We start from the raw sequence: 72,089 nt of genomic DNA on the forward strand, positions 1-72,089 counted from the left end.
TATTTTATCAAAGGAAAAGGTTTAAATATAGTTTAGATCACTTTTAAACATTTCTAAACTATCAAAAATGATTAAATTTCTTCAAAATAAAATAAGGTTATATTTTATCAAATAAATTTTATTTCAAATAAATTAATATTAAATTAAAATAGATTAAAATATTACTCTTAAAATATAATAAAGGTCTTCAAATTTACGGGGTGTTACACATAACCTAGACTCTGTCTCAACCCATTCCATGTACTTATTCACATAAGGCATTAACCTTTCCTTATATGCATTGCCACCCTCCCTCTTTTGACATATTCTTTCCTTTACATACCTCCTCATCCACTTCATATGTGTGAGGATTGGCTTGTCTCTGGCTTCTTTAAGTACAGCATTAAAGACCTCACAAAGATTGTTTAGTAGAAGGTTAGACTTACATTCTGTGTCAAAAGCATGCCTTGACCAATGTCTAGGGGGGATAGCATTCAGATACTCCTATGCTTCTGTTGATAGAGATTTTAAACCATTCATCTCATTGTCAAACTCAGCCTGTAAGCATTTAAAAAAATGTTAGTAAAATGTAAACTAATAAAAAACCAATCAACATTCAACCTAAAGTAAATTATGAACTATTTACACACCTTTGTTGTGGCTCTTGCAGCTGCCCAAAATGATTCCTTAAACACTTGTCCACTGAAATTCAACTTGAAGTTAGCCCAAATATGTCTTGCACAAAACCTCACATTTGCCTTTGGTACAACCATATTCAGTGCATCTAGCAAACCCTTCTGCCTGTCAGACATGAAGGTTAGCCCTTCTCCCTCCACCTTACCCAAGTCAGATGCGAACAACTCCAAAAACCATGTCCAAGAGTCTCTATTTTCCACTTCAACCACTGCCCAAGCAACATGATATATGTTGTTATTTCCATCCAAGCCTATAGAAACAAGACAAATCCCAGGGTACACTCCCTTCAAATGACACCCATCTACACCTAGAATGGGTCTACAACCCTTAGTGAACCCTTCCTTGCAGGCTGCAAGACATATATACATCCTTTTAAAGATGGGTGGGGGCCTTTCAATTGAATCACATACCACAAAAGCTGAACTTCCTCTATTATATTTTAAAATAGCAGCAGCATAGTCCCACACATGTGCATATTGATCACTCCCATTCCCATAAATGATTAACTTGGCCCTTGCCCTTGCATACCAACATTTCATATAGCTAACATGAACCCCCAACTCTCTCAAGACAGAGCTTTAAAATTCTTTCAACTTCCAGTCAATGTTATCTCTAAAGAACTCTAAGTATTTCTCTGCTAAGAACTCAGAGTTTACTTTCCTATTGTAGCATGCCTTGACACAGTTATAAATTCAAGCCCTTAATATGAAATGTATCCTCATTGTCCATTTGTGTAGCATGAACTCTGAACTTACACTTTCTCACCTCCTCATCACATGTACATTCACCAAATTTAGATTTCTTGCTATTCCAAGGACACTTGCACCTATGCCTACAATAGGCAGTCACTCTATCTTTTCCATTGTGAGAATAGTAGAAATCATACCCATTACTCACACTGTGATGCACTAATGCCTTCCTAAACACTTCAACACTAGAGAACTTCAACCCTAAACTCAAACCAACACTTTTTGAGAAGTCAGTCACAGGATTAAAACAAGAGTTAGAATCAACATCATCATCAGACCCGTGCAAACTTCTAAGCTTATCTGATTCTATACCCTCCTCTTCAATGAACTTGACCTCAAGGTCATCAACTCCTATCAACTTTCTTTTACCTCTTTCTTCTAAATCTGCTGCACTCTTACCTCTTTCTTCCACAGTCTCCTGAACAGTTTCAAGTATCACACCACCATCTGGTTTTGCAAATAGATCTTCCTCAACTTCAACCTTAACATCATATTCATCTTGCTCAAACTCTGGATCACTTGTTTGACTTAGATTCTAATTAGTAAACTCATCTCCAAGGTCACCAACCTCTATCTTTTCCTTTTCCTTTTCCTTTCTAAGCACAACTTTCCCTTTCCCCTTAAATTTTCTAGCAACTGTCTTCTTTCTGCCTTTAACAATTTGTTTTCCTTTACCTTTCTCTGTCACCTTATCTGGTATTATGACTTTGTCATCAACAGCTTCAACACTAAGCAATTTCTTCTTCTCAACCTTGTTCTTATCAACACCAGCCTCAAACCCTACAACTTTACTCTTCTACACTTCAACATCAGTAATATATTCTGTCCCAGATTTATCTATCTGTTTACCACTACACCCAGCTCCTAAGTTGGCCACAAAGTGTAAAGGTCTCTTTACAGGCAACTTAGCTCTACTTAAGATGACATTACATCCAATTAAAGGTATTAGATCTGAGTTGTTTGGCTCTGTAGTCAAATTTTTTTTTACTATAGTGGAAATGTTTGTTTTGTTTTGCCTAGGACTTCTTCTCAAAGGTTGTAAAGATTCAGTTTTGTGAGTTTTTTTCTCACCCCTGGGACTTGATCTCATAGGTAGTGAAAGCTCATTTATGATGTTTGCTTGCTTTTTCCTGGGGGCTTTGAATGTGCTTGGACCACCTTTAATTGTGGATGGACCAATTTTGATTTGTGCATTTTTGTTGGGCTGGGCATTTACTTTGAGGGTGTGCTTTGAATATGGGCTTTTTGTCCATTAAACTACTCTCCATATCACTTTTCACTTGCATCTCCCCCTCACTGTCTCTCTTTCCTCTACTTCTGGTGATTCTAGGAGTGACCCCTGTTTTAGGTTGAGTGATGTACAGTGTTATGGTCCCCAACTTACACATTGTCCTCAACAACTGGATCACATCAACCTCTTTCAATAGCAAAGTCTTCCCATTAGTAAGGTCCACTCCATACCTTCTATACCACATATCAAAGTCTGTTAACTTACATAAATATTGCCCCAAATCCTTTAAAAAATCCACAATCAACCTATCATTCACTACACCATTCAGATTGTGTATACAACCCCCCCCCCCCCTTATAAGTAGTCAGGCCTTCCTTTGTTTCAAACTTCCCCTTATAAAATACCCTCAAATTAACACTAAATGGCTTAACTAATGAATCCATAACCTACAATATATGTAAAAACAACCAACATCATTATATGGTTTAAATTAGGGTTACACTAATTTAGGGTTAAATGAAAACAAAACATTCACAATTAGATGTAAATGGAACAACTAAAATAAACGCATCAAAATAACCTACTGCAATTCAATTTAAAAAAAATCGAAATCGAAATAAGATAACCATAAATATCAAAAACTCACCTTAATTTGGATGAAAACGCTTAGATTACAGATTAGGGTTTGTCGCCTACTTCCAGAGCATTTGATTATAATCGTCGCAAAACAAATTGATTGAATTGGGGGAGAAATTTAGGGGTTTAGGGTTTTGATTTAGGAAATTGGGGGTTCAGGTTTTGTGTGTTTGTATGAATGAGAAAACAAATTGAATGACTCAGATTATGAAAACATTTTACTTTGGGCATATGTTAAATGAAGGGTAATATTGTCCATTACTTTGTTTTTTTCACCTGAGTTGTGATTTGGGAGCAAGTTCTTGCCTGACTTGAAGTTAAGGGAGTAATTTTAGCATTTTGTTTTAAAAGGGAGTAATTTTAGCAAAACGTGATTCATAAGGGAGTAATATCTAATTTACTCTTTGCTTTATACACATAAATCAATGCCTGTTTTTTTTTTGTTCTTATCTTTAGTTTCATATTAAAAAAGTTTATAAAAATTTGATAGTCACAATGTATTCGGTAAGACAATTTAAACAATATCTTACATAACTATCTTTTATGCTATATATTAGAAGTTGTATGGAATATTCTTCCTACCTATGAATAGTGCCAAAAATCAAACAAATAAAATTGAATGAAATTGAGAAAGTATCATCTAAGATACCATTTGGTTCATAAGGCTATATTAGAATGCATTGGAGTTTGATACTTGTGAGACATGGATTTAGATACAAGATACCCACACCATTTTATAGTTTGGTTTGATAATCTTTATCATTTAAAGGAGAATGGAGTTGAAAAGTTGAGTATAGTGGAAGATAGAGAATGAGATTTCACCCAACCAAACACTAGAATGGATAAATTCATTTCATTCCAAAATACTTTGCCTTCACTTTTATTTATTATCTTATATAATGTAATTCCCTAGATTTATGTGGCTTATAAACAGGGTCATTTCAGAAAAAAGTGGGGGCTTCATCCGTGTTAGGATATAACCTGAGATTCGTTAATGATAAAACAAAGTAAATATTATTCAATTAAATATACTACTCCCTCCTATCAAATTTGTTTCACATTTACTTTTATGCGGTCTCCAAAATTTGCTTTTACCATATTTTAACATGTACATTATTTGCTTTGTTGAAAAATATACTCCGTATTTAGCATGTGAAAAGATTACTTTTGTATGGCAAATTTAAATATTTTTTTTTTATTTATTTTCTTATTTTTTTTAACTTATTCATCATGGTCAAAGTACAACTAGGAAGAATAGATGTGATGGAAGGGTGTATATACTACCTAACTTTTACATTTTTTTGGAACCTTACTAATTGAATATTTTTTGACATTATCCCTGAATAATTTTAATAATCAGCCCCGATAATAGAATAAAGAAATACTCATTACTAGTCAGATGCAAGATCTTATTTCGTTTGGAGACAAAGCAACTACGAGATAAGATAGACACAAGGTAACCAGCTAGCTTGTTGGAGAACATAGATTAAGACCATGATCAGGTACACATTACTGTGGTAGCTTGTTAATCTTGTTAAACCGGAACTGAGCGTATGTTTTAGCAGAGTACTTAGCAGGATTGTCATCATTAACAAGCTCAGGAAGAGGTCCGATAACCTTGTCGCTTGGGGGAACGCAAAACACAGCCCATGACATCCTAGTTTTCTCCTTGTTTACAAAACATCTGTGTAGTATGCTCTTCTATTTCCCATTGCTAAGTATCTGCAAACATCAAGAAGACGACAGTTTGAATAAAACCAAATGACTTTTCCTTATTAAGTAGATATTGTGGCCTAGTGTTTTTATAAACCCTTCTACCTCACATGTAACCAGCCAATGTCACACGTTAAGATTGGAAACTGTTAATGGTCCTTCCACAGTCTCACACGGAACTCGAAATAACAAACAAAACAAGTGAAACGTAACATGAATACCTCAAGTTGATCACCAATATGAATGTAAAGTGTATCAGGAAGATAATCAACAGCAACCCAATTGGCATCTTTCCATATCTGAAGGCCAGGGACCTCATTTGGCAGAAGAATGGTGAGGGCGCTCATGTCGGTGTGAGCCTCGACACCAAGGGCTAGTTCAGGCCGTGGACATGGTGCATACATGTTTATTTTCATCTCCATCTCTAACTCATCATCACCTAGTTTGCTTTTCAGACTATTTTGTTCTAAACCAAGGCCTTCAGAAAGTAGACCAAATATTACATCAGTTATCCTCAGTATTTCTTTGTTATACTCTTCTGTCACTTCCCTGTGTCACATTAACGCAAATTTCATCATCTACACACATATAATTCATATGATTGAGGATATGTAGTGGGCTAAATACATGTTTAAACTTAAAGGTTAAAAGTTTAGAACAGATTGAATTAGACTTTTAAGTTATTGCTCACTTTATTCCTTACAATTAACTACTTCCTCCTCCTGGTCAGTTGTTTGCCTTTGGTTTTGGCATAAAGACCAAGAAAAGAGGAAGGAGTCAATTGTAAGATAACAAGTGGATTAAATTGAGTGTGGAGGTGTTGGGGTAATCTCCCCAAACTCCTAAAATAAATGTGGAAATAAAGCTTGGATGTTTCAAATGCAAATTACGTAAATTGTCTACGTTTTTGGGAGTGATAACATTCATGCCTAAGAAGTTATGTAATTGTTTTAATTAAAACAATTAATGGTTTATTAGAAGTTTTTTAGAAACTTCTTAGTATAAATAGGTGATGTTGCTAATTGTTTTAGGACACACAAAAATAGAGAGGCAAATTAATATATATTTGGTGAGAATACTTCTTGTTCTAAAGGAGAGAAAAGAGAGTGTTCAACATGTATTAGAGATAATAAGAGCGAGATAAAGTTTGAGAGGGAGTGACAATACTAGTGTGTGATTGTACTCTATAAACTTTGTAATTTCTTATTAGTGAATTAATTTGTCAAGAGAGCCGTGGTTTTTCCCTTAGTTGAGAAGGGTTTCCACGTGAGAAATTGTGGTGTCACTTTATTTGCTCTTACTTACGTTCGTTGTGTGTGTTCCTTCGTAGTATCGTTGTTGGGTGAGATTCTTCCCACCTACACCGGGTTTACGGGACGCTTCCCCCAACAAAGTGGTATCGAGCCGAAGGTTACTCGTATCTCGGGAGGTGTGGGAGATTCCGATTTAGGGAGGAACTTATTTATCGTAAGTAAGATGGCGGAGAAATTTCATATTCCATTGTTTGATGGGAAGATGAATTTTATGGTGTGGAAAAGCACAGTTGAAGACTTGCTAGTCCAGTCGAGTCTTGATGAGGCTTTGGAATTGACTAAGCCATTAGAGATGAGTGAGTCTAATTGGGAGTCAAAGAAAAAGAAAGTCGTGAGTATGATAAGGTTGGCGGTAGCACCGGAGATTAAGTATAATCTTTTGGGCGAAAAGGAGCCGAGGGCCTTGTTAGAAAAGTTACAAGGCATGTATGCGTCAAAGTCGCTCACCAACCGACTATGTTTGCGATGGGAGTTGTATCAACTCAAAATGGAGGAGGGTGATGCAAATTTGCAAGACCACATAAATAAATTCAACCAGTTAGTGTGTCAACTCTTGAATGCCGATGAGAAGATAACGGATCAAGAGCAAGCTCTCTTGTTATTAGCTTCATTGCCGAAAAGTTTTAGACCCATTGTGATGACGATGCTTGTGGGTAGAGACAAAATCTCTTTGGATGAAGCAATAACGGTGGTGCGAGAAAATGAGAGGATGATGGCGAAAATAGATGGAGATGCATCATCAAGTGATGGGGCACTAGTGGCAGATGGTTGTGAAAGAGGGAGAGGATCACACAGACATGGAAATGGCCAAAGAAGTAGGTCGAAGTCGCGCGTGAAGGACATGGACAGTGTGGAGTGCTACTATTGTCATGAAAAAGGTCATATTCAACGAAATTGTCCAATAATGAAGGAAGACTTGAAAAGTGTGAAGTCTTTAAGAGAAAAGCTGGGCAAGGCTAAGGTTGATGATTTAGGTGATTCTTCCAATATGGTGTGTGGTAATAGTAGTGATGATGAAGGCATATTCTTGACTACTCAAGATGAGGTGGAATGTCAAGAAAAATGGGTGATGGATTCGGGTGCCTCTGTGCATGTGTGTAAAGACCAAGGATCATTTGATACTTTGCAAAATAATGGAGACTTTGGGCATGTCAAAGTGAGTGATGGCATCAAATTAAAAGTTGAGGGTGTAGGGAGTGTAAGAATGAAACTCCATGATGGCACCATAAGAACTTTAAAAAATGTGAGGTATGTCCCCAAAGCTTGTTCCAACATTATTTCTTTGGGTGTGTTGACGACTCAGGGGAACAGATATGTTGGTAATGGTAAGTGGTGCAAAGTGTATCGTGGAAGAAACTTGGTAAGGCAAGGGGTGAAAACGAAAAACAATATTTGTTATGTGGATGGACATAGCGTTAAGAGAAAGGCCGATGTAAAGAAAAAAGTTCGCTTTTCTGAGATAGTTGAGGTGTTTGGAGCTTTGGGTCGAGGGAGGAAATTGTTGAGGTAATCTCCCCAAACTCTTAAAATAAATGTGGAAATAAAGCTTGGATGTTTCAAATGCAAATTACGTAAATTGTCTACGTTTTTGGGAGTGATAACATTCATGCCTAAGAAGTTATGTAATTGTTTTAATTAAAACAATTAATGGTTTATTAGAAATTTTTTAGGAACTTCTTAGTATAAATAGGTGATGGTGCTAATTGTTTTAGGACACACAAAAATAGAGAGGCAAATTAATATATTTGGTGAGAATACTTCTTGTTCTAAAGGAGAGAAAAGAGAGTGTTCAACATGCATTAGAGATAATAAGAGCGAGATAAAGTTTGAGAGGGAGTGATAATACTAGTGTGTGATTGTACTCTATAAACTTTGTAATTTCTTATTAGTGAATTAATTTGTCAAGAGAGCCGTGGTTTTTCCCTTAATTGAGAAGGGTTTCCACGTGAGAAATTGTGGTGTCACTTTATTTGCTCTTACTTACGTTCGTTGTGTGTGTTCCTTCGTAGTATCGTTGTTGGGTGAGATTCTTCCCGCACCGGGTTTACAGGACATTTTTAAAATAGGCAAACAAATGACGGAACGGAGGGAGTACATTTTTAAAATGGGTTTTAAGGAGAAAGTAAAAGTTATTGCCATCACGTAGGAGCAATCTATATCTATATGACTATCCTTCTCTTTTCTCATGGGTTACCCTTGTGTACTTGGTTTGGTATAAGACGATTGTATGGTATAACTAGGTAGTATCCCGCGGTTTGCGCGGCCTGTTTTAAAATTTTATTCTTTTAATTGAAGAAAAATAATATAATTCATATATGAACTTTAATATTTTTACTTAGAAATAAAAATAAATTAATTTTTCTCAAATTTGATTTTTTTGAGGTTTAACTTCAATGTTTTAAAATAAAATACATACAATTTTAATTATTAAAACTAATAAGTGATAATTAATTATGAATGATAAACGTTTTATAAATAAATTTGTTACTTATCTAATATCATACTCCCTCCTAGTCGCTTATTTCTTCCCTCTTTCATTTTCGAAGCTAGTCGGATTTTCTTGCCCCTTTCCATTTTTAGTAAGTTTTTTAGTTGTGAAATTACCATATTGTCCTTGTCTATTTTTTTCATTTTACAAAAATTGCCATTTATTAGTGAACCTAATTAGACTTGAATAACGCAACGATGAACATTGAGTTCTCACATTATATTATTTAACGGTACATTATGTCTCGAACCAGTTAATATTTGTTCAAAATAATGTGAATATAATGTTATGTAATTTTTTTTATGTATAACGTGAGATATTTATGTATCAAACATATAGCGTCCAAACCCAACTTATGCAATTCTTTTGATTGTGTGCTGCAAGTGCTATGTGTCAAACACATCTATAAGAAATTTACATCTTTCGTTTTACAAACAACTATCAATTATATTAATTTTATACAATGATGTTTAATAAATTACCTGTAAATAAAATAGGTTGAACTTTCTCAAATATTTTTTTTTTGAGGTTTAACTTCAAAGTATTTAAAAGATAACATATAAAATATTTAATTAAAAGTAATATTTAGGTAGTCATAATCAATATTTTATACTTGACGCATACATATTTAATTGAAGATATTAAAGAAAAATGTAACGTGTTTTCTACTTTTTCATGGCGTTTATAATATTATTGATGGGGCATATTCTGCACCGCTGACCAAGTCAACATATTGAACAAGGTCAAAGATATCCACAGCAAGTCAACAACTTAGACAGCCTAGCCGATACAGTCCATCGGCCTGTCAGCCTGGGTCTCGGCATGGCAACTTGCCAGCCAAGGCACATACCCGCGTACTCACATCCAAGACCCCTCGGCGGTGAGTCAACAGGGCCCGCCGGCCTGCCATAGAAACCCCGGCCGAGGGGTAGATCAGTCTTTCCACCTGCTAGCCACTTGGCCACTTGGCCACTACGTGACAAAAGGTGAAAGCCTATAAATACTCCTCAACCTTCATTGAGGAAAGGATCCAACATATACACAACTAAACCTAGATACACTATTCATCTGGTAATATCTTCCTTATCTCTCTACAATATACCTTCAGCCAAGTAACAACTTATCCTTTAAGTTTACTGACTTGAGCGTCGGAGTGAGTACGCTTGGCACAAAGCCAAGCCCTCAGTTCGTTCATTGTTGCAGGAGAGGCCGAGAGGAACGATTAAGACCAAAGGGGAATCCAACTCAAGACATCATTCAAACAAGCCACGGGTGGTAACTATACTTGCTCTGGAATTACACCCGGAACAATTGGCGCCGTCTGTGGGGATAGACACTAGAAGCTAGTCACATTCATTCCCAAACAAAAAAAAAACAACAAAAACCCACCCAAAAAGCTAAGATGTCAAAACAACAAGACGCAGTCGTGACCGATGAAACCGCATTCTACCACGACGATACTTTCAACAATTCTGGAGTCGTGCAGCCCTCCACCGGCGGAGTAATCCAACCGGAGTTCGGGATGCCGATAATGCCGGACACGTCGCTGCCAGTCAACCAGGTCACCATCATGGGACACGTGGTTGACATAGCAAAACTGAAAATGGTCCTGGACCTAATTAGTAATACGCCTGCTCACACTGTCACGCCGACAAGAGCGGCGGAAAACGCCCAGGAGACCAGGGCCCAAAACGTAACTCCGAGAAATTTGAACGGAGCACTGGGAGAAGCCGACCCAGCCAAGTCGCCGGGGGAGCCCAAAGTGGGCGTAGTAGACCTAAGTCCTTCCCGCACTCATGGGAGGACAGCGTCCCCGCAACACGAACGAGGCTTACCCCAAAGGAACCGAGAGAGTCCGACTCTCGGCGAGTTGGAGAAGAAGTCCGAGTCGAAGAAGAAGTCCTTCCCGCTACGAGGAGAGGAGCCGGATGAGGAATGCAAGGAGCCGATCGCCGCGTGTCGTTCGACACGTGGTCAGACAGCCCCTCAACGCCTACGTCCTAGAAGTCCAGGTGCCAACTAAGCTCAAGTTGCCACCCCTATCATACAAAGGAGATAGTGATCCAGCCGACCACGCTGAGAGTTTCGAGTCTTACATGTCGGTATGGGAGCAGCCCGATGAGGTCTGGTGCCGAGTTTTCCCAACAACTTTGCATGGGATGGCTCAAAGTTGGTACAAAGGGCTTCCCGACGGCTCGGTGTACTATTACGCCGACCTAAGGGACGCCTTTCTAGCCCAGTACTCTTGCAACAAGAGAAGGGCCGTGGAGACATCGGACCTCCTAACTATCAAACAGGAGGGGGGCGAGTCTCTATGAAGCTATGTGAAGAGGTTCGACGGAAAGGTCCAGTAGATTCGAGAAATTAATCCCGAATTGGCGGCCTTCGCGCTGATGAAAGGCCTCCCAAGGGGAGACTTGAAAAATGAGCTCATCAAATGCGGAGGCCTGAACTTGGACGCCGCTAGGAAGATGGCCGACCAGGCCATCAAGGTAGAGGACTATCACAAGACCTGGGTAGGCCCCAGCGAGGCCGAGCCCTCCGAAAAGAAGAGTCACCGGGAGGACAACCCGGATGAGAGGCGCCGTGACAACAACGGGTCACGGTCCGACGAAAGACGCCGTGAGAACAATAGGTCACGGTCGGACAAACCTGCCAGGAGACAGGACTCGACGGGCGCCGGGTGGAGCTCGGGAACGTATCACCAGAGGCGGTACAGTGATAAAACCCCTCTCGTCGTATCAGCCGCCGAGGTCTTTGCCCTGAGCAAAAGCGAGGGCCAGAAGTGGGAGAGACCCCCAAGCCAAAAAGCGACGGTGACACGAGCCATCTTTGATCGTGAGTACCACGGCCACACCGCCATTTAACCAACGATCACGGCATCCAAGAATGCCATTGAAGAACTGATCCGGAAGGGGAGCCTCGGCAAATACGTTGCCAAAAGCCAAAAGACCGACGCCGACAAGTAAGAAATCCGTCTTCGAACGGATAGGAGTGATCCATGTTGTCATCTGGGGCAACGAGAACGGAGGGTCCGCTCATGGGCACAAACGGCACCTGAACGAGCTATATCAGGCCATCAACTTTGTGCCCAACACAGCGATCCCCGCTTCCAACATCCCCGATATAACCATCGGAAGGAAGGACTACGAAGAAGTCATCGCTCCTCACAAATGACCCACTTGTAGTCAATTTGGACATATCCAACCACCTGGTCAAGAGGTGCCGATTGACACAGGCGCGTACACGAACATCATGTTCGGGGAGTGCTTCCTCGGCCTCGGCACGAAAGTCAAGGACTTGAGCCCCTGCACCAACCCACTATACAGCTTCTCTGGGGCCGGCCTGGTACCACTGGGATCAATCAGACTCCCGGTGACGTTCGGCGAAAAGAATGCGGCTAAAAATGTCCTAGCTGAGTTCGTGGTCATCGACGGCTCGTCCGCCTACAACGTTCTCATAGGCCGAGTCACCCCGAGCGAGGCCGACGCAGTGATGTCCATCCGGGCCTAACACCGATGTATGCCTCGGACCGGGGGGAAGCGCATAAGCTCGTCTCCAAAGACGAGAATGACGAGGTGGTCAACGTCCGGATAGCCGCCGGAGGATGCAACATGCAATCCCTCAAAGTGGCAAAGAAATCAGAGAAAGGGAAAGGTCTATCCTTACAACAGGAGGGCGACCTCATGGATGTAACTAGCGGCTGACTAGGACGTTGTGCCTTCGACAGGCCATTAGGACGCTGGTAATCTCGGGAATAATCTATGTAGCGGCGGAGGTGTCCAAAACAGCTGTGGGCACCCCGACGCATGTTTTTACCTAAATGAAAAATCATCCAAGTCTTCCATCAAAATGTTCACTCTTCCCATAGTCACTAGGAAGCGTGACGCCGACTCACACTGTCATACCGACAAGAGCGGCAGTCTTTATCAGTAAGCAGATGTCGGCTCACACTGTCATACCGACAAGAGCGGCAGTCTCATGAAGAAATAGGCGCCGTCGCAGTCACCCCAAGTAGTAGACGCCACGGCAGTCACCCCAAGAGGTTGGACGCCGCCGCAGTCACTCCAAGTGGTAGACGCCACGGCAGTCTCCTTGAAGAAGCAGGCGCCGTCGCAGTCACCCCAAGTAGTAGACGCCACGGCGCGATCACCCCAAGAGGTTGGACGCCGTCGCAGTCACTCCAAGTGGTAGACGCCACGGCAGTCTCATGAAGAAATAGGCGCCGTCGCAGTCACCCCAAGTAGTAGACGCCACGGCAGTCACCCCAAGAGGTTGGACGCCGTCGCAGTCACTCCAAGTGGTAGACGCCACGGCAGTCTCCTTGAAGAAGCAGGCGCCGTCGCAGTCACCCCAAGTAGTAGACGCCACGGCAGTCACCCCAAGAGGTTGGACGTCGTCGCAGTCACTCCAAGTGGTAGACGCCATGGCGTACTCATGAAGAAGCGATGCCGCTCACACTGTCACACCGACAAGAGCGGCAATCACGACCATCGCAGTTGATACTCGCAAAGCAATCAAAATGCCTTAGAAGCGTTAACACGATTGAGATACGCGCTCTAGACTGCCTCGGCCAAGCCGAGGCGGAAACAAAAGAGATACTCAATTAATAACGTAAGGAGACAACCCAGACGAAGACAGAGACGCTAAAAGTACAGTTGAGGCTCAAATACTAGCGCAAGAAAAAGAGGTAAGGTAAAAACCTCGGCCAGGCCGGAGGCAGAAGAAGCGAGCTCTTATTACAAAAAATGTTCAATGAATTACAAGAAATTACAAGGACAAACCAAAAGACAAAAGGCTACGGATATCATCTCCCTATGTCTGCCGTTGCTCGCCATCAGCAGCGGTAGCAGCACCTTCTTCAAAGGGCAACCCAAAGAGCTCCCTTAGCGGCCTCGGCTTCAAGCAGCCCGGCCTTAGCCTCGGCGGCCTCAATCGCCCTTGCCCAATCGGCTTCCGCCTTGGCCGCTTTAGCCTTCTCGGCGATAGTCGCGCCTCTTCGGCCGCTTTTTGCTCTATCTTCACTCTCGCCGCCTCCTTGACCCTCTCCTCCATGGCTTTCTCCTTAGCTTCGAGCTTATCGTCAAACAACTCGTCATCATCTCGTCCCACGGAAAGGGAACCTTCAAGAGGAAAAAGCTCCTCAATTACTTCCCCGGGCAAATGCTTCGGCCGGATCCCTAATTCGAACACAGTCGGGAGCATTTTGGTTTGGAGCATCTCAATGTCGTCCTCCTTTTGCCTGATGATGGCCTCCTTGCTCCGGATCACCTTCCCCTGGATCTGAAATTTGCCCCTAAATTCATTCCTTTGCTGGAGATAAAGGTCGGCATGCCTCTGAACAAGGTCACACTTCTCCAGCAACTTTGCAACTTCGGCCGCAGCAGCCTCGGCCTTGGCTCTCTCGGCAAGGACCTCCTTTTCAGCGTCCTCCCTAAGCTTTCTCTCAGCCAAGAGCGCTTTCTCGACATCTCCCCTAAGCCTTTGCTCATTAAGGAGATCCAGCCTCGCCTTCGCGGCCACCTTCTTAGTGGCATCAAGCTCAAGAGCGGACTGAGCCACGACCTTCTCTTGCTCTATAATGCGAGCACCGGCCAGCTCGTTCCACCTCGCCAACTCCTCGACCAGCCTCGCACCTCCCGCCACGAGCCGGGAGGGGCAAACCTTCTGGGATGAGGAGTCAGCAGTGACGTTTCGATCGCTAGTCTGCGGTCGGGAAAGGGAAACCTTCTGGGATGAGGAAACAGTGGTGACATTTTGATCACCGGCTCAGTAGGCCGGGAGAAGGAAGCCTTCTGGGACAAAGGGTTCACGGTGACGTCTTGATCACCAAACCGCATGCACTCCCCACCACTTGCCGCCCAACAAGAGCGGCGGACGATCGCGGGATCTACAAAATTTAAAGAAAGCATCGATCAACATACATCGACATGCCGAAGAGCTCGTCATCGGCGGCGCCGATGAACCGCTAAATCGAGCCACCGGATAGATCGATGACCGTGCTTGGCCTTCTTGGCCGAAGGGCGCATCTCCTCGTCGATGCAGAAGCAACGGCAGCGGTAAAAGCTGTCTGCTTTCTCTTACGGACAAGGGGAGACCCCTCCTCCTCGTCAGAGTCATCTCCATTAGAGATGTAAACGATCTCCACCGTCTCCTTCGAACAGGGGGGGATGGATGGTGGAGCCGATGTCGACGCCATCATCACGCCGAGGCTTCGTTTCAGTATGGCGCGGCATGTTACTAACAACCTTCGCCTGAGCCTCCACCGCATTCAAGCTTTTCAGCCGCTGGTCCATAAGATCATTCGGCGACGTCCTACGGTCATGGGCCAGAGCCTTGGGGTGCAGGTTAGCAACGGTTTTGTCTTTGTGCAGCCCCATTCTCCGGAGGATATCCTCAGACAAGTCCCGTCCAAAGTGGTATGCGAAGAAAATAAAAGCAAGAATTAAGTAGAAGAAATAAACCGAAGTTCGAAAAACAGGAACATTAAGAGCGGTGATGGGCCTCACACCGACCCCACTCACCCTGTGCTAGGGCCGGTATGAGGCCGACATGGCAAAGCGGCTCATCCCGAAGAATGATCTGCGTTGGGGGGGAATCCATTTTTTCGACACCCCACTTGTCCGCCTCAAAAGCCTCATCGCCGACTTCTCATCCTCTCGAAAGAAGGACCTTGCGGCATCCATCTTAAGCTTCTTCCGGTGACCCATCCGTCATGCTCCGCCTTAGTCTCACACCGCAAATTCACTTGGTCTTTGAAAGGAGAGGGGCAGCGGATAGTCATCCGGCACCTTAACATACACCCACCGGTTTCTCCAGTCTTTGCAAGAAGTAAGTTTGTCAACAGAGACATAACCTTTCTCCGTGTGCACACTGTACCAACCGACGCAGCCGAGAGATCGACGGCTGAGATAATGAAGCCGGCGGAATAAATTTACCGTCGGGCCTCCCCTTGAAGAGACAAAGCCACACAAAGCCGACTATCGTCCTCATGGCCAACGGATGCAGTTGGGCCACAGCGACATTCATAGCTTTAATGATGGCAACGACGTACTCATTCACGAAACCGGAGCCCGTACTCCAAATGTCGCATGTATACGCCGGTATGGCCCGGCGGAGGGCAACAGACGGCTGGCCCTCCTCGGGGATAACAATCTTGTATCCCCGCCAAAGAAGAAGTGACCCTCGAAAAATTTCTCACCGGAACAACGGCAAACTTATGTGTCCAAGCTCGGTCAACGCGTAACTTGGGACCTCGCCGTGATCCATAACGTACCGCCTCACCTCTTTGGGACGAGCCTCTTCAAAGATCATCGCCAAAATCGTCTGCGTCATCATCGACATCAGAGTCATCCTCCCATTCCTCCAAAATTCGAGGATCGACTTCGGAGAAGGAGACCTGGGCCCCAGCCTTATCGGGAGGGCGTCCAACTCCTCCCCCTCATCAAGACGCGACGGGGAACCCCGGCGCCGGCCTACTCGGACCGGCATCGCGGAAGACATGTTTACCATAAAGACTTACAAAATTAAGAAATGGGAAAGTTTGTTTGTTTACCTTAAAGAAAACACTCACGGAGTAACAACTCTGAGAATTAGAAGACAGAGAAAACCCTTGAAAGTTTAGAGGAAAATTTTAGAGAATGAAATTGGTGGCCAATTTCACGGGATAACCGCCCTATTTATAGGGAAAAGCCCATGAAGAAGGACCAATCGAGAACACCCATGAAGCGTCAACCAATCAGCGTGCAGACACGTGTCGGACATGCAACCACGGGATGTCAATCGTTGCAACAGTTAGACGTCAATCAATGCAACAGTGACCAAGCGTCTTCAACACGCCTATTCACATCTCTCCGCCTATTCACCTTCCTCAACAAATTCCCAAGCATCTCTGTTCTCCGCCGCCACATGGTCAACCAAGCTAAGTAGCGCCGGGGGGGCAATCAAAAACAACCGGCACACTCAATCCCGGTCTCGGCCAGCGTCACTTTCTTTTCCACATCGGATGCCCTTTACACATCCATGTGGAGGGGGGATATGGTACGGCCTAAGAAAGACCAGGCAGAGGTAAAAGAGGCCGCCGCAGAAGAAGCCGATGCAGAAATTTTCCGCAAATTACTTACGCAGAATATACGCTCAAACGTACATCGGAGCCCATACCACGGCATAGACTACGCTGGGGGCAAATTGATGGGGCATATTCTCGCACCGCCGACCAAGTCAACATATTGAACAAGGTCAAAGATATCCACAAAGAAGTCAACAACTTAGACAAACCTAGCCGATACGGTCCATCGGCTGTCGGCTGGTCTCGGCATGGCAACTTGCCGGCCGGGGCACATACCCGCGTACTCACATCCAAGACCCCTCGGCGGTGAGTCAACAGGGCCCGCCGCCTCCGCCATAGAAACCCCGGCCGAGGGTAGATCAGTCTTTCCACCTGCTAGCCACTTGGCCACTTGGCCACTACGTGACAAAAGGTGAAAGCCTATAAATACTCCTCAACCTTCATTGAGGAAAGGATCCAACATATACACAACTAAACCTAGATACACTATTCATCTGGTAATATCTTCCTTATCTCTCTACAATATACCTTCAGCCAAGTAACAACTTATCCTTTAAGTTTACTGACTTGAGCGTCGGAGTGAGTACGCTTGGCACAAAGCCAAGCCCTCAGTTCGTTCATTGTTGCAGGAGAGGCCGAGAGGAACGATTAAGACCAAAGGGGAATCCAACTCAAGACATCATTCAAACAAGCCACGGGTGGTAACTATACTTGCTCTGGAATTACACCCGGAACAATTATATTACTTAATAATCATTACTTTTGTTTTGATTATTTAAATATACTCGCGATCAATGCGTTACTTACATACATACTCCTTATCACACTATTTAAACCTATCAAAATTTCACATGTATTCAATTTCTCGCAATATAATTTTTTTCATTCTCACACTATAAAAACTTATCTCTTAGTAGTGTAGTTTTCTTTAAGTTCTATTTTTAATAAATACAATGACTCTCCCAAATATATTTTTCTTACCGGATTTAATGGTCTAAATTTTATAATTTTCTCAACATATTTTTTTACGTAAATGTAAAATATCAAAATATTTCAATAAATATAATCAAAATTATACTCAATTGAAAGCATTTTTCGCAATGAACGTAATTATTTACACTTTAGATTTTTTATCAAAATAATTTTTTACTACATTTAGAGTCAAATTACCGTAATTTTTTTATGTAAATTTATAATAAATTTATTAAACTATAATTATTATTTTGCTGAGATTTATACAGCATTTATTATGCTCATATTAAATTATTAGCTGTAATTAATGCTTGTCATTAATGCTGTATAGGACACGTGTCGCATCCACAAATAAGTTTCAACTCAGCTTTTATATATATATATATATATATATATATATATATATATATATATATATATATATATATATATATATATAAGATATGTCATGATGGTCTTATTTGACAACTTTTGATATACACCTATTAGAATAAAAACAAATGATTCAACGTTTAGTTTGAATATATGGAGATTCAACGGTAAACATAATTAGCTTAAAATCCGTGTAAAGTTGCACATACGTATATAAATAAGGATAGTGATAGAGCGTCACCGGGTGATGCCCAAATTGGGTGTCACCCTTTCACAACCATTGTTTATTAAAGGGGTCCCCACTCACTCCATGTGAGAGGGTGGCGCCCTTTCATTTTCCTGTAAATAATACATAAGTCAATGTATAAATTAATCTTATAAGTTTTATAATTATAATACAATATTAATTTGAATGGACAAATGCAAAAAAGATATTATAGTATCGCCTAGAAAACTTTAATATTTTTGAAGTTATCTTTCATCACTCTTAACACCACGAAAACTTGCTTACCTGTTTATGTGACATATCATGTTTACACCCAAGTCTTATATTTGTGATCTAATTAATCTAGCATACATGATTCCAAATGTGTCTTATTTTATGCTACACCCGTGTCTCATATAATGTTAAAAATTTCAAGTGGAATCAAATTATATAAATCAGCTAAGTTTTAAAAGTGTTTTGCGAAATAAAAGTTAAAAATAGAGGTTAAAAAAGACCAAATAAAATTTATGTAACCTTATATGTAATGGTATATTTAGGAGTTTGATTGAAGAGTTATTTTTGTAAAATTACTACTCTAACCTTATATGTACGTATTATTATCGAGTTGAGTAGTTGACCCATATAATAGCTAAAATTGCAAAATGCTGCATAATTTTAAGGCAAATTAGTAATCATCTGACAACCTCCCTTCGCTCCTTATGAAAATGTCGCCATCCGATCAAATTAATTGGATTGAGAAAGGGTTTTTACTCATGCAAAATTGAACATACTTCTGATCTTCATAACATAAAAAACAATGGTCCCTGGTTTGTTCTTGGACATTATTTACATATTCAAGCTTGGTGTCCTAATTTCCAACCTTCCATGGCGACAATCAACTCTGTCCCAACATGGTTAATCCTTCCAGAATTGTCGATTGAGTATCATCGTCCTGATATTCTTCAGGGAATCAGGAATTCTTTTGGCGGGTTTATCAAATTTGACCCAAATGGTTTAAATAATAATAATGCGAGGTTTGCCCGTCTCTATATCCACCTTGATCAATCACGGCCACCGCCAACTAAAGTGTGGATTGGGCCTTTCTGTCCAGAAGTCAAACTCGCCGACAAGCAGGTGTTCTGTTTCAAGTGTCAAAGTAGATACAACGGGTCTTATGTGGTCAAGAAAGACGCTCCGGCGGAGGATGGTCCCATAAAAGTCCCCGGTGCTAGCAGAAATCTGGGCTCTCATCACACTCCAATTTCAAATACGTCACATGAAAACAATTGGACTATTGTTCCATTTAGAGGAAAAAATAAGTTCCCTTTATTTACTCCAAAAACTACACCCCATCTAAATCAAGTTCTCATTCCCTCTTCCCCATACCACTTTAACAAAAACTACATACTTTTCCCCTTCTCCACATTCAAACTTGACTTTTTACTTTATTTACAGTCTTTTAACCCCCTCCTCTATCAACATACCCTGTCATTTCCCTCTGGATTCTTTATTAAACCTATTCTCTCCTCTCACTGTAAACCAAATAAACTAAAAAAATCTCCAAACCCATACAAAACAAGCTCACCTCGCCAAAATGAAACCAGACCTGATTCTACTCCAATGCCACCTCCCCTCTTCATATCGCCCACCTCACCGTCTCTTTCACCAAGACAACACCGATACGACCCTTCCTTCCCCTGACTGTACTTCTTCTCTATCCCGAAGCGCCGCTAATTGCCTCATTCAAACCCCCACCTCTCACTCTACCAGAAATCCCGATCAACCAAACAACTTTTATATTCGAACATCGCCTCGCCTCGCCTCAAGTAACCGCCCCAACCCTTCGCTCTCTTTTTGCCAACCCGTTCTTCCCTCATCCTCAATGACTAAATATAAGCCTAGTCACTACCCGACTACCAAACCGATTCATAGCACCAACCCATCTTCCCGATCTGTCCGATCTCAAAGGCCTGCCTCCTGCTCTCCACTGTTTCCTCCTCTGCTTTATCCAGTTCAAGAACCATCCCCCTCTGACTTCGGTGATCCCCGAAGCGCTGGAGTTTCTTCTGGACCCCATGCTCATCTTGCCTCGATTAAGGACGGTCTTGTTATTGACCTTAATGGAGAGGGATCTTCTAATGACAAGTTTCTCCAACACCGTGAAGGTTTTCAGAACCTCAATCCCAATGAGGCAATTGGACCATTGGCTAAGTTGGATTGCTCTGGATTGGGATTGCCGGGAATCGTACATGACTCTGGCAGGCTCAACCAACAAAGTTTACACCGCCCTCCTACTAGACGTAGAAGAGGACACGGGAAATCCGGAAGTTCTGACCGAGCTTGTTAACTCCTCCCCTATCCCTCCCAATATGAATATTCTCTACTGGAATTGTCGCGGCATTGCCTGACCCTCTTTTACTACCCATCTCTCTTACCTCATCAATGCTCACAAACCCCACATTGTGATCCTTTCTGAAACCCGTGCCAACTCTCCTAATTCCCTAGCTATCGTGCGTAGGCTTCCCTTCGACTCTTGGGAAATTCTGGACTCAGCTGGGTTCACTGGTGGGATCATCATTTTATGGAATGTTAAGGATGTTTCTATCACTCCTGATGAAAAAAGTGACCAGGTGATTAACGTGGTGGCTCAGGTTATTTCTAATAATATTACTTTTGTGTTATCTGCCATTTATGCAAATCCCAAATTTAGGCATAGAGTTAAATTGTGGTCTGACCTGAGTGCCCTATCCCTTAACCTTAATATTCCTTGGGTATATATTGGCGATTTTAATGAATTTACTGGACGTGCGGAAAAACTTGGAGGTCGTAGTATTAAATGGAATAGGGCGAACCTTTTTAAAGCAACCATGGACTCTTGCAATCTGATTGACCTTGGATTTTCTAGCCCAAACTTTACCTGGACAAATAAAAGACGTCACGACCCTATTTTCGAGCGCCTTGACCGTGTGTGGATTAACCAATAGTGGCTTGACCAGTACCCGAATTCCCATAACTGCCAGCTTACTCGTCTATCCTCTGACCAATGTCCGACTACCCTTAAGTCTTCCCTGTCTGAGTGTCATCATCCAAAAACCTTCAAGTTTTAAACCCTCTGATTTTCTGATCCCAGCTTTCTCCCAACCATTGAGTCCTTTTGGTCGTCCTCTAGAGATTGTGTCCCATCCATACTCATTTCTCTCAGCCTCATCCTCTCTGATTGGGCTGGAAAAGCCTTTGGGAACATTTTCAAAAATAAGAAAGTGCTTAATGCTCGGCTTCTTGGGATCCGTCGTGATCTCAGTAACTTTCCTAGCTCTGACTTCCTCAATAAGCTTAATGACTCCCTTTTTAAAGACCTTAACCAGGTTCTTGATCTTGAGCACTTGTATTGGCAAGATCGAGCTCGCATAAACTGGCTTGTTGATGGAGATATAAATACTTCCTTCTTTCAGAAATATGTTACTCTGTGCCGAAATTTTAACCGCATCCTATCACTTGTTGATGATGTGGGTCAAACTATCCCAGGTCATGATAATCTCTCTGCTCATATCACGAATTTTTTCACCAAGCTTTACACTTCTGAGAAGCTGTTCGGTAACTAGGTTGCCCCTAACCCCCGCCCATCGATCACCTTCTTCTATATCTCTCATGAGGATGAGATCCGCCTTGCTTTGTTCTCGCTCGGATCTAAGAAAACTTTGGAGCATGATGGTTTTCATGCTGGTTTCTTCAAGAAATGCGGGCACATTGTTAAAGGTAACTTTATCCCCTTCATACAACACGTTTTCCTCACCAAATTCCAGCCTGAGAGCATTAATAAAACTGCCATTTCCCTAATCCCTAAAATCCCTTCTCCTCAAACTAACAAGAACTTCCGACCCATCAGTCTTTGTAATACTTCTTATAAAATTGTCACCAAAATCATCGTCAATCGCCTAAAACCTTTAAATCACAAAATCATTTCTCCTAAGCAAGTTAGCTCGGTCCCCGGACGTAGAACGAAAACCAACTATATCATTGCCTATGAGATCCTTCACTCTATCCACGTTTCAAAATGCAAACTTGGGTGGTTCGCCCTTAAACTTGACCTTGAAAAAGCCTTTGATAGGCTTGAATGGGACTTCATTCACGTTTGCCTTTCTCATGCCCAAATTGATAGTGACACCACTTCTCTCATCATGAACTGCATCTCCTCCTCCTCTACCCAGTTTTCTTTTAATGGGACTCTCTTACCTAGCTTCTCTCCTACAAGAGGCATTAGCCAAGGAGATCCGCTCTCCCCCTACCTCTTTGTTATCTGCATGGAGGCTCTTTCTACTCTCATCCACCAGTCGTGTACTGACATGGATTGGTTCCCCTTCTCCTTGGAAAAGGAGGAGCCTTCTTCTCTCATCTCCTCTTTGCTGATGACATTCTTTTGTTTGGTCGCGTCTCTGAACGTAACTTGTGCGCCCTCCAAGCCATTCTTCTTAACTTCTGCTCTTCCTCCGGTCAGAAGATTAATTATTCTAAGAGCAAGATTATCTTTTCGAGACACACCCCCATTGAGAATATTACCATGTTCGAAACCTGTCTTGGCATCAAGGCTACTTTAAACCTTGGTACTTATCTTGGGTTTCCTCTTAAAGGGACCAAAACCAAGAAAGCCTATCTTCGCCCCCATCATTGAAGCCATTCAATCCAAATTGTCCAATTGGAAAACTTGCTTCTTGTCTAAGGCGGAGAGGCTTTGCCTCATCAAATCCAATTTGAATGTCATTCCTTCCCATACTATGCAATGTATCCACCTCCATGTCTCCATCCTTAACGACATTAACAAAAATATTCGCTCCTTTCTCTGGTCGGGCACATCCTTTAAGAAACTCCACCTCTCCAACTGGGATCTTGTGACTCAGCCTTTGGCCCTTGGTGGCCTTGGCATTAAGGCGGCCCGCCCCTTAAAAGATGTCTTTTTCGCCAAGTTAAGCTGAAAACTCCTCTTTGATTAGACTTCCCCTGCTTCCTGTGCTATGCGAAGTAAATATCCGACCCCATGTTAATCTTTCTTTTGGAATGGTTCCCACATTTGGAAAAATGTGGGCATTAGAGTTCCCATTCTCCAAAACTATCTCATTTGGTCCATTGTGATGGAGCTTATATCAGCCTTTGGAGTGACCGTTGGTCCTCGATAAGACCTCTAAGAAATGTCATCCATGGCCCCTTGAATGCTGCCTCGCATAGTGCTAAACTTAACTCCATAATTTCCAAATTCACTTGGGGCCCTGACACCTTTGACTTTGTCCTCCCCAACGATAGCATTACCACCATCTTGTCCACCCCGTTCCCTTCTTCTTGCAAATCCGATTTCCTCACCACCTCCCTTGCCCCCAAAGACAAGTTCTTGATTGGTTCTGCTTACTCCTCCTTGTTTGAGCAGGTTGCCCGACCTCCCTCCTTCACGCCTAATCTGTTGTGGTTGTAGAACCTTCCCACCCCTCCGAAAATAAATGTTTTCCTCTGACTTGTTTGGTGGGACAAACTACCCCACAATCTTACCTTGTTCAAGAGAACAATTCTATCCTCCCCTTCTTGTCCTATTTGCCTTAGCCCCTCACTCGAAGAATCTACTATACACCTCCTTCGTGACTGTCGTCTTGCCACATGTGTTTGGTCGCACTTCAAAGTAGATGCGTCTTTCTTTATCTTGATCTCCAACCTTGTATTCACGAAAATTGCACTTCCCCTAACCCCTCTTGGCCCACTCTCTTTACTTTTATTTTGTGGCGGCTCTGGAAAAACAACAATGTGATTTCATTTTAACGAGTTTCGTGCCCAGTCTGTGTAACCGCTTGTGTGACTCCATTTCCACCCATGTCTCGTCATGGGTGGCTGCCAACAACTTCAACCCAATGCCCCCCTCGAGTGTCCCCCCCTCTTCCTGTTACTATCCTAGTAGTTGGTCCCTTCCCTCGCATAGTTGGCTAAAATCAACTTTGATGCGGCGTTTTCCCCCTCCTTCTCCTTAGCTAGTATTGGGTGTGTTGTTAGGAATGACAATGGGTCATGGGTTCGAGGTTGGTCGACACGTTTGTTTGCCCCTAATCCCTTCATTTGTGAGGTCTTAGCTATTAGAGAAGGACTTCGGGTTTGTATTCAATCCATGGATAAGTTTGTTATTGCTTCCGATTGCCTTAATGTGGTCACTACTATCTTGAACAAGGCTCCCCTTGTGGTCATTTTTCTAATATTATTCTTGAGTGTAGGGAATTGTTGGAGGGCTCGTTCCATTTGAGGATAATGTTTGAGAATAGATCGGCTAATGGAGTCGCAGATGACCTTGCCAAATTCTCCTTAGACGACTCTAGTTCTTGTAGTGGTTGTTTTAATTGGGACTTTGCTCCTCCATTTGTTCTTTGTATGTATACTAATGGCTTTATGTCGGCCATCAGAGCCACTTCCCCTGCCCCGCCCCCCTAATTTATGATATGCAGTCTTCCTCCAAAAAAGAGTATTTTATTTAATATGGAAAAAATATATTTTTCTTACTAATTATTTGTTTACCGAGGAATAATTTTCAACTGTTTGTATACACATTATTTCAAACTAACAGAAGCAATAACTAATAACAAAACATTCTTGACAAGAATTAGCCTTGTAAAGAAGGGACTTGGGTTTTTCTTGGTTAGATAGATTAGGGCAGACAATGAAAGACAAAAGACCAAATGGATAATTTAAAGTGTTGTAAAAAAAATCATGAACCAGGAGTTTGCATTTTAGGTTTTTGGGATATATAATATTGTAAATGGTTGGTTTTTTTTTTTTTTTTTTGACAACAATGAACTGATATATAAATAAAGAAAACGGAAGAACAACAACAAGACAAGAGGTTTAGCCTGTAGCTAGACTAACAGACCAGAAAGGATATAATACAAGAAAATATCTAATCTTCGCAATTGAATTGCGAACAGTTATTGGTACTGACTGATGATTCGTCAGAACAGAGGATAGCTTTGAACATGAGAACTGAAACGTAGCGGAGTGACATCCTGTTGAGTGAGCATGAAGCATGGCATGGAGTAAAGCTCTTGTGGTAGCAACGAAAGAAGATGCAGCGCGAATATGCGTTAAATAAGAGCAACCAGAAGCGGACTCAGAGAGGAAGCAACTGTAACCTTGTTGGATAGGAAGTCGCTTGATGTAGACGTAAAAATGAGTTGCTGACGTTCTTTCTTGTGACAGTAAATGAGAATCTCCGATTGGTGCGCATGGTAAGGAATGTAAAGGAGTCAGTGAAGACCATATATCCGGAAATTGTTGATGTGATAAAGCGAGGAAGTGGGCAAGCTGACAAATGCGCAGGGGTTGTACGGGTTCTCCTCGGAAAACAGCAGCATTGCGGATGTACCAGATGGCATGCAGAACCGAGAAGAAGTATAGAAGGCAGTTATGTGATACAGAGGAATGCCCTTAGAAATAGGAAATCATGTTAGCCAGCCAAGTTGGAAAAGGTATCGATGCGTTTACCTGTGTGTCAAGAGCGAGGGAAGTGGCTTTCCAAACATGGTGAGTAATAGAACATGACCGAAAGAGATGGTCAGCTGATTACGGGGCACTGTGGCAGAGATTACAAGTCGATGAAATACCAATGCCATGAGACGTGAGATTTTCCGCGGTTGGCATAATATTATGTCCCAGACGCTAAAGTAAGAGCGTAAATTTTGTTGAGCCACGCAGCTTCCAAATACGTGTCCACGGAAAGGAGGAGTTTAAAGACCAAACAGTAGAGCCGAAGTTTTTGAACCATAAGAAAAGATAGCCCGATTGGACAGAGTAAGTTCCATCTTCAGTAAACTTCCAATAAACAAAATCATCAATGTCGGAGTGTGGCGGTTCCATAGCAATAATTTCCTTAGCTGAGTGAGGTGCAAAATAACGAAAAATTGCACTCGGATTCCAGTTCCCAGATGGTAGTACCAAATCTGGAACAGACAAGGTTGGAGCGTCAGCAACATCAGATCGCAATGAAGGAATCTTGCCATTAACCCATGGATGCCGTGTTAAATCGACGGAATTTCCTTTTCCAAGCTAAAGCTTCAGATGAGGAGGCAGCAGCACGACAAACACCATTCCAAAGAAAAGAGGGGCGAGAGGTCCGTGAACGTCGAGATGGAATAGGAAAATCTTTTGCATACTTAGGATATAAAAACTTGGCTAACAGGCCCGAGTGATTGGAGTGAATTCGCCAAAAGATCTTAAGCAGAGATGCTTGACTCCATAGGAGAGTATTCTTGCTACTGAGGCCACCACATGCCTTGGGTGCTTGGATTACATCACGTCTGAGCCAGTGAATCACAGGGCGTTGCCAATCACTTCTCCACTAGAATGCAGCAATTAATGAATCAATCTTTTACAAACCGAAACCGGGAAAGGAATAGCCGTCATCAAATGATTGAAAGATGCAAGAAGAATGGCAGAGATAAGAAGCTGTTTGCAGGGTTGACTAAGATGCAATGATGACCATAAGGCAATACGGGCTGAAAGCTTGTCAATGTATGGGTTGAAAACATCAGACCTTTTACGAGGAATATCAAAAGGAACTCCGAGGTAAGTGTTGAAAGGAAGTCACCGTCTGCATCTTTAGTATACTAGTCAAGTGGGCCTTGAAATCAGAAGGAACGTTTGGACTGAATTTGATGTAGGACTTACTCAAATTAATCATCTGACCAGAAGCCGCTTCAAAGGTTTTGAAAAGATCACGTAAAACAGTAAAGAAGTCGGGAGTAGCCTTGAAACAGAGGAGAGCGTCATCAGCGTAGAACAGGTGAGATAAAGGAGTGGCATATCTTGAAACCTTAATACCCACGAGATCACCCAATTTCTCAGCGTGGGAAAGTTGACGGGATAGTACTTCCATGCACATAATAAATAGATATGGAGATAAAGGATCGCCTTGACGAAGGCCGCGTGTCGAATGAAAACAGACAGAGGGTTTGCCATTTATCAGAACACGGTATGAAACTGTAGAGATGCATTCCCAAATAATGCTACACCAAGCAGGAGGGAAACCCATATGTCGCATAACGGCCATAAGAAATTGCCAGGAGACTCTCTCAAAGGCCTTATGCATATCAAGTTTAAGGACAGCATAACAATTATTACCTTGAGTTGTTTTATTTACATAGTGCATAATTTCATGGGCAATGATCGAGCTGTCCGACATCAATCTTCCAGGTACAAAAGCTTGTTGTGTATCCGAGATAAGAGAAGGAATGACTAACTTCAGCCTATTAGCCAAACACTTGGAAGCAATCCTGCAAATAACATTGCAAACGCTATTAGGGCGATAATGCGAAACCATTTCCGGATGATCAATTTTTGGAATAAGAACTAGAAGGGTAGAATTCCATTCCTTTAACATCACCCCAGAGTTAATAAAACGCAGAATAGCAGAGGTTACCAGATGACCAATCTTGGACCAAAACAGCTGGAAAAAACGTGGAGTAATACCGTCGGGTTCCGGGGATTTCGATCCATTCATATTACGTAGTGCACGGATGACATCGCCTTCTGAATAAGGAGCAGATAAAAGGGAACAGGCAGACTGTGAAAGAGAAGGAAGCTCCAGATTTGAAAGGATAGAATCATACATATCACTTGATAGGCTTTGGTTAGTAGATACCGGATTGAGAAACAAATCTCGAAAGTATTGTATAATTTCAGCTTCAATTGCAAGAGGATCATGTAACCAATCACCTGCCGGAGTTCGAATTGCAACCAAACGTTGTTTAGAGGTCCGCTGTTTAACTTTATTGAATAAAAATCGTGAGGGGAGACCATCCAAGATTTCTTTTCGAAGCTTCGCACGCTGGCACCAGTAGCTATGTTGTTTGTGAATAAGATGTAGACGATCAACACGAAGAGAGTGAAAAGCATCAGCAGAAAGGGTATCAGAAATCGAACTGGATGAATGGTCTAAATCATTTTCAATAGAGGACCAGTTAATGCCATGTGAAACACGGTGCTTAACAACCCATTTGAGAAGCACAAATCTAACAGCAGCCAATTTCCGGGATACCATGAACATAGTTGAGCCTCGCACAGATGTTGCCCAAGCCGATGTAACCAATTCAGTAACCTCGGGCAGAGAAAGGCACCAATTATCAAGACGATATGGGCGCTTGGAATGAGCAGGTTGAGTGAGACGTAAAATTATTGGTGCGTGATCCGAGACAAGTATTTGCAGATGAGTAATCGATGCGAAAGGAAAGAGATTGAACCAATCCGCGGTGGCATAAGCACGATCAAGACGCTCCATGATGCAGTCTGAATGATGCTGGCTATTCGACCAGGTGAAACGAGGGCCAAAAAAAGGAACGTCGATGAGATTGTTATGTAACTTCCAATTTGTAAAAACATTCTGACCACGGATCGAACTTGAACCACCAAGCTTGTCGGAGTGTAATTCAACCTGATTGAAATCCCCAATAATTACAAAAGCTGAGAAACCTAAAATTACATCAGAAATTTTGTCCCAGAAAGATGACCGATACATAAAAACTGGTTCCCCATATATAAACATACAATACATATTTTGCATCATAGAAGGGCTGACTTCAACAGAAAGATTACAAAAGATAAAGTGGGGGTCACTACATATGACACTAATATCTATAGAGTCAGCCCAACGAAGAAGAAGACCACCACTACGACCAAGAGAATCGACACCACAAAAATTAGGTAGGTCTTGATTAGAATTCGCAAAGCCGCAGTCCCAACAGAAGTATGGGTTTCTTGCAAAAACAAAATAGACGGATGATATTTATGGATGCAGTGACGTATGTACGGAATTGTAGGATCATCCGTCTCTCCAAATCCCCTACAATTCCAACAAAAGACATTCATGGTTTCCCAGGTGGCGAATTAAGGTCCACCACCAGACCTATGACAGAAGCTTCGTCTTCAACGCTGAAACAAGACACAGACGAAGAAGATGTCATCAGTTGCTGAAAAAGATCAACGGTAAAGAAAGTAGAGAGTTTACAGCGCTTGGATGGATTGCCTTCCGAAAGCGTAACATCCAAAGGGAAACCTCTTTTCTTAGAAGGAATAGTAGGCGACTTAGGCCAACTATAATTAAACCCAAAAAGGCCCAAAAAATGAAGAAGACGATCAGAGGGTAAGGAAAAAGGCGAAGCCTCAGCAAAAGAGAGGTCCAAAAATTTGGACTTACCAAACTTCTTAAACTTGGGCCTACTAAAGAAATTAAAAGAGCTGGGTACCTTTCTTTCATAAACGAACTTTATTTTCTTGCCCGCTGTATCAACTGGGTCCAAAGGAAGCCGAGTGCCAGCAGGCCCAACACCAGCAAGAGAGTCACGAAAAAGAAAGCCCACGTCAATGGGCTGAGAAGGAGTCAATGGTTCTGCAAGGCCCAAAGATAAAGGTTCATCTAGATCTTCCTCAGGTGCAGAAACCCTAAAAGCAGGCGAAACATGACGGCGGCTAGATTCGGCATGAGACGGTGGCTGCGGTGGTGTATCCAGATCACGAAAAGAAGACCTAACCAAAGGATGCGTTTCAAGAAGCACTTCAAGAGAGAGGTCCCCGTGAACCTCAAAACAAGAAGGAGGTTTGGAAATAGGCGCATCTCCATCGTTATCATCATCATCATCATCAGATGGTGATGATGAAAAGGAAAACACAGGAGAAGCTCCATCAGAGTCCATACGAACAGAGTTGTCAGGTGAGGCAATATTAATCTCAGAATTGAGATATTTCAAACGGGAAGGAAGACCCAAAATCTCAGGCGAATAAAAGCGGGAACTAGGTGGTCCATGCAACACCAACAAACCACGGTTACTGAGCTCGTCCAGATGAGCACGGATGCGTCTTGCTCCTTCCACCTTGCCCGAAGGGCAAAAAGAAACACGATGACCTACTTCCCCACAAGTTTTGCAAAAGCGAAAACCCCCTTCATATGAGAACGCAATCCATTGATGCTGATGATCATTAAGAGCTAAGTAGCATCCAGGGATAAGAGGTTTGGATAAGTCAATCCAAACCTTAACCCTAACAAAATTCCTCGTCGGCATCAAGGTAGTAATACTTTCTTCTTCACAGATATCTCCCACATGGGAGAGAAGGTAAGAAGCCATAGAAGAGTGCATCAGGTGAAAGGGAAGGTCCAAAACCCTAATCCAAATCGGGACAACATGAAAGAGCATGTTATCCGGAAATGAAGTAGGTGAAATTTGCCTGAAAACAAGCAGACTTCCATCAATATTGACAGTCTGACGCTGCCTGAAATAAGAGTAATCTTCCGGCGAGGAGAAAGAGAACAAGTAGTAAGGTTCCATTGAACGTATGGCAACAGAGCCGTTAAGTTTCCAATGGATATCAATGACTTCAAAGATTCTGTCAATATCCAGGTAACGCTGATCAATGAATTTAGCCAACATAATGGTTTTGAAATCAAGGCCAGTGAAATCTATGCATAAGTGGGGAGGTAATTTGATACTAACACCAGCTCGACATGGAGCTGGCGTGGATGATGAAGCCATATGTATATATTTGTTGTATTATGGTTTTGTGGTTTTATAGTAAGAAAGTTGTTTTTTTTTTATATATATATATATATATAGATAAGGAAGAAAGAAAGGATTATATGAGATGAAGAGGAAAGACAAACAGGAACTTAATTAGGGGAGGAAGGGATGATGTTAGGCGGGGATTCATGCAAGAAGGAGATTGTGGGATTGACACGCAGGTTTTATAGGAGATTGCATGCTAGGCAACTCAAAAACAGGTAGGGGGGTTAGGCAGCCGAAGAAGAAAGTGGAGGAGTTAGTGGAGGGGAGGAGATAAGGTTAGGAGGCCATGAAAGGGAGGAAACCTTATGATTAAGAAAACTCTCTGAAGAGAGGAACTCTCTAGACCTAGAGAGAAAATTATCATATCTTAACCTAAATAATATGTAAATTCGTAGATATTGTAAATGGTTGTATGATTGATTTATTTTTAGATGATCATAAAAGTTATGTTCAATATAGGAGTGAAAATATTAAACGGTAAAAAACTAAAAATCGTGTAGTGGTTTCTGTTTTATGAATTAATATAGATATTTTATTTTTTTACATTCTTCTCATTAGAAATTTGTTTAGTATATACAATCCATACAACCTGATTAGAGCCGATCAAAAGCGGGCATGGGCCGGACATGGGCCGGGCCCAACTGTTAAAAAAGTGTCTGACTGACCTTATTTTATAGCCTGAGCCCGCTAAGCGGGTCAGTTTCTACTGTCCGTACCCGCCCGCTTCAAGAGAGCGGGCCAGCCCGCGGGCCTGACTAAAATCAAATAAAGAAATTAGTATTTCTATTAAAACACGAGTTTGTTATCGCGTCATCCCACTAAAATTTAACAATTGTCTTTAAAAGCTTACCCTTAATAACGTATATTAATCTTCAAAAGATAAGTTTACTAGATTTTGGAAAAAAACACAAGTTTGGCAATTGATGTGACCATAATTAGCGCACATTTAGTCCCCTAATTGAGCCTATTTTGCATACTATTATAGCATTTCACAGCCATTTTATCCGTCAAAACCTTCCTATTTGCTTTTCTATCGCATTTCATATGTTTTGTAGAAAAGGAGAGGATAAGGCGGAAATTCCCGTCTTTCATGCATACTTGGAAGCTACTTGACGATAATAGATGGACTAGTATGAAGAGGAAGCAAGGACTAAAGACCAATCTCGAAAGATTAAAACGGAAATGAGCAAAAAGGGGAAGAAACGAAGAAGAACCATTGCTGAAGAACAATCCGAGCGGATTGTCTAAAATCCGCCCGTCTCATCACCACAATCCGAGCGTCCTGTCTCTAATCCGCTCGGATTACACCACTAGAATCCGTCCGGATTCCCCTGAATCCGCTCGGATTCCCTTACCAGAATCCGGCCGTCCCGACTCCCATCCGCACGGATTTCAGCACAGCACGTTTTCATTCTTCTACCAACGATAAGAGAAGCCCTTCTCTCGGAGAATCCCGGAGTCTCCTTGCCCAACTTAAAAAGTGTAATTACTAGTTTAGCCCTTAGTTAACCCTAATGCATCCTCCCTAATTTTCACTATAAATACCCCATCTTTGTAATTAATCAAGCATGTTGTTTTTGGGTAGAAAACTCTCTTTAGATTAGATTAGGAGTAGATTAGAATAGATTACTCTTTAATCTTTCCACAAATTACACTTTAATCTCTCTTTAATTATTGTTCAAGTTTATTATTCAAGTTTATTATTGGGTAATTGAAGATTATTGGGTTATTATTGGAGGATTGACAACCTTCCATCAATCATCAAGTTTCTTCTATTATTCTTTGCATTATTATTATTGGAATCTCCATAGGTATAATTCTCTTAATCCTTGTTTTAATTATTGTTAATCTTTCTTACTTGTTCATCATGTTTTACCTTGTTAATATGATTGACAACCTTGTTAGCATGTTAAACTTGATAATGAGTGAGTAGTTACTTAGCTAGGATTAGTGGGTAATTAGGGGAAACCAACATGAGAATGATTTATGCTTAATCTAATATGTTTTCATAATCTAATTGCTTGCTTGTTGAGATGTCAACTTTATGCACGTGTTATGTTTGATGAAATGCTAAGCCTATGAATCCTTGCATTTTTACCATCTCTTATCTACTCAACTTGACTTGTAAGATATAAACCAACTCGAGTCTTGTTAGACCATGCATAGAAGTTGAATAGGAGGAAAGTAAGTCGACTTGTAGGTGTTGTACAATCTAATCGATTCGGCTCCGGGACCCAACTCTTCCTATGAACCGTAAGACATAACCCAACTCGGTTCCTCCACAACATTAATTGCTTGCATATAATTGTAAACATGTTTGTATGATCAACACCATGAATCCCCTATGACCCCATGATATCCTAGCACTTTTAACCATTTGTTTACATCTTTCCCTTTATTGTTTGCTTTACTTTATTGTTCGCATTAGTCTAGACGCAACTACAAACCCAAACAAATCGTGACACTAGCATAAATTGAGATAGATAGACTTAGAACCCAAAGCACACCGTCCCATGGATCGACCTCGACTTACCGCTAACTAGTTGTATGTTGAGTATTATAAAATGTGTTTGATTGGATGAGTGACGACATCGTTCCACATCAAAATGGCGCCGTTGCCGGGGATGGAGCTATGTGATTAAGTTCTTACTTATTTGTCTATTTTGATTTTGCTTTAACCTTGAGGAACTTGTTCCTCAAGGATTGTTCTTACCGTTTTTGTGTAGTTTCCATGCTTGTAGTTGTTTCCTTGTCTTAGTTATGATGACTCAAGACATGTGTTGTGGAGTATGTGGTGGATCTTTTGAGTATGACTATGGGTATGGGGAGTTTGAGGAGCAAGTCAACACAAACCTACCTTATTATTTGTACAACGAAAATCCTAACCACTACCCCAATTTTTCTCACCAAAATTACCACACCCAATATCAACAACAACCACCCACCCAATACCCATTTCACAATGAACTTCAATTGCCAAAATACAACCACTTTCACACTTACCCACAACAAAGAGATGAACCCATTCAAAACATGATTCTCCAAATGATGGGAGATCAACAAAACCTCTTCAAACAAATGCTAGAGGAGAGCCAAAAAAGGGACAATGTCCTTCAAAGCATTGTTTCCCAAAGCGAGGAGTTGGAGATTCAAATTGACCAATTAAAAGAATTCCAAGCAATTACTCACAACCATTCTTTGGATATTGAGCATAAATGCGAGTTTGAAGTAGTAACCTTTGGCATGGAAGATGAGAAGTGGGAGGAGCCAAATTCCTTGAGCTCTTGTGACTATGAGAGTGTTGTGTTTGATGAGGAAGACATGAGGTTGAGCAAACCAAATGTTCTTAGCCTTTGTGAGTATGAGGGTGTGTCCTTTGATATGAACGTTGAGGCGTTGGAAAAAGAGCTAGACAAAGCCCCCATTCATGATTTACGAGAAGATGATAACAACGATGATGAACCTAGAGGGATTCACAATATCACCTTGCTTGAGGAGCCTATCCTTGAGACATTTGAGATACCTTATCATGAAGAAGAACGTCCTTCCTTTATCCTTCATGAAGACCACTTGGCACCTATCATGGAGCCAATGATCATTGAAGAGGATATGTTAGATCTTCTCCAAAAAGCCAAAGTGTCTTACAAGAGTTATTTGGTGAAAAAGCTCAAAGAGAAAATTGCTCGTGAGGCTACTTGTGAAGATTTGACACCCATAATCTCAACCCCTATGGTATCCGATCATCAAAGTCATGAAAAATCTCCTTCCACCTTGGGAGGATTGAAAAATCAAAATGCTATCATCACCAAAATTGAAGAAGAAGTTGGTAAGTGGAAGTCCCCGGATGAAAATGAACCACACTTCATGCTTAATCTTAACAAGAATCATGGATGTATTTACTTGAAGCATCGGGAAAGCTCTAGTGCCAAAGACAAGGTGAAAGAAAGGATGTATGACAAACTTCCTTGGCCAAATTTCATCTTCAAGTGGAGCAACCCATACTTATGCTTATTCGGAGCTTGTTCACAAGCTTTTGATCTTCTACTAAGAGCCTTGAGCTCTATGGATAAGAATTCCTTCAAATTGAACTAGTTTGGTGGAGTCCTACCTCAAACCACCGTTTGTAAGATATTTCTTGAACCCTTTATTTTGTATAATATCGTACATATTTTTGCATTTAAATCCTAACATGAGAAAGAAGAGAGAGAGAGTCATCTTACATGTTTCCTAAGCAAATTTCAGAAAAGGATAAGGAAAAAAAAAAGAAAATCAGTGAAAAGGGGTTTATCATTTCACGAAAGAAGAAAGAAGGAGGAGAAAGAGGCAGAGACGCTCGGATCCAAGCAATTCCGCCCGTCCAGGGCCCACGGAAAAGAAAAAGCTGAAACTGTGGAAGAATCCGAGCGGATTCAAGGGAATCCGCCCGTCCCACCAAATCTGTCCGTCTTCTCCACGGGACGCCCGTCCCGTATGGCGTCCAACAGCAAGATTTTAATCTACGCCAAAATCCGTGCGGATTAGAAGGAATCCGTCCGTCCTGATAAAGACGTCCGTCCCATGGGAAATCCGCCCGTCTTGTGCCTGCTTCTCAACCAACAGATTTCTCTGTTCTAGAATCCGTGCGGATTCTACAGAAGACGCCCGTCTTGCCCATCGAGAATCCGTCCGTCCCGTCTGAGATCCGCTCGGATTGTACTGTTCACGCGAGAAAAATCGGGTCAAGTCCAACCCTATCCGTTCGGATTCCCTTCTTTTTCTATATAAACACCCCCCTTCTCCCTCATTTCCTCATCCTACCAAACCCTAACACTCTCTTCAATCCTCAAAATCCCCTTCATATCCTCAAAAACACCCACATCACCCCCATCACCAACATGAGTTCCAAGGGAAAGGCCAAGAAATTGTTTGATTCGATCGGAAAGAAGCGCAAGGGGTCATCCTCTTCAACACCACGAAATGTGATAATGAGGGGAGGTATTGAACAACTCAACAACTTCCAAGAAGTGATCTTCATATCCGACGACCAACGCGAAAATTTCGTCGAGCTTCTAGGTAAGAAATACGAACCTACTCAATTTGTTGACACTAGGGTGTTGGAAATCCTTAAGATAAGGTACCCTACCGAGGCATTCTTCAATGGCCTTGGCATTGGGGACCTTTTCCATGCTCATGAAGAGACTTACCTTAGTCTCACCCTTGAGTTCTTGAGTAGCCTTCGCATTGTGGCGGATGCCCGCAACAATCTAGGCATGGAGTTTAGGTTATGCAACCGAGACCATGTTCTTTCTCTTGAGGAATTTGCCTATGTTTTCGGTCTCCAAATACCCACCGCCTATACCGACAAGCCCGATAATTTTAGTGTGGATTTTCTTTGGAAAGCTATCTCCGGGAAGAACTTTACCCATATAAAGCGTTGCTATACATTTGCTATTCAACACCCGGTGATTCGATTCACCGAACGCTTTGTAGCCGGATGCATCAATGGGAGGTACGAGCAAGATCGGTGTACTATCATCGACTTAACTTTTCTTGAGTCTCATTTGAATGTTCAAGCGGTGAGGCGTTATAACTTCAATACGCCACTTGAGATACTCAATAGGTTCAATGACTTTGCTCAAGGGACATCTCAACTTAAAACCTTCGTGATGGGAGGTCTAATCACAATGTTGGCTAAACACCTTTGCCCCGGGTTCAATGCCCGAGGAACCTATATTCCTCTTGAAGGGAGGACTTTGATTGATGAGCACACCATTTTCTATAGTCACCGATGGTGTAACTACACCGACGATGGGAGTGTGGAATGGTACACCAAGGGTTGCACTTCGATGATCCTTGAAGGATGGAAGATACCGGCATCGAACCACGATTGAGTCCATACTCTCCTCCACCAAGCTACCTCCTTGATATCCAAATTCTTGATAATCCCCCTCAAAGGGAAGAGCCACGCCGTCAACCACCTCGTGGAGGGCCGGGGATACAAATGCGCCCACCTTCCTATGTCCCTATCCCACCTTACCCTATTCAACATACCCCTTACCAACCTAAGAATCCCCAACACCCCGGTATTAATGATTTGATGGCACTCATGAATAGAGTGGACCTTGGGGTGCACAAAGGGAGGGAAGACAACTACCTAGCCCTCTACCCCCAATATTATAACATGGCTCAACAAGGGTATATTGACCCCAATGGTCCTAAACCCTCTTGGGCACAACCGGAGCTCTTGTTCCCAAATCATGGGGACCAAGCTTGGGGTCGCGGCGATGGAGGGCATTCTAGCCAAGGTGGAGGGTACTCGGGTCAAGAAGGAGCTTTTGACCAAGGAGGATATTGGGGCCAAGCACCCGGACATGATCAAGCCGGAAGCTCTCATGGTTATGGCTATGACTATGATGAGGATGAAGAGTGAAAGAGGCCTACTTCACCACTTCCACTTGTATGATACCCATCTCCCCCTCTCTCTCTTTTATTTACATTGCATTTAGTGTAGCTTTTGCATGCCTTTGTATTAAATATTGCATTTACATTAGTTAGTTCATATAGTATAGTTTGCATTGTATTTATCCCATATGATTCATATAGATAGTTGCATATAGACTAGAATTCATGCATAGGCACTAATGACCAAACCTATTCCTTTTCTACATTAGAAATAGTGTTTAAATCGGTTTGGGGAGGTTTGATCATAGGTGACTTAAGCACTTATCATGCATCATATAGTATAGTTTAGATTGCATTCATTTGTTATATATGTCATATAGAATTGCATTTAGTTAGAGCATGCATTCATTCATACCATATCATTGCATTTGTACTTTATTTCAAAAAAAATCAAAAAATCCAAAAACATGTATTTCCTTTTTATTCCTACTCCTACATGTACATTGAGGACAATGTCCAAAATAAAGTGGGGGATGGGAATTTATATTCCAAAAATACATAAAAATTGAAAATTTTCGAAAAATCACAAAAATATGTCTTTTAATTTCATAAAAACAAAAACCATAAAAATTTGAAAAATTGAAAAACCCAAAAACAAGTTCATTTCCTTTGTAGTGTAGACTTGTATATATTGTTTTGTATATATTGTGTTTGTTCATCCTTTTTCACATTGATTGACTACGCCACATCCGAGACATGAGGATATTGAAGACCGCATGGTATGATCTTTCCAATCTCCTTTTTCCTCTTTATGTTAATGACTATGTGGCTTTATTTTGATTGATGCGGTATAACAATGTGAACCTAGGACTTGCATTTAGTTTATATGCCATATTAGTTGGTAGAATCATTTGCATTATGATGTGTATATGTTAGTTGCATCATGGCATGTAGTTGCATATTAGAAAAATTTTGCGAAACCGTCTACTTGGGAAGCTTGACAAATGTATATAGGCCCTAGTAGATGCTTTTTCTTCTTAAGACTTTGCTTGTTAAAATACTTGTAAAACACCCTAGGATGTGTCATGCTAGTATCCTTTGACCCATGGTTTAAGGCCGAGTCAAGAGTACCTTGTGGTGTGATAACTCCTTGGCTACCGTTTATTCCAAGGTGACCCTTGAAACCATGCATACTTCCATCATTCATCCATGTTCTACCACATTTTTGTCATCAAAGGGAATGGGCACAAAAAGAAATCAATTTGAGTTCAATGAAATGAAAAGTGAAAGAAAATTTGCAAAATGCATCAAAAGAAAAGAGGAGCAAAAATAGACTCCTAAAACTTCAAATACAAGGCACCCTCGTTACTAATTGGGGTGACATTGAAAATGTTCAAAAAAGAAATGCAAAAAGTTGTCAAGTATCGAAATGCCAAAAATCAAAAAGAAATGGCAAAGAAAGTGTTCTCAAAAAGTTATATGCCACAAGAAATTGGGGGGAAAAACAACAAACAAAAGCAAACTCCCAAATGAAACTCAAATTCTATCGATCCCTTTATCCATCATATCCATTTTTGTGCATGGTAGAGAGGGGACGACCCTTCTTCTTGTCTAGGCAAGAGGGGGAATTCCGCGATCCTCCAGTGTTTCTAACACCATAGGGAGTCTACTCTTGACAAAAGCATTAAACGATTGAGGACAAAGGTACCCTAGCTTGACACCTTTTGGAGGTGATTTATTGGTATCCTTCTAGGCTTAGTAGTTTGAACAAATTGCATCTATGAAGGATTGTGTACCCTTGAATTGCTTCCCTTGTAGATAATTTCCGCCACTTAGATGAGGAAAGTGGCTATTCTTTTTGTAGATGCATCCATTATGTGTTTTTGTGTGCTTAAAAGTTTGGATGTGTCGCCATTTTGGCAAGACCCACCTTGCCTTGCAAGAAGGCATCCTACCTCATGGTTGTCTTGTTGTGAGTTGAAGGGGCGGAGTGAGACCCGCTAATTGTCTCATATCGGCTATGTTATTAGGTTAGTTTAAATAAAGGTCTAGTTTTAGTCACCTCTTTACTCGGGACGAGTAAAGGTTCGGTTTGGGGATATTTGATGTGACCATAATTAGCGCACATTTAGTCCCCTAATTGAGCCTATTTTGCATACTATTATAGCATTTCACAGCCATTTTATCCGTCAAAACCTTCCTATTTGCTTTTCTATCGCATTTCATATGTTTTGTAGAAAAGGAGAGGATAAGGCGGAAATTCCCGTCTTTCATGCATACTTGGAAGCTACTTGACGATAATAGATGGACTAGTATGAAGAGGAAGCAAGGACTAAAGACCAATCTCGAAAGAATAAAACGGAAATGAGCAAAAAGGGGAAGAAACGAAGAAGAACCATTGCTGAAGAACAATCCGAGCGGATTGTCTAAAATCCGCCCGTCTCATCACCACAATCCGAGCGTCCTGTCTCTAATCCGCTCGGATTACACCACTAGAATCCGTCCGGATTCCCCTGAATCCGCTCGGATTCCCTTACTAATCCGGCCGTCCCGACTCCCATCCGCACGGATTTCAAAGACAAAGACGTTTTCATTCTTCTAGCAACGATAAGAGAAGCCCTTCTCTCGGAGAATCCTTTGAGTCTCCTTGCCCAACTTAAAAAGTGTAATTACTAGTTTAGCCCTTAGTTAACCCTAATGCATCCTCCCTAATTTTCACTATAAATACCCCATCTTTGTAATTAATCAAGCATGTTGTTTTTGGGTAGAAAACTCTCTTTAGATTAGATTAGGAGTAGATTAGAATAGATTACTCTTTAATCTTTCCACAAATTACACTTTAATCTCTCTTTAATTATTGTTCAAGTTTATTATTCAAGTTTATTATTGGGTAATTGAAGATTATTGGGTTATTATTGGAGGATTGACAACCTTCCATCAATCATCAAGTTTCTTCTATTATTCTTTGCATTATTATTATTGGAATCTCCATAGGTATAATTCTCTTAATCCTTGTTTTAATTATTGTTAATCTTTCTTACTTGTTCATCATGTTTTACCTTGTTAATATGATTGACAACCTTGTTAGCATGTTAAACTTGATAATGAGTGAGTAGTTACTTAGCTAGGATTAGTGGGTAATTAGGGGAAACCAACATGAGAATGATTTATGCTTAATCTAATATGTTTTCATAATCTAATTGCTTGCTTGTTGAGATGTCAACTTTATGCACGTGTTATGTTTGATGAAATGCTAAGCCTATGAATCCTTGCATTTTTACCATCTCTTATCTACTCAACTTGACTTGTAAGATATAAACCAACTCGAGTCTTGTTAGACCATGCATAGAAGTTGAATAGGAGGAAAGTAAGTCGACTTGTAGGTGTTGTACAATCTAATCGATTCGGCTCCGGGACCCAACTCTTCCTATGAACCGTAAGACATAACCCAACTCGGTTCCTCCACAACATTAATTGCTTGCATATAATTGTAAACATGTTTGTATGATCAACACCATGAATCCCCTATGACCCCATGATATCCTAGCACTTTTAACCATTTGTTTACATCTTTCCCTTTATTGTTTGCTTTACTTTATTGTTCGCATTAGTCTAGACGCAACTACAAACCCAAACAAATCGTGACACTAGCATAAATTGAGATAGATAGACTTAGAACCCAAAGCACACCGTCCCATGGATCGACCTCGACTTACCGCTAACTAGTTGTATGTTGAGTATTATAAAATGTGTTTGATTGGATGAGTGACGACATCGTTCCACATCAGCAATGTTCTCCTATAAACATCAAAATTTCATTTTTGCCTTGGTCTTTGTGCGGCAATTATGGCCGTTACATACACTTTTTTGTTAATACTTGAAAGGTACTATCTTTATACGACAATCCCGTTAGCATGTCCATTCTCGACGAGTCTTTATACGACAAGTGTAAATCCGACAATCTCCCTGTTATACGTAAGACATAATATTCATTTGCATTACCTAAATAGTTTATAGTGTACAAATTATAAATAAAATGAGCAGAGAACGGCGGAGGATTAAGTGTATAAGGACTTATATCACTACTACAAATCCAGGCAACTACAACGCCCCTTTAACAACGATTATTCACGAAAATCACAATAGACGTTGTAGAATGTATGGCGCGAATTTTACTTAAATTAATTACAACGGGTATGGTTATAACAACCGTTGTTATAAGTTTTAACAACGGGTCACACATGCACAACCGTTGTTAATAATTTGGCGCAAAATTGACGCAAAGTTAGTGAAAAGTAATCACAACGGTTACTTTTGAAACCCGTTGTTAAAACTTATTTGACAACGGTTGTTGTTTTACAACCGTTGTTAAAACGTTTTAACAACGGTTTTTATTTAATAACCGTTGTCAATACCTTTCATACTATAAACCACACAAACACAAATCAGCTACAACCACAATACACAAACCTTAATACACAAACACAAACACAGCAGACAAACACAAACACAAACATAAACACAAAACACACACTTTCTCATCGTCTCTTTTTCTCTTTCTCATCGTCGCTTTATCTTCTCGCCGTCACTGTTGATTTCATCGTCTCTTACTTTCTCTAATTATCAGGTAAATCTCGCCGTCACTATTGGTTTCATCGTCTTTCATCGTCATTATTTTCCTTTTCTAATTATTTCATTTGCATGTATGTGTTTTTATCGACCATTATGTTATTTCTTTAAGTATTATTCGCTTAATTAGCTAGTAAAACAAATTAAATAAACTAAAATAAAGAAGAAGCAAGATGATAGAGAGGAATGCATGATAAACATAATTAATATATATATATATATATATATATATATATATATATATATATATATATATATATATATATATAAATACATAAATTAAAAAAAAATTACATTAATAAAAATGCAATTCTTATATTTTCATAGAGAGTCTTATTCTCTTCTATGATATCCGTCCTCTCCTCCTTGGCTATTTGGAGGTTCCGTTCGTGATTGCTATATCGTCATATAGCCGCAATCGCGCTTTCTCTGTCAAGCCATCTTTTTTGGCGTCCTTCAGTACGGATCGGGCATCCGCAAGGTAGCTACTGAAACTTTCCTCAATGTGGAGCAACCGGCGGATGAAACTGTTGTTGTTCTCGATCATAGTAAGAGTCTTAAGGATGATATCATTCATTTTGTTGATGGAGTTTTTAGTTTGTTTGAAAGATTAATTAGGGTTTATTTGGAGTTTGTTTTAGCAGTTAGGGTTTGGAGATGTATAGTGAGATAATGGAATGTTAGTTGAGATAATGCATGTATTTATACTAAGCAATGTGTGGTTTGAGTTATTTTTTAATTAATATATATGTTAGGAAGTTGTGCCATAATCATCATCATATCTCTCTCTGCTGCTTCAAATCTTATTACTAACCCTTCTCATTCCATATTGTCCATTCATATGCACAGGGATGGCAGTAATAATGCATGCATCGGAATTATAACGGGCCGTAATTATGCATGCATCTAGTAATATTTAATTTAATTTTTTTTTTATTTTTTAAAAACAAACAACAACGGTTATTTATAAACAACCCGTTGTCTTTAGTTATAACAACGGTTTTGTATATTACAACCCGTTGTTATAACTTTCCCCCCAAAATTGAGTCACACTTTCCACAACGGGTTTTTATACTTAAAACCGTTGTTAATAGTTTTAACAACGGGTTCCTTAAGAAAACCAACCGTTGTTAAAACCTTTTACAACGGACGCATTAACAACGTCCGCTTTTTTATATAACAACGGTTTTTAACCGTTGTTATAGCCTGTATCTGTAGTAGTATATGGGGTCTTTTTTAATAGCGGACCTAGCGGGCCGTCCATGGGAATTTTGTTTAGTCCAAGCCCGTCCATTTATTCTAGCGGCCTAGTTTTCTTGTCCGTTACCCGTTTAGTTTTTGTTTATTCTTGTCCAATCCCGCTATATTAGTGGGCTAAACGGGCCGGCCCGTACTTGATCAGCTCTAAACCTGATATGTCGTCTGGAAACATTTACTATAATCTTCTTCAAACAAGGGTAAAGTCGATCAGTATTAAGTTTAACCAATTTTTTTTTTAATCTCTAACAAAGTAATAGTAGCTCCATTTAAAGAGTTTTAAATCAAAATGAAAAGTTAATAAAAAAATTATGTATTATGAAGACATGCCTATACATAGGAGGATCTGGAGGCCAAACATCAAAATTGATCTTAGAGGAAGGCGCCATAACATGGAAAAAATAATCAATCCATTCAAGTTTGTCATCAGCATTCCTAGTAAACGTGGTACCATACCCTTCCAACATTCCTTTACGAGGATCATTTGCATACTTTTCCTTTTCCTTTTGTAGTAATGCAAATAATTCTTCTCCTACCTTCTGTACTTGGCTGATCAGCGATGTGGACACACCGTGATCCTTAATTGCGAAAAATCCCCATTCTTTTGCCGCTGTTGATATCTCCTGTATAACCACCCCGCGTGGTTGAGACAAAGACATCAATGGGAGATTCACCCCTTGGACGACTTGACTGTTAACTGGTTGCTCGTCGACCGACCGGATAAACTGTGGTGGTAGCTCATGGAGACCTCCATAGGCTAGTGCCTGAACTCTGTCTACATGCATTGTGATTGTACAAGAGAGTTTCAAAGATAATTAATTATAGAGGTTATTGGAATGAATGATGTAACTTCTAGTTATATTTATTGGACTAGGTTGTATCCCGCGCTTCATACGACCTGTTTTAAAATTTTTAGTGTTTTAATTGTGGAAAAATAATATGATTCATATATGACCTTTAATATTTTTATTTATAAATAAAAATAAATTATTTTTTCTCAAATTTAATCTTTATAGGTTTAACTTCAATGTTTTAAAATAAAATAAATATAATTTTAATTAAAACTAATAATTAATAATTAATTATGCATGATCAACATTTTATAAAAAAAAATTGTGACTGATCAAATATCATATTAATTAAAATAAAATTTATTCGAATAATGCAACAATCAATATTAAGTTTTCAAATTATATTATTTCACGATATATATGTTCCAAATCAATTAATATTTGTTCCAAATAATGTGAATATAATTTTATGTAATTTTTAATTTTTTATATATAACGTGTGATATTTATGTATTAAACATATATGGTTCAAACTCAACTTATTCAAATATTTTGATTGTATCTTGCATGTGCTATCAAACATATCTATAAGAAATTTGCACCTTTTGTTTATTTAAAACAACTATATATAATGATGTCTAAAATTTTACCTGTAAATAAAAAGGTTGAACTTTCTAAAATATTATTTTTTGAGGTTTAACATCAAATTATTTAAAATATATTCCGTAACATAAAAAATATTTAACTGAAAGTAATATTTAGCTAGTCATAGTCAATATTTTATATTTGACGTATACATATTTAATTGAAGATATTAAAGAAAATGTAACGTGTTTTCCCCTTTTTCATGTAGTTTATAATATTATAGTATCTATTAATCATTACTTTTGTTTTGTTTATTCAAATGCACTCGCGATCACTGTGTACATAGATACCTGTACACATTCTCGTTATCACACTATTTAAACCTATCAAAATCTCATATGTATTCAATTTCTCGCAATATATTTTTTTTTTCATTCCCACATTATAAAAATTTACTCCCTCTATCTCAGGTAATATTTTACACTTCTTTTTAAAGTGTTTCAATTAATAGTTTACATTTTTTTTATGCTAAATAAATCAACTCATACAGGTGGCACCATTATAGTTCCTCATCATTTCTAAGTTACTTTTGATTTTTTAAATAATTGTAAACTCATTCGTCTCTGCACACCTTTATAATCGTGTATAAGTAACTGTAAACTATCTAATGGGACAGAGGGGATATCTCTTATTAGTTTTCTTCAAGTTATGTTTTTAATAAATAAAATGCCAGTTCCAAGACTATACAACTTGATGTACAATGCTATTGTACATCCAAGGTTATTTTAGTATTTTTTTCAAATACTTTTGAAAAAAAAAACGTAACCCAATCCCCCCTTCTCTCTCTGACTCCTTCCATATTTTTCTAACTCCTCTCCATCTTCCATCATCATCCAGTTAATGAATCATCTTCTTCCTTAAATTATTATAATTAATTTACTATGCGGAACAAGTCATATGACGTGACTCGTGAGCATCATCTTGAAGAAATTTTTTTATCCAAAATTTCTAATGCATGAAAATAGTTGAAACTCGTATTATTTTATATTAGCTCGTATTCTTATCTTAATAGCTCGTATTCTTTTTACATTAACTCGCATTCTTATCTTAATAGCTCGTATTCTTATGTGCTCGTATTTTTAAGCTCGTGATCCTTTTAAACTCGTATTCTTTTTTCATTAGCTCGTATTCTTATGTTAATAGCTCGTATTTTTATGTGCTCGTATTTTTAAGTTCATGATCCTTTTAAACTCGTATTCTTTTTACATTAACTCGTATTCTTATGTGCTCGTATTTTTCAGCTCATATTCTTTTAATAATAGTTCGTATGATTGGTTTAGAAATTTATCTCAAAGTATTGTTAGATGCATTTTTCCTTCTTGATGATGTAAATTGCACCTCGTTCACCAAAATATTGTTAGATGCGTTTTTCCTCCTTGATACTGATGTCAATTGCTTCTCTTTCACCATTTTAGAATGAGAATTAGAAAAAAAAGAGGAAGGCGACTATTCGTTTAAGAGAGATTATAGAAAATCCTAACCCTAAACCCCTAAATTGTGATGCGATTGAGAATTGAGAATTGAGAATTGAGAGTCGTCTAAGAGAGATTAGAGAAGGGTTTCAAGTGGTTGTTTGTTTGTTGTGGTTTGTGAGGGAGATGTGCGTTGCTTCTCTTTCACCACGTGTTATTGTGTTGTTATTCTACTGTTATTCTGGTGTTATTGTGATGTTATTCCAGTGTCACTTTGATTTTTTTACTACTTTGATTTTTTTTACTACTTTAATTTTTTTACCGCATGTTATTGTGCTGTTATTCTGGTGTTATTGTGATGTTATTCCGTTGTCACTTTGATTTTTTTACTACTTTGAGTTTTTTTACTACTTTGATTTTTTTACTCTTTTTTACCGCATGTTATTGTGTTGTTATTGTTATTCCGCTGTTATTGTGATGTTATTCTGCTGTTACTTTGATTTTTTTTTTTTACAACTTTGATTTTTTTTTCCTTTTTTTACCACGTGTTATTGTGCTGTTATTCTACTGTTATTCTGTTGTTATTGTGATGTTATTCCGGTGTCACTTTGATTTTTTTACTACTTTGATTATTTTACTCTCTTTTTTACCGCATGTTATTGTCTGCTATTCTGGTGGTATTGTTATTCTGGTGTTATTGGGATGTTATTAGGTGTCACTTTGATTTTTTTACTACTTTTGATTTTTTTACTCTTTTTTTACCCCGTGTTATTGTGCTGTTATTCTGTGGTATTGTTATTCTGGTGTTATTGTGATGTTATTCCGGTGTCACTTTGATTTTTTTTACTCTTTTTTTCCCCGTGTTATTGTGCTGTTATTGTAGTGTTATTGTGATGTTATTGTAGTTTTATCCGTGTTTTATTGGAGTATTATTCTACTGTTATTGTAGTGTTATTGTGGTGTTATTGTGGTGTTATTGTAATGTTACTTCACACATCATATCATCAACAAAAACAACAATTACGAAATGAAGCGCACCCAGTCAAGATGTCTCCGCTCCCATTCTTCAAAACAACGCTTCCCCACACCCTTTGACCACGAACACATTGTACCACCTTGAAAATAGAAATGGACTATCACAACCAATAACATTTTTATATTATATTTGCATGCAGTGGCACAAACACAACCAACAACATTTTTATAATCAAAACTAACTCCCAAAGTCCCAAGTACCCAACAAATGACACTACAAAATGTCAACTACCTCCCGTCAAACTAATGGAAAACAGTCAAACACTCCATAGAGATAATTAAGATTATTAAACAATGAAAATGGCGGCAGAGGAACACACACTGAAGAATGCGAGTTTTTAATAATCAATTTCTTCCTCCCCTTAAAAAAGGTCAAATTAATGAATGGAGATCAACAACTCAACAAGCATCAGATCGATCAAATGTGGACAATTGGATGATCATTTCATGGAGTTGCAGTCTTCCCAATTTTATGGATCACTCTCATCACTTGATCTTCTATCACATTCCCTGTTACCGTCACCTTGTTCAGACCTGTCTCTATGTTGTATGTTTCAATATCTGATGATCAAAATACCATGAACAAATTAGTTGTGAAGAATTATTCATTACTCGAAAGTATCATAAAATCGCGATGACAATTTGTTTTACCTTGAATCTTTTTTATGGCCTTCAAGATCTTCTTGATGCATTCATCACAATGTAAACTAACTTTTAGCTCAGCCACCTGTTTATTTCAACATTCAAGAATTAGTACTTTCAATCTGTTTTGGCCGGTCAGTGCTTATTTCCGATATATTTTGGGATTAGCTAACATGAACCGTCAATAAAGGTTAAATAAAACACAAACAATTATACGAAGATTAAAAATTGAATTACAAGAAAGATTACAAAAACTTACATTTTTCATTTTGTTGAATTATATGAATTATAAGGAAGTTACAGGAAACCCGAAAGGAATTGCTAATGTTTGAAGTTTTTAAAGAAATACAGAAGCATGGCTAGATATAGACATGAAGTTGGGTTTAAGGTGGGTATCCGATTCTTGTTTTGTGGAGGTAGAAACTAGAAACTAGTGCATTATGATAACATAATAAATAATAGATACTCGTATTGAACTTTAGGCAAAGGTGAAAGCTGTATCAAACAATTCCTACTTTTGGGACTTTTTAAAGTATGCGTAGCAATGATTTCATACGCGTTTGATGCGTTCTGTCATGGAGATGTAGCACAATGGCAAAATCAACAAAGAAATCGAAATTACTCCGCAATTAAGACAACGAATGAAGAACCGCCGACTCACACATCACCAATTCGACTACCACAACCAAGCTGCTCCACCACAAGTCGACGGACCGTAATCCAAGCTGGTGCATATAAGACCACCACGCGAGCAACCGAGCTACTCACCATCCGTCACCAATTCACCATCCCACAACCACCACCACCGCTATCAATCACCGCCGGTCACCACTTACCTAGAACCATCCGCCCGACCATCTGCTTCTACCCATGACCTCCGAGTATCTATCTGACTCCCCGTCACTGTTCACAACATCTGACCACGTGGGTGATGGCTATCAGAACTCGGAAGTGAATTCGGCCACCCTTCGCAACACTTGATTTTCCTTCCTGATCGAATTATATATCTTCATATGATTGAGAAACTTCAAGGGTTTGATTGTTATTGTAGACTAAAATTGATCGAGATCTTCAATTACTTCAATAATTTGATGCCTTTGTGATTATTTCTTCAAAATTTAAGAGTAAAATGGAAATATGGCATGATTGTAGAAAATAAAACGCAAAAGGGAGATGGCGAAACCGAATTTTTATCAGAGAATGGAGTGAGTAACATATTGAAATAGAGGACGAAGGCTGTGATAAGTGTGTTTATTAGGAGGGAATGAAAAAGACAAACGCGTTTTTTTAATGTCAAGTTTTGTCGTTTTTGTTTTTATGAATCTGAGCCGTTTATTTTCTTTTATTCAATGGTTGAGATTTTCCAAACTCACAACTCACCGTAAGAACCAAACTCACGAGATCCCGCCTCTCTCTCTCTCTCTCTCTCTTTATATATATATATATATATATATATATATATATATATATATATATATATATATATATATATATATATATATATATATATATATATATTGGATTTGGTGATTTTGGTTAATGGTGAGTTGTGAGTTGGGGAATCTCAAATATTAGATTAAATTAGAAATGAGTGGCCAAGATTAATCTTAGTTGTCATATAAAAGCATTGTTATTTAGTTTATTTTCTCTTTTTTTTTTCTTTCTCTCTCTATCTCTTCTTTCCTTCATTTACTATTCTAACTGTTTTCCTCTCTAATTAATACTCCATATTACCGCAAAACCGTTTATATAATCATTTTTAACTGCAAGCGTTTCTCTCTCTTCTATTATTCTTGTGTTATTCTTCTTCAACCGTTCGTCACCTTAGTGTTTTCTCCTGTTTTCTCTTCGCCATTGATCATCTTTCTTCCGATTGAAGGTAATTTCATGACGTTTTCCTCTTTTATTCTGTTATTTTGTTTTATTTCATGCTTTTGTATGCTTTTTTAATCCTTTTTTCAGTTTAATTATCGCTAGGTTTACTTAATCGAGTACTTTAATGTCGTTATTGCGTTTATGCGCTTCTTCATTGTAATATCATCTTTGTATTTTGAATTTACTTTTTTCTCAAGTGATTTGCATGTTCTAGTCGTTTCTGCAGTTTTTTATTGTTTTGAAGTGATTTGCATGTTCTAGTTGACGAGTTGTGTTGAGTATTTTACTATTGATCTCTACACACTTTACTTTTTGTGTTATTCTGCTGTTATTCTAGCGCTTAGTTTGTTGTCAAGTTATTTGTCATGTTTTAATTGTTTTCGTGCTTTTCTAGGGTTTTGTGTTTGTTCGTGTTGTCTTCACTTTTCAAGATTACTTTTATTCCGCATTATATCTTTGGTCCTATGGTGTCATTGCGGATTAGTCTTCCCGTCATTGTAGTATTTTTCCCTTTTTTATTTACTTTTATTCTTTTTGTGTTATTCTCATTTTATTCTTGTGGTTTGTTTGTTTGGCTTTGTTTGTTTGTAGGTTTCAAAGATCACTAATGGACTTAGTTTGTGAGGGATGGGCAATAAATATAGTGAATGAAGATAAATTGTTATTTGCTAGAGAGTTCGCTTTGAAAAGAAAAAAATTGGGTTGGTTATTGGACGATAAGAGTGATAAGTGCTTTGAAGTTAATGTACGAGTTCGTCGTCGTAATCAATCAGTGTCGGCAGTTTTAAATAGCCAGGACCTAATGGAAAGAGTATTCGATCATGTAGAGACTACTTTGGACAAGAGCAATATGTGTCTTGTTTGTAAGAAATGGTCACAAATGTTCCTATTTCATAAAAATGCGCCTGGTGTTCACGCCGAATATATGAAAGTTCTAACAACAAGTCACAGTGAAGGTTTTAAGATTTTGTCAAGGGGCTCGAAAGTAGTTTCCAAATGATGCAAGTGCTACATGCTTGCAAGTGAGCCAGCAAAGGTGGTGTTGCATGCTTGTCGGTATATACACGATCATGACTCGATCCTTGATGCACCTGTATCTGAACGGATCAGGCTAATTCAGGAGTACTTTGAAACACTCAGGGACTATCCTGCTGCTTATGATCTTGCTTACGAATTGTATTATAAGTCAGTCGATGTTGTTGACCTTGACTGACTTTTTACGTTATGTCATGTATTTTCGGAAGTACATTTTGGTTCTTTCTCGGAAAGAATGTATTTTGAGTATTATGTAATTTGAAACTGTCTCTGGTTGTAATTTAGTACGTTATTTTGTTTTATGAAGGCTTATGTAGGCCCTATGTAATTTTGAAACTGTCTTTGAATCTTTATTCAAAAAGGCTTTCTTTTGATTCTTTTTGTGTTTTTCTTTACACTTCCGTGTTGTTCTTTTTGTGTTTTTACTGCTGTATTATAACGGTTCTGTTATTAGTTTGATTAATTGTTAGTGTTCTTATTATGTCTTTTGTTACGGTACTCTCATTCTGCCATTATTAAAAAGTCCAAATTTGAATACCTATTTATCATTGAAAGTGATCCTTATTTTTATTTTCTCGATAGTACAAATTGAAAATGAAGTTAAAAATCAAATCCAGACTTCATCAAAGTCTACTCAACCGTCATCATCAACCGGGTCCGTCTCCATCCAAATCCCCTGTCACATCTCCATCAAAGAGCACTGCTTCTCAGAGAAGGAGTACTCGTAGTCAAGAAATATGTACAACCGAACCACCCACTAAAAAAACCAAACGAAAGGCTGAGACCCAAGTTGCGAAGTTGTCGTCTAGTCCACCAAAGACTAGTAGTAAGTTGGATGAGAAAGTTAAGCATGAGAAGGGAATTGTGATAAGTAGCAACCAACCTCAGGCTGGAGATGCCGAAAAATAACCCGGTGTATGTACTATCTTTGTTATTCTACTTTTATTTTGTTGTTATTTTGCTATTAATATGTTACTTTTCGTGTTATTTTTTGCTGCTCTCCTGTTATTTTGCTATTATTCTGCTGCTTTGCTTTTGTTATCTTAAATGTTTTAATGCATTGCATATTTTTTTCCCTTTGTGTGCACAGTGCCGATCCATTTGTTAGCTGCTGCTGACCTGCTTTTCTTCTCAGAGTTATTGAAGTCCTCATCGAGGAGCAGAAGGAGGTTGTTAGGGAAATGGGATTCGGGGGTTTACTTGAGTTTAAGCTTTCTTGCCTCCCCATACCATGTTCCGGGAGATTATATATGCTTTTAGAAGTGGGAAGTTTTTTGAAATATCTGAAACGGAGAAGTACGAGTTGACTGCAGATGATGTGCACGATGTGTTTGGTTTACCAAATTCTGGACCAAAATTGGATTTGGTTATTACTGGGTTTTCGGGTTCTGCAGACGCTGATGGAGATGCTTTGAAGAGTGCTTGGCGTGAGAAGTATGGTATCGCCAATAACAAAAGTGGGATACCACTGAATAAAGTTCAGGAGACCCTGCTAGAGTCTTTGGTTGCGGATGATGAGTTTAAGAAAACTTTTGTTCTGTTTGCTATGTCGTGTTTCGTTGCTCCTGTGTCGGGTTTTGTGGTTGATCTTAGACTTCTAAGCGTTGTGGAAGATGTTTCTAGGATCAAGGAAGTTAATTGATATAACAACCCGACCCACCACTGTCGTAACACAACCCAATAAGATGGGTGTGCACTTTTGGGCCAGTTATTTGTCCTCACTTAAGCCCAAAAGCACAAGGCCTTGTTACTAAGTGGTGGGTGAAATCCCTTATAAACAAATCACAACCTCCTCAATTCCCCGATGTGGGACAACCTTACTCTCAATAACTTGGGATGTTACAATCTACCCCACTTAAAGAAGACAACGTCCTCGTTGTGCCTTCAACTTGACTGCAGCCAAGCCCAGAATCCTCCCCCGCTAGGTGTGTGACCCGGGTACTCCCGACCATGGGCTCACCACACGGTCGCAGGGTCGCTCTGATACCATTTATAACAACCCGACCCACCACTGTTGTAACACAACCCAATAAGATGAGTGTGCACTTTTGGGCCAGTTATTTGTCCTCACTTAAGCCCAAAAGCACAAGGCCTTGTTACTAAGTGGTGGGTGAAATCCCTTATAAACATATCACAACCTCCTCAATTCCCCGATGTGGGACAACCTTACTCTCAATAACTTGGGGTATTACAATTGGTGTCAGTTTGTCTTCTTAGACTTGGTGACTTCTGTGCGTGAATCCCTTAACGGAAGGACAAATATTCGTTGTTGTCTAGTGTTGTTGGCTATCACCTATTTTCACCGTTATTTCTTTAGCGGTGATCAGGTGAATAATGAGCTACCGCTCATTAAACATTGGGATTTTAAGTCTTTCAGTGAGAGGTTACAGCGTGAGGCAGCTGCTGGTGCTCTGGGCACTGGGGAGCGTTCAGACGTTGCTTTCCCATTGTCTCCTCCAAACATCGTTGGCTCTGGTCAACGTAGTCAACGTCGATGTCTTGTGCTGGATCTACCTGATGATATTCTTACGGATGAGCAAGTACAGTCCGCAGCGGTCGACGTAAGCACCTGTTTGATTGTTTTTAAACGAATCATTATAAATTTTATTCTGTTATTGTCTTTAATTATTAGTTGTCCTACTGCTATTATTTTATGATTATTCCACTGTAATTCCTCAGTTTTCCTGCTGTCATTCCACTGTTATTCTATTTTTCATTCCAATTGTTACTTCACTGTTCTTCTACTGTTATTCTACTATTAATCCACTGTTATTTATTCTGCTATTAGTGTACTGTTATTCCTTTGTTATTTTATTACTCCACTATTATGCTACTGTTATTCTACTATTAATCCACTGTTATCTATTCTGTTGTTAGTGTACTATTATTCCTCTGTTATTCTACTATTATTGTACTTTTATTATGTTTTGGAATTCAGTTTTAAGTAAAATTTTGGGATTTTATTTTGACAGGATGTTCATCAACTTATACTGCTTAATGAGAGGGACTCTCAGATTTTATGCTGCCGATACTTGGAACGGGCGGAACTAATAAAGTCGAAGATGATGAAGAAGAACCAGCAGGCTATGCGTCAAGCTCCTGCTGCTAAGTTGCCCAGCCAAGTACCCCGACGAGCTGCTAAAGAAAGCACGACTGAACAGTCAGAAAAAGTGCATTGTGAAGGGTCAGAGAATTTGGTTGCCACCCCATCTTTCATCACGGATCAAGTTATCCGTGATTTGGACGAACGGATTAAGCATGTATTGGCTATGCAAGCGGCAAATAAATCGCGATCAACTGTTCCTGAAGAACCAGCTTCCAAAAAAGCTAGACATGAAGATGTCATCATTGAACCTCCATCATTTAATCTGTTTTCTCAATTTTATGAGGAGTGTGTCGGGCTTTCGGATGTGCAGCCGACTATAGCTGAAAAGAAGAGTGTTGAACATAGTCCCGTCATTCAACAAAGTGCAAAGGTGGGGACTCCACAATTGTCACCGCTTGGTTTAGATTCTATTACGACGGATATCTGTGCTGACATTCAGTTTCGATATGGAGAGCCAGATGATGTTGGTGAGAAATTAGTTGATGTGGGGTACATTACCATTGATGTGGAGGATGTTAACAATGATGTGGAGGACGTTAACATTTAAGTTGAAGACTATCTTGTCGATAATCCGCCAGAGGACGTGCCTAATCTTTGTTGAGTGTACACACCAGGAGAGCTTCAAGCAACTCAAATTCCAAAGACTGATGCTTGTTTGCCTGAGACAGAGGTGACGGATACCGGTGCTGACATTCCATTGCCTAATGACACTCAACATTCCACTCAAATTGGAAGTGAAGCATTTGTGACTGCAGAAGAGGAAGTAGCGGATGTGGTGATGTCTTGTCATGCAGACTTGTTGCTTGGGGCTTCGTCTGAGATAGATAAATATGATAAACAGGATGCCGAGGTTATGTTGGAGGATGGTACTGTTTTTAGTGAGGCTGTCCTAGAGGACAATGGCGTTGCTGGGTTGAATGCTCCTAATATCGGTACAAGCTATTTGCTGCACTCTACTGCACATGAGGAGTTACTGTTGTCTGTTGTGCCTGAGAATTTTGGATGCAGCTATAATTGTGGTACTGTGGATCCTCAGCTAGTTGTCCTGTCAAAATCAATGATAACAATGGGACATGTTTTCAACCCAATGCTATCCAAGAGGAAAGAGGTTGCAGACTACTGTTTCTTGAATGATCATAATATTTCGCAAGGGTAAGAGCTCGTTTTTATTTTAAAAATTTTCCGCTTTCTGTTTAACATATTATTCTGCTTTTTGTTCTTCAAAAATATATTTATGTGACTCTTATTTTTCCTGTTTATCCGGTTTTGAAGGGAGAATCTTGTCATTTGGGGTGTTCATAGTTACCTGAATCGAGAGGATATGGAATCCATGGTTCCAAACTCAATGATAATGCTTGGTGTTGTGGACTGGTGGTCCCTCTTTCTTAATGATACTTGTTTAAGAGGAAGTCCAAGTCGACTTTTCTTTGGGATGGGTGCAACGGTTAGTTATTCTATCTTATCGTGTCTTTTACTTTATTTTTCATTTTGCATCACTTTTCAACTCTTTTCTCCACTTTGTGTTTAGAGTCCATTGGGGCGAATTTGTATGCCGTCGAAACATGAGAAGGCTTCTAGGAGTGATTTATGTGCGGAAGTCATATTGTCATTTACTGTGTTTGTAAATAACAACAAGAGAGATTATGGTCTTAATTCTGATATGGTATGTTTCTGTACTTGTGTGTATTCTACTATTATTCTACTGTTACTCTACTATTACTCTACTGTTATTCTCATTTGTGTTTTTCGCTTTTTTTTTAAAACCACATAATTAGTAACAATTTTTTTGGCCAAATATTTTCCCAGATTTTCATCCCAATTCTTTTGTATGAGCACTTCAGCTGTTTGTGCATCAACTTCAATGGGAAGAGGGTTGAATATCTTGATAATGTATTTCAAGAGGCGTTGTTTGCTGATGATCAACAGCCGTGTGTACGTTTGGTGTATTGTCAAACTGTTGTAAGTCATTTATTGAGCTTAAGTTTCTCTTGGTGTTTTGTCTAGTTTGTTTAAGTATTGTTACTAATTATGTTTTATTTTTCCTTACTTATTTGAAGGTGAGCTTGATGTCTGATTTCCTGGTAAAAAAAGGAGTTGCCCGAGGCGGGGAGGTTAAAGATTATAAAATTGTCAACGTTCCTTTTACCTGGCAAACCGCTGAGGTTGAAAATTTGGACTGCGGTGTATGTACGATGTTGCAAATGCTCTTTTACTGTGGAACTGTTTTTGATTGTGAGTTGGGTAATTCTAATTCAAGAGCCCTTTACCGCACTGAGATCGCTGCCTTGTTGGTGCTGTCTGATATGAACGTGTCCAGGGAAGATGTGTTGAAAACTTTGGAGGAGTTGAACAAGACGAGAAAGGAAACCCTGAGTGTGCTTGAAGAGAAATGGCGTATTGAGGATACGGAAGCGAGGGTTTCTCAAAGCGCTAAGAAACGTCGTGGTTCTGGCAGGGTGAAAACTGTTGGTAAGAAGGTTAAGACGACGCAGCCTGTTGTCGAGCCCGTCGCTTCTCCTATTGTCATTGATAGCACTGAATTCTCTACAAACACTCCTACTGCCAGCCGTCAAGTGGGAAGCATGGGTGTGGATAGCACCGTGAGTCCTAAGTCGGCTTTGGGTAGCCGTAAAAGGGGTAAGTTAGACGATGGGCTGGGTTGCTCTATGGATTGCGGGCCAGAGGACAGTAGTTTTGTTGCGGTGTCGGATTTGTTTCGGAAAAACAAAAAACAGTTCTCTAAGATACTGAAGGTGCGGAAGCAAGTGGTGGACTTTGTTCTTCGTGAAGACGCTCACTTGAAAAACGAGTAGGTGTCGATTTTTATTTCTTTGATTGTGGTGTTCCTGTTCAGTTAGTCTTTCTGTTTCCCACTGTTAATCTGCTGTTAATCTGCTGTTATTATGCTGTTATTTTGTCAAACTAGTATCAGTAATTCCACTGTTAGTTCCCTTTTGTTATTCTGCTGTTATTGAACTGTTATTCTACTGTTATACCACTATTATTCCGCTGTTAGTCCACTGTAATCCTACTGTTAATTCCCTTTTGTTATTCTACTGTTATACCACTATTATTGCGCTGTTATTCCACTATTATTCTACTGTTATTGTTCTGTTATTGAACTGTTATTCTACTGTTATACCATTGTAATCCCACTGTTCTTATCATATGTTATATTTTGTGAATGCAGTGAGATGTTAGTCTTGTACAACGAGGACGTCGGCGTGTTTTTGGACAGGGAGGATATTGTTTCCATTGTAGATGTAGCTGCTATGATGTCAACATGAGTAGTCGATGTTTGGTCGATTCTTTTGAATTCGTTGGAGTTTGAGGAACGTTCAGAACCAAGCTCAATGTTTTTCGGACTTCGTCATATGGTATTTTTTTTCCCTTTGCTATTTTGCGTTATTACCTACATATTTACTCAGAAGTAGTGATTTAAATTTAACACTTGTGCGCTATTTTTGGTTGTTTATGCTTTCTGTTTAGGAGGAGGCTCTTTATTCACTGTTAGAGAACTTTGATTCCTCAAGCCTACTTGACGGTCCGGGTAAGTAGCTGTTTAAATTTTGGAATGTGTTTTTCGATTCGTGCAATGAAAGATGTCATCTGAACTCGGACCTTGTGTTTGTGCCGATTCTGTACAATGATCACTACTCTTGTTTCTGCATGAATTTTATGAATGAATCGATTGATGTTTTGGACAACATGACTCACGATGCCAAAAATTTAGCCGAGTAAAGAAGATTGGCCGAGATTGTGGCAAACTATATGTATGTTTTCATGGAGGCTCATAATGTTATGAAGTCCCAAGATTGCCGCAATTTTGAAATCGTGGATGTTCCTTTTAAATGGAAAAAGAAGGAACTGTTGAATACCGAGTCCGGGTGTTTCTTGCTGTATACAATGGCCGAATATGGGGGCAGCGTATTCGAGTACAATCTTCACAGTAAGGTTGCTCGTCGAAACTTTTCTGTTGAAATATCGGCTTCCCTCATCTTGGCTGATATTAATATTTATAGGCAATTAGTTCTTGATAAAGCGACGACTTGTGACAAGCAGAGGCCGAAGACGTTGGGTTTGGGGTCAGCTAGGAACAAGTTGAAAGAATTGAAACCCCAATCATCTGCTGCTAGTGGAGAATCAGGCGTCGTAGTGAATGTTGTACCTTTGACTGTTGTGTATCCAGGAAAGTCAGACTAAGTCAGTGTAAACTATTTGTTAAACAATTAGTGTGCTGTTATTGCACTGTTATTCTATATAATAACTAGTTTATTGTGCTATTATTCCCCTATTATTCTAGTGTTATTCCAGTGCGTACTCTAATTTAATTGATTTTTCATATTACTTGTACTTTTTTCAAATACCATCCATTTTTACTCTAATCCCCATGTTAGTCTACTGTTATTGCAATATTATTCAGCATAATGAGCAGTTATTCTGCTGTTATTGCACAATTAGTCTACAGTTATTCGACAGTTATTCTAGTTTAATTAAGCTTTCCTATTACCTTTGGTTTCTACAAACACTATCCGTTTTTATTCAAGTGTAAATTTAGTCAAGTGTAAAACCAGTGGTTTAGACTGCTTTTATTCCACTGTTATTCTACCATTATTCTGCTGTTATTACAGTATTATTCCGCATAATAAGCAGCTACTCTGTTATTGTACTATTAGTCTACACTTATTGTGCTGTTATTCCACTATTTTAATTAAGCTTTACAAACACTATCCATTTCCACGAAGAATATCCATTTGTATTCAACTGTGAATGGCGGTTTTTTCTCAACTGTGATTCTATTCTTGTTGCACTGTTATTCCACTATTATTGCACTATTATTCCGCATAATAAGTATTTTATTTCTGCTGTTATTGCAGTTTTATTGCGCATAAGGACTAGTTTATTCGACTGTTAGTGAAGTGTAAATGCAGTCTTTTTAGACTGATTTTAGTCCACTGTTATTCTACCATTACTCTGCTGTTATTGCAGTATTATTCTACATAATTAGCAGTTATTATGCTGTTATTGCACTATTATTGTGGTAAAGACTTCTGTTATTCCAACATTACTTAAACATAGTAGTAAATAGTACTTAAAGATAGTACTTACATAATAAAAATTAACGTTCTAAAATATTAAAACCATTTTTTTTGAAGCAATAAATATTTTAAACATATTTTAAAGCAGCAACCCTGGACCATCATCTTTATTCTATTCTCTGACGCCTGCGCACAGGTCCTTGGACAATGCTCTCAACTTCCACCGACTCATCCTGAAAAGGGTTTTTGTATCCTTCCATAAGTTCCATGGCTTTTATAACTGGTGTCCAATCGGCAGAGATTGAAGGATAGACTTCAGTGTAATACTTCTTCAAAGCATTCACACCAGCAATGAATTGATTGTTCATGTCGGCTTCTGTGTAGTTCCTATTTTTCTTTTCTTTCAACTGTCTACGCATACGTTCATTTTGAAGTTCAGTAACCTTCAACTGTGTCCTTACATTGTCGACCTCTCTTATTAAGGCCTCTTCACGGTTTTCTGCTGCCTCTACATTTGTCCTTGTCTCGATCAACTCTATCGAAAGGGACTCTATCTTCCGTTTCGCTTTATTGATTTCCTCCCTTGTTGGGGACCTTCGATTATCGTCGATTCGTCACTCATTCTCAAAAGATTGGAAGTATGAAACTTTTTGCATTATAAAAAGATGTTTAAAATATTTCAACCAAATTAAAAGCATACCAAAGCAGAAGAAAGAGAATTACCTTTTCTGCAGCATCCAGTATAGTGTAGACAGATAAGAAAAATAAATATCAAAGAAAAATAAAGAATAGAAAGATAAGAAATTACCTTTTTGCAGAGTAGATGAAGTTTTTTTTTGGAATGGACTTTTTCAGTGTGTGTGCTTGTTTTTTAACTCGAAATAGCAGTATTTATAGGGGCTTGGGGAATACAAACAGTTTTTCTGTAATAAAGTATAGAAAGATAAGAAATTACCTGCCTACCAAAAAAAAAAGATAAGAAATTACCTTTTGCAGAGGAGATGCAGAGTTTTTTTTGGAATGTACTTATTCGGTGTGTGTGTGTGTGTGTGTGTATTTTTTACACGCAATAGCAGTATTTGTAGGGGACTTGGGGAATACAAACAGTTTTTCTGTAATTATATTAGATTAGGTTAGGTAACTGTTTTTAATAAAAACTGAAAAGTGGAACTGCTTTTTATAAATATTACTAATCTGTTATTATTTAACTATTATTGTAGTGTGTAAATGCAGTTTTATTTTGTGGGTGGTTTGTGGAAAATAGTCGAATATTATTAACAAAAAAAATTAAAGTAACTAGTATTAATTCTCATATAATGTAGGTCTCACTTTATTATCTAGATGTAACATTTTAGGATAAAATGTAATTCAAACAATGACAAATAGTAAAAGTCTTTGACATTTAGGCAAGGTCTTCATCGTAGCCGTTGTCTTTTGCGTCTCTTTTATCTTTCTCAGTTCATGCATCTGATTCATATTCCTGCAATTTTTGCTTAGTATTTGTCATTGAGGTAATGTAATAATTAGAGGAAAAATAACAACACATTAATAGCAGAATAGCAGTAGAATAACACAACAGCAGCAGAATAACAGAGTAACACTGGAATAATAGGGGAATAACAGTAGAGTAAGAAGATAACATTAGAATAATAGGAGAGTAATAGTTCAGATTCATACCTCTTCAGTTTCTGATTCTTCTTCATCATCGTCATCAGAAGGGGGACTTTCAGCAAAAGGAAGATTACAAGTTCTACTGTTATGGTTCACCCACTTCTTGCAGTTACCGCATCTTCGCTTCCTCTTTTCTGGCTTGCTCTTGGCCTTTTCTTTCGACGACCTCAATCTATTGCCACTGCCCTTATTATTGGCCTTGTTTGGCGGTCGAAGGTCAATATCATTTGAAGCTGTGATGCCAAGAAGATCCTCGATTTCCTGGTTTTTAGTTTTCGGTTCAATTGGTCCTGTGATGTTCTCCCTGAATTGTGTCAGGGTTTTCTGCAGTTGCTTCATCTGTTTAACCGTAGCATAACTGTCCATCACCCCGACAGTTGCATAAATCTCAGACCAAACCTTTGACATCTCAGCTTTCTTGATGTCAGCTTCGTCAATGTCTTCTATGACTTTTCCATTTTCATCTTGGACAATTGGCCTGTAGGATTTCTTTGTCCATCGAGCAAGGACATAAGGGTCAGGTATCCTGTGTACCTGCCTACCATTCCACACCCACAAGATATGCCGACGACAATGTCATGCCTCTCAAACAGCTTACATGCACATTTGCTCTCGTTAGTTTTGGTGTTAAATTCCACTCGGAAGTTTCTGTGCTTCAGTCCATCACGAACGTCATGGTACTCCACTGTCCCTACTGTTGTCAAACCCCCGACCCCCATGCTGCATATCGCATGTTTGACTTCGTTCTGAAAGTCTGCGAAGATAGGATGTGTGTAGACAAGTTAGGCATGCATCTCTACCTTCATCGGCCCTACTTTCTCGAGCATACTATGCTTGTTGGCAGTGTCCATCCTCCTTTGTGAATGCCTTTGCTGTTCTATTGTAGAATTGTACCTCATCCAGAACTCGACAAGGGTTCCAAAGTGGCTTTCAAACCGTTTGAAATAGATGTTTGAACTTTCGTATCTCTGGGTTGTCCGCATCAAACAACCTAGAGGCAGATCGGGAAAGTAAGCCGGTATCCACTTTTGTCTGATTGCGAATACATACTTCAACCACCGGTTGCTTTGCATACCATGTGCTTCAATAACGGTTTGCCAGTTTTTTTCAAATTCTTCTGGTTCTAAGTCGACATCCCAAACAACGGCATTTATGTCTGTCATAAATTTCGTGTCATTGCAGATTGCCCTTCCCACCTTCTCAGGCATTTTCTGCATGATATGCCACATGCAGTACTTGTGCAGAGAATGCTTGAAGACATTTGGGCATGCCTTTTTAATTTCAGGGCATTGGTCTGTAATTATACACTGAGGTTGCTGCTGCCCCACTGCTTCGAGGTAATTTTTTAAAAATCCACTCAAATGAATCCTGACTCTCAAAGTCAAGTAATCCAGCTACAAAAGTTACCGTCTTCTTGTTGTGGTCTACTCCGGTGAACGGAGTAGACACCATGAAATATTTGTTTGTCCCATAAGTAGGGTCAAACGAGATCGTGTCTCCATATAACTTGTAGTTGTTTATCCCTTCTTTATCAGCCTAAATAACCTTCATCAAGCATTTATTTTCATCCTGATTATAAGCAAAATAGAACCCTTTTGTTTTAGCCAGCATTTTGAAATGCCCAATGAACATTTTAGCATCCTTATCCCCAATGTAACACTTGATATTTCGTTTGAAGTTTTTGAAGTCTAGCAAAGAGGCACTGATATTCTGATAACCATTTGAGTATTCCTTGAGAATTCTGAAGCACAATGTTGGACCAATGTTGAGCTTAGTATGATAAATAATGGTCCTCTTAATGTAGTCATGGACATCCCTTGAGAGATTTTGGAACTCTCTATTTTTGACAGAGTAAAGAGAGTGATTGTGAACGTCTACAAAGACGTCCACAATATATCCAGCCGGTCTGTCGTCTGTTTTTTCACAGGTTCTCAACCTCATGTGCGCCTTGCAGCCACACCTTGTCAGAGCATGCTTCTTTGGTTGTTTAATTCTTCGCTCTTTGTTCTCTACTGTACTCAAATTACCAGCTTCGTGATTTGTTGCTTCAAGTCGCAGTTTTCTTTTCATACCTCTATACCCCTGTCTGTTACAGACCATTGATTTGACGCTGACGCCCCCCTTATATTTCGCATTTGTGTACCTTCTCACATTAAATCCGCAAGCCAATGCATATATCTTTGTAGAACCGCATCGCATCCTCCAAGGTAAGAAAGAACATTCCACGTTTAGGCGTAAAATCGGTCTCAACAGTCCTTACCTTTGCTCGGTACCCTCGGGTGTCTTCTTTGTAATGAAGAGTTGGAACAAACTCATCGTTTTCTTCGACTGAACAGGTTGGGCTGGTGAATATATTGTTATTAGAAGAATCCCCAATAGCTAAGACTGCATTGTCTTCAACAATAGAGACAGTAAAAAGATCTGGGACAGTAAATTATTATAATGAGTACAATCAGTGGACAACAAAATGACAATAACATCACAATAACAGTAGCATGGGGGAGAGATCAACATTGCGAAATGTGACAATAACGATGAATCGGGAAATGACGACAATCAATAACATCACAATAACAAGAAATGTGTTTTTCTTATGCTACTCTCTTTTCAAATAGTATATTTTCATGCTAATGCACAATAATATCACAACAATAGTACCATAATATCGAATAACAAAGACAATAATATCATCATGTTTCTCTACTTTTACAATAATAGTACAATAATATCGAATAACGAAGATCGATTCTCTCATCAGTATTATAATATAGATAATATTGTATTTTTTATGCTACTCTTTTACAAGCCATATATTTTCATGCTACTGCACAATAATAGCACAATAATATTACAATAATATCATAATAACAGTACAATAATATAATCATGTTATTGTACTGTTACAATAATAGTACATTAATATCAGAATAATAGTTTTCTTTTTCTACTGTAATACAACCCAGACAGTACAATAATATCAGAATAACAGCTGAGAAACACATAAAAATCAATAATTGATTTATAAACAACGGCGGATAAAGAGATAAGAATCAATAACAGTATTACCTGTTTCCATATTTACTGTCGAGTTGATTTCTTCGCTACAGTTGTTATTAATATCGTTGTCCATCTTTTATACCTGAAAACAGTAAAATCAAGTATTCAATTCAATTAAAATAAACGAATTTCACGAATTTTACATTAATTTCGTAAATACGATTGAATACACTAAAAATCAACGAATTTACATTACTTGTAATTCGATTGCAGCTAAAAATCAACGAATTTGTGTAATCTTATTAGGTTTTTTATGAGATTTCGATAGCCGGCGTTCTGTTTTTTTTTTTTTGTGTTTTCTCTGTTTCTAATTTGTAGAGAGATGTAGAGAGAGAGAATATCGTTTGAATGAAGTTTCTGTTTTCATGTTTCAGCTGCTTTTGTATTTTTCGATTTTTCCTAATTTATCATTTAATCACAGCCCTTGATTTCTTTTAATCTCAGCCCTTGATTTCCCCAACTCACAACTCACCATAAGGCCCCAACTCACGAGATCCCGCCACTATATATATATATATATATATATATATATATATATATATATATATATATATGACGGGGCATATTCTGCACCCGCTGACCAAGTCAACATATTGAGCAAGGTCAAAGATATCCACAGCAAGTCAACGACTTAGACAGCCTAACCGACGCAACCTGTCGGCCTGTCACCTATGTCCCGGCCACGGTGACTTGCCAGCCGGGGCACATATCCGCGTACTCATATCCAAGACCCCTCGGCGGTGAGTCAATAGGGACCGCCGGCCTGCCATGGGTCCCTCGGCCGAGGGTAGATCAGTCTTTCCACCTGCTAGCCACTTGGTCACTACGTGACAAAAGGTGAAAGTCTATAAATACTCCTTAACCCTCATTGAGGAAAGGATCCACAATCTAACCTAAGAATCACTATTCATCTGGTAATATCTTCCTTATCTCTCTACAAAATATACTTCGCCAAGTAACAACAACTTATCTCTTTAAGTCCACTGACTTGAGCGTCGGAGTGAGTACGCTCGGCCAAAGCCGAGCCCTCAGTTTGTTCATTGTTTCAGGAGACCGAAAGGAGGATTCAACCAAAGACGTCATTCTACAAGCCACGAGTGGTAACAAATAACTGCTTCGGAATTACACCCGGAACAATTGGCGCCGTCTGTGGGGAACAGATACTAGAAGCTAGTCAAATCCCTTACAAAAAAAAAAACAAAAAAACAAAACCCACCCAACAAGCTAAGAAGATGTCAAAGCAGCCAGAAGAAATTGTGACTGACGAAACCGAATTCTGCCAAGATGATACCGTCCACAATTCTGGGGTTGTGCAGCCCTCCACCGGCCGAGTAATTCAACCGGCGTACGGGATGCCAATAATACCAGATACGCCGCTGCCCGCCGACCAAGTCACCATCATGGGACATGTGGTTGATGCAGCTAAGCTGAAGCTACTCCTGGACCTAATGGGTGGCACGTCGACTCACACTGTCACAACGACAAGAGCGGCGACACCCGCGCAGGAGACCGGGGCCCAAAATGTGACTCCAAGAAACTTGAACGAAGCATTGGAGGAAGCTGACCCTGTCAAGACGCCGGGGGAGCCCAGAGCGCTAGTGGTGGACCTAAGTCCTTCTCGCACTCGCGGGAGGACAGCGTCGCCGCAGCACCGACGAGGCCTGCCCCAGAGGAGCGAAAGAAGTCCGACTCACCAGAGTCGGAGAAGAAGCCCGACTCACCAGAGTCGGAGAAGAAGCCCTTCCCGCCACGGGGAGAGGAGCCGGACTAAGGATGTGAGGAGCCGATCGCCGCGTGTCATTCGACACGTGGTCAGACAGCCCCTTGATGCCTATGTCCTAGAGGTCTTTGATGCCTATGTCCTAGAGGTCCCGGTGCCGACTAAGCTAAAGTTGCCACCCATATCATACAAAGGAGAAGGCGACCCAACCGACCATGCCGAGGCTTTCGAGTCTTACATGTCGGTATGGGAGCAACCCGATGAGGTTTGGTGCCGAGTCTTCCCAACGACTCTGCATGGGATGGCACAAAGTTGGTACAAGGGGCTACCCGATGGGTCGGTATACTGTTATGCCGACCTAAGGGACACATTTTTGGCCCAATATTCTTGCAACAAGAGGAGGGCCGTCGAGACATCGGACCTCCTGACTATCAGACAGGAGGGAGGCGAGTCTCTCCGGAGTTATGTGAAGAGGTTCGACGCCAAGGTTCAGCAGATTCGTGAGCTGAACAGCGAACTGGTGGCCTTCGCACTGATGAAAGGCCTCCCGAGAGGAGACTTAAAAAATGAGCTCATCAAGTGCGGCGGCCTGAACCTAGACTCCGCCAGGAAGATGGCCGACCAGGCCATAAAGGTGGAGGACTACCACAAAACTCAGGTAGGCCCCGGCGAGGCCGGCACTCGAGAGAGAAAGAGCGCCGGAGGACAACCCGGATGAAGGACGCCGTGACAATAATAGGTCACGGTCGACAACCTGCCAGAAATGAACTCGGCGGGCGCCGGGGGGAGTTCAGGACCGTACTACCAAAAGCGGTTCAATGGCCACACCCCCTTGGTCGTATCTGCTGCCGAGGTCTTCGCCCTGAGCAAGAACGAGGGTTAGAAGTGGGAAAGGTCTCCCAAGGCGAGGGGGGATGGTGACACGAGCCAGTACTGTGAGTACCATGGCCACACCGGCCACTTAACTGACAACTGCCGGCATCTGAAGAATGCCATTGAAGAGCTGATCCGGAAGGGGAGCCTTGGCAAATATGTTGCCAAAGGCCAAAAGACTGATGCTGGCGGCTCAAATAAGAAATCCGTCTTTGAACGGATATGAGTAATCCATGTTGTCATCGGGGGCAACGAGAACGGTGGGTCCGCTCATGGGCACAAACGGCACCCGAACGAGCCGTATCGTCGGCCATCAACTTTGTGCCCAAAACAGCGATCCCCGCTTCCAACATCCCCGATATGACTATTGGAAAGAAGGACTACGAGGGAGTCATCGCCCCTCACAGCGACCCACTTGTAGTCCACTTGGACATATCCAACCACCTGGTCAAGAGGTGCCTGATTGACACAGGCGCCTACACGAACATCATGTTCAGGGAGTGCTTTCTCAACCTCGGTCTGAAGGTTGAAGACTTGAGCCCCTGCACCAATCCGTTGTACGCTTTTTCCGGCCGCCCTGGTACCCCAGGGTCAATCAGCCGCCGGTGATGTTCGGCGAGGGGAATGCGGCTAAGAACGTCCTGTCTGAGTTCGTGATCATTGACGGCTCGTCCGCCTACAACGTTCTCATAGGCCGCGTCACCCTGAGCGAGGCCAATGCAGTAATGTCCATCCGGGCCCTGACACTGATGTATGTCTCGGACCGGGGGGAAGTGCATAAACTCGTCTCAAAGGATGAGAAAGATGAAGTGGTCAACATCCGGATATCCGCGCCGAGGGTGCAACATGCAATCCCTCAAAGTGGCGAAGAAGTCAGAGAAGGGGAAGAGCCCATCCTTACAACAGGAGGGCGACCTCATGGATGCGACCGTCGGCATGTTCGAAGGAGTCGAGACCGAAGAAGTGGAAATTGACCCAGGGCGCACCGTGACTCGTCGGTGTCAACCTGGAGCCAAAATTCGAGCCGCTCTCCTGACCTGGCGCCGGAAGAACAAAGACGTCTTCGCTTACTCGGCGGCCGAGATGCCGGCGTGAGCCGGGAGGTAATTGTTCACAAACTGAACGTACTCTCCACCGCTCGCCCTGTCAAGCAGAAGATGAGGAACTCCTCAGCCGAGAAAGATGAAGCCATCAAAGCCGAGGTAGATAAATTACTAGCGGCGGGCTTTATCATGCCTTGTACTTATCCTAAGTGGTTAGCTAACGTTGTAATGGTGAAGAAATCATCGGGGGCGTGGAGGATGTGTGTAGATTTTACCAATCTTAATAAAGCGTGCCCCAAAGATTGCTATCCCTTGCCTCGAATAGATAGTTTAATCGACGCCACGGCGGCTACACTATCTTGAGCCTGCCGGACGCCTTCTCGGGTATCATCGGTATTCATGGCCGAAGAAGACATGCCTAAATGTGCATTCATCACTGGTAACGGCACATACATGTATAAAATGATGCCGTTCGGTTTGAAAAACGCCGGCGCAACTTACACAAGACTGGTGGACAAAGTGTTCCAAAATCAAAAAGGGCGAAACATTGAGGCTTACGTCGATGATGCTATTGTAAAAAGCAAGTCTGACAGCGAGCACCTAGCCGATTTACACGAGACATTTTGTTCACTGAGGAAATACAAGATGAAACTTAACCCAATGAAATGCAACTTCGGTGTCCGGTCAGGTAAGTTCCTCGGCGTGCTTGTCAGCGCCAGGGGAATTGATGCCAATCCAGAGAAAGTCCAAGCAATCCTGGACCTGCCGGAGCCGAGGAATCGAAAAGAGGTTATGATGTTGACCGGGAGGATGTCGGCTCTTGCCCGTTTTATCTCTCGGTCAGCCGACAAGAGCACCCCATTCTTCAAAGTGTTAAAGGGAAATAAGGACTTCAGCTTGGGGGAGGAACAGAGCACAGCTTTCAAGCAACTGAAAGCTCATCTTCAAACTCTTCCAACCCCCGTCCGGGCCGATCTTTGGGGAGACGCTATATCTATACATAGCGATTACCTCGGCCACGGTCGATCTTAGTGATCATCGAGAGAAGAAGACAAACAAAGAACACCCAATCTACTTTGTCACCATACATTGTTGCCCGCCGAAAGGAATTACCCACCGATTGAAAAAGCGCCTTTGCCTTGCGTCGTTGCCGCAAGGAAATCGAAGCCTTACTTCGACGCATATCCCGTGACGGTCCTAACCGACCAACCGTTGGAGAAAGCATTGGAAAAATTTGAGCAATCCGGCGGGCTCATCAAATGGGCAAGAGAGCTATCCCGGCCGGCATTCAATACAAGCCGAGGCCCTCGATAAAGGGACAGACACTTGCAGATTTCCTGGCCGAGTGCACATATCAAGAAGAGCAAAACCCCGGAGTATGGGAAGTATACACCGACGGGTCCTCCACGGCAAACACTCAGAGCCGGCATATTTATCATCACCCAAACGGGGACGAGTTTGAGTACGCCTTGAAATTTACCTTCCCGCCTCAAACAACGAGTCCGAGTACGAGGCGGTGATAATCGGAGTCGAGTTAGCTAGAGCTGCCGGCGCAGAGCACATCATTTTGAAAACAGATTCGCTTTTAGTGGCTAATCAAATCAGAGGAGAGTACGAGACTCGAGACGACGGAATGGTAAGATACCTGGAAAGGGTAAAAGCTGACACTTCAAAATTGAAATCTTTTCGTATACAATGCATTCCCAGTGTCCGAGAAAACCGAGCCGACGCTCTCTCAAAGCTTGCCGGTTCAACCATCAAGAATGTCGGTCGAACCGTCTTGGTGGACATCGGGAATACCAAAAGCATCACTGAGACCGTCGGCATGGTAGGCGACATAGAGGCTGAAACGACGTGGATGACTCCGATAATGAAATACAAACTGATGAATGAATTACCGGAGGACCGCAGTCTCTCACAGAAGATAAAGAGGATCGCAGAAAGGTACTTGGTGTTTGAAGGAGAATTATACAGGAGGTCCGTGATAAGGCCACTCTTGAAATGTGTCGGCCCGGTACCGACGCGAGCTAATATCTTGAGAAATTCACGAAGGCATCTGTGGTCATCACATGGGGGCAAGAACGCTAGCCCACAAAGCTCTCCGAGCCGGCTACTTCTGGCCCACCATGCTTGAGGATTCCAGAGCCAAAACCAAAAAGTGCAACAACTATCAAATGCATGCTCCGGTGATACATGCACTTTCCAGAGACCTGCAGCCGGTACTTAGTCCCCTTCCTTTTGCACAGTGGGGGATGGACCTACTAGGGCCGTTCCCAACGGCATCCGGAGGAAGAAAGTATTTGATTGTCGCCGTTGACTACTTCACCAAATGGGTGGAAGCTGTAGCGGTACCTGCCAAGACCACGACGGCCGTAAGAAAGGTAATCTGGGAAAATGTCATAACTCGTTTTGGGTTACCGCAAGTCATGGTATTTGACCACGGCCGAGAGTTTTGGAGTGACACAATAATGAACTGGTGGGAGGAACTTGGTATCAAATTTGCATACTCCTCCGTCTGCCACCCACAGAGCAACGGACAGGCGAAGGCAGCCAATAAAACAATCCTCAACGGTCTGAAGAAAACAGTCGAAGACCTAAAGGGAAGATGGGCCGATGAACTACCCGGCGTCCTGTGGTCCCTCCGGACCACGGAGAAAGAAGCAACGGGGTACAGTCCATTCCACTTAGTCTACGGGTCCGAAGCAGTCCTGCCAATTGAAGCAACGGTGCCCACATTCAGAACGGCCACCTTTAACCCGGTTGAAAATGAGGAAGGTCTATGAGCCTCCCTAGACCTGGTCGAAGAAAGCCGAGATGCAGCGCGCCTCAACTTGACAGTATACGAAAACCGAATGAGAAGAGCCTACAACCGAAGAATCCACAAAAGGGACCTAAAAGTAGGGGACCTAGTCCTAAGAAAGTCGGCCGCCACCAACAAAGGAAACATTCATGGTAAATTGACGGCTAACTGGGAGGGTCCCTACAAAGTGGTTGAAGAAATGAGGCCGGGTACATACCGGCTGACAGACATGGAGGGTGTGCCTTTGATGAGCCATTGGAACACTGACAATCTCAGGAAATACTTTGTATAGCGGCGGAGGTGTCCAAGACAATTGTTGGCACCCCGACGCGGGTTTATATCTAATAAAGAATCATCCAAGTTTTCCATCAAAGTGTTTATCCCCTCCGTAGTCATATCGAGGTAGACGCCACGGCCGAAGCCGGGCAGTCACCCCAAGAAGTAGACGCCGCGACAGTCACTACCAGCGCAGTTGATACTCGCGAAAGCGACCAACATGCCTTAGGAACGTATAAGTACAGTTGAGACGCAATTCTAGCCGCCTCGGCCAACCAAAGGCCTGGCAGAGGAAGCGATCAATATGTCTACAGATACGAAAGCTGTCGAGCCATAACCTCTAGCCGCCTCGGCCAACCGAAGGCCTGGCAGGGGACACAACGGTCGATACGCTAACATGTTTACAACGGCGGTTGGAAACGCAAATCGGACGCCTCGGCCAGACCGAGAGTGAAAGAGGAAGCGACCAGCATGCTAACATGTTTAAAGAAAAAGACGTTAAACACAGTTGAGATACGCATTCTAGCTGCCTCGGCCAGGCCGAAGGTAAAAACGAAAAAGCGCTCAATTAATAACGCAAGAAGACAAGTGAAGGATTGTGATCAAAACCCGGCCAAAGCCGGGGGCCAATAAACAAGCTTTATTAAAAAAAAAAATGATTACAAGTAAGGAGAATACAGACGACGGCCGTCCCCATAGGGATAAGCCAAAACACAACCTACCAAAGTTTTACAAAATACAAGGAAAAGAAAAGCAAAAGGTTACAGACATATCATTTGAAGCGCAAAAAGATGGCAGGGAGGAAAGGCTTAATAATTGGCCCCCGAACAGCTGAAGCTATCCGAGATGTCGGGTAAGCCTGGTGACGACCGCCCGTCTCCCTATGCCTCGTTCTTGCTTGCCATCGCAACGTTAGCGGATCGTCTTTGTGGGCGACCCGTGAAGTCGTCTTGGCGGCCTCGGCTTTCTTGGCGGCCTCGGCCTCGGCGGCCTCACCTTTCATCCTCTCAGCTTCCTCCTTGGCCGCCTTAGCCTTCTCAGCAAGGGCTGCCTTCTCCGCGGCTACCTCTTCCTCCTTCTTCACCCTTGCCTCCTCCTTGGCCTTCTCCTCCGCGGCCTTCTCCTTAGCTTCAAGCTTGTCATCAAGCATCTCGTCAAATTTTGACCACGGAAAGGAGCCATCAAGAGGAAAGAGCTCCCCAATCCTTTCCCTGGCGGCTTCCTCGGCCAGGTCCCGGTATTGAGCGCACATGTTAGGAAGAATCTCGCGTTGGAGCATCTCAATGTCCTCCTCCCTTTGGGCGATGATAGCATCCTTATTCCGGACCACCTTCCCCTGGGCCTGAAACCTGGACCTCCATTCTTCCCTCTGCTTAGCATTAAAGTCGGCAACTTTCTGAAGGTGGTCACGCCCCTCCAGCCAGAAATTAGCGGCTTCAGCCGCGCCCTCGGCCTTGGCTCTCTCGGTGAGGACCGCTGTTCGGCGTCCTCCCTAAGTTTTCTCTCGGCACGGATTGCCTCTTCACCTCGGCCTTGGCCCTCTCGGCTTCCTTGTTCGCAGATCGAGTTCAAGCCCGAGCCGCTCGAGCCGTGGAGCAGGCTTCAAGAATGGTCTTCTCTTGCTCCACAATAAGAGCACCGCCGTATCGCCCACTTCGACAAAGATCCTGGCCAAACTTAGGCCCTCCGACCTAACCTGGATGGGGGTAGGCTGAGGGAAGGAGGTGACAACGGTGGCATCTTGACCACTTGCTGCGCAGCTTTTCTTCTCGACGCCGTTCAACAGCGTGCCCGGTAGACGACGGTGGTTG

The 72,089-nt window shown here is 40.9% G+C and overlaps 1 long non-coding RNA gene and 1 pseudogene across 1 annotated transcript; both read right to left on the reverse strand.

Annotated features, from left to right (window-relative positions):
* Nucleotides 1–4,761: 4,761 nt before the first annotated feature.
* Nucleotides 4,762–44,043, reverse strand: LOC141615118 (flavonol synthase/flavanone 3-hydroxylase-like; annotated as a pseudogene).
* A 3,204-nt stretch (nucleotides 44,044–47,247) lies between these two features.
* On the reverse strand, nucleotides 47,248–48,950 carry LOC141615119 (uncharacterized). The gene is made up of 3 exons (XR_012529635.1): nucleotides 48,043–48,950; nucleotides 47,793–47,868; nucleotides 47,248–47,702 (listed from the first exon to the last, which is right to left on the reverse strand). It is a non-coding gene; the product is annotated as an uncharacterized LOC141615119 (long non-coding RNA).
* Between the last annotated feature and the right edge of the window lie 23,139 nt (nucleotides 48,951–72,089).

The sequence above is a fragment of the Silene latifolia genome, chromosome 11 (genome assembly GCF_048544455.1).
Source record: "Silene latifolia isolate original U9 population chromosome 11, ASM4854445v1, whole genome shotgun sequence".
Taxonomy (NCBI): domain Eukaryota; kingdom Viridiplantae; phylum Streptophyta; class Magnoliopsida; order Caryophyllales; family Caryophyllaceae; genus Silene; species Silene latifolia.